Source organism: Schistocerca nitens, chromosome 8 (assembly GCF_023898315.1).
Source record: "Schistocerca nitens isolate TAMUIC-IGC-003100 chromosome 8, iqSchNite1.1, whole genome shotgun sequence".
Classification (NCBI taxonomy): Eukaryota; Metazoa; Arthropoda; class Insecta; order Orthoptera; family Acrididae; genus Schistocerca; species Schistocerca nitens.
Window position 1 is genome coordinate 118,519,546 of NC_064621.1, and position 72,089 is coordinate 118,591,634.

General features: G+C 43.9%; 1 protein-coding gene across 1 annotated transcript; it reads left to right on the forward strand.

Annotated features, from left to right (window-relative positions):
- Positions 1-11,593: 11,593 nt before the first annotated feature.
- LOC126199071 (uncharacterized) lies at positions 11,594-38,530 on the forward strand. Its single transcript, XM_049935788.1, has 2 exons — positions 11,594-11,642; positions 37,578-38,530. Exons 1-2 carry the CDS (start codon positions 11,616-11,618, stop codon positions 38,331-38,333), a joined length of 783 nt encoding a protein of 260 aa, XP_049791745.1. The 5' UTR covers positions 11,594-11,615; the 3' UTR covers positions 38,334-38,530.
- Positions 38,531-72,089: the final 33,559 nt, after the last annotated feature.

The window sequence follows — 72,089 nt, forward strand, 5'->3', positions numbered from 1 at the left end:
TTACCCAAGGATTTCTATTAGCCCTCGTCTTTTTACCTACTTGATCGTCTGCTGCCTTCACCACTTCATCCCTCAGAGCTACCCATTCTTCTTCTACTGTATTTCTTTCCCCCATTCCTGTCAATTGTTCCCTTATGCTCTCCCTGAAACTCTCTACAACCTCTGGTTCTTTCAGTTTATCCAGGTCCCATCTCCTTAAATTCCCACCTTTTTGCAGTTTCTTCAGTTTCAAACCGCAGTTCATTACCAATAGATTGTGGTCAGAATCCACATCTGCCCCAGGAAATGTCTTACAATTTAAAACCTGGTTCCTAAATCTCTGTCTTACCATTATATAATCTATCTGAAACCTGTCGGTATCTCCTGGCTTCTTCCATGTATACAGCCTCCTTTCATGATTCTTGAACCAAGTGTTAGCTATGATTAAGTTATGCTCTGTGCAAAATTCTACAAGGCGGCTTCCTCTTTCATTCCTTCCCCCCAATCCATAGTCACCTACTATGTTTCCTTCTCTCCATTTTCCTACTGACGAATTCCAGTCACCCATGACTATTAAATTTTCGTCTCCCTTCACTACCTGAATAATTTCTTTTATCTCATCATACATTTCATCTATTTCTTCATCATCTGCAGAGCTAGTTGGCATATAAACTTGTACTACTGTAGTAGGCATGGGCTTTGTGTCTATCTTGGCCACAATAATGCGTTCACTATGCTGTTTGTAGTAGCTAACCCGCACTCCTATTTTTTTATTCATTATTAAACCTACTCCTGCATTACCCCTATTTGATTTTGTATTTATAACCCTGTAATCACCTGACCAAAAGTCTTGTTCCTCCTGCCACCGAACTTCACTAATTCCCACTATATCTAACTTTAACCTATCCATTTCCCTTTTCAAATTTTCTAACCTACCTGCCCGATTAAGGGATCTGACATTCCACGCTCCGATCCGTAGAACGCCAGTTTTCTTTCTCCTGATAACGACGTCCTCTTGAGTAGTCCCCGCCCGGAGATCCGAATGGGGGACTATTTTACCTCCGGAATATTTTACCCAAGAGGACGCCATCATCATTTAATCATACAGTAGAGCTGCATGTCCTCGGGAAAAATTACGGCTGTAGTTTCCCCTTGCTTTCAGCCGTTCGCAGTACCAGCACAGCAAGGCCGTTTTGGTTAATGTTACAAGGCCAGATCAGTCAATCATCCAGACTGTTGCCCCTGCAACTACTGAAAAGGCTGCTGCCCCTCTTCAGGAACCACATGTTTGTCTGGCCTCTCAACAGATACCCCTCCGTTGTGGTTGCACCTACGGTACGGCCATCTGTATCGCTGAGGCACGCAAGCCTCCCCACCAACGGCAAGGTCCATGGTTCATGGGGGGGCGCAGAAAGATAGTGTTTCAGAAATGCTAACAAATATTTTGAAACATATGGGAGATATGAATATCAAAGTGAATGGATTAGTTTCCGAAATTAAAATTTCACTAAGCTCTGATATTAACACTAAAATGAAGGAAATGGGTTCTGATATAAAGAATTCTTATGTTCCGAGATAAGTGGGTTGAACACTGAAATAAATGGGTTGAATACTGAAGTTGATGGATTGGTTTCTGAAGTTAATTAAGGGTTTACCAACATGTAAGTAGAAATGGTATCCAGAGTGGAAAACAAAATTTCTAAATTAAGAGATTCATGGAAAAACGATACGACTTTGTTTAGTGACAGTGTAGAAAGTGAAAGTATTAAAGTTAAACAAGAATGTAATAACGCTGTTGTAACAGTCAAAAATGAATTCACATCTCAGATTAAGCAAGTTTCTGATGACAGCAAACATTTAGGGGAACTAGTAAACGCAGATTTAAATAAAATGCAGGAACAAGTAAATAATGTGGAAAAACAATGTGAAGATAGTCACACAATAATGGGAAATCAAATCAAGGAACGAAAGCATGTGTGTGACAATTTGGTGTGCAATTGGCTGCTTAATTTTCCTAACCTGGATACTAACATAACTCAATTTAGTGCAGCTGTAGGTTAACAACTGCGTAACGATTATGGTAGAGTGAAAAGAGTAGAACAAAGTGTTACTAACAGTAGTAGCTATGTAATACCTAATGGTGTGGTAGAATCCTCAGAAATTGCGTATGAGATGCATCGGCAGTTTTTACGATTTGATCCAAGTAAAAATGTACATCCTAAAGAATTTTGGGGTGATTTTGAGGTCGTTTTGTCTAAATCATCGAACGATAAGCAAAAAATAGGCTTCCTAGTGTCAAATTTGATGGATGAAGCTAGAGTGTGGGGAAACTGGGCAGTAGATAAATATGACAGAGGATTTTAAACAGGAATTTTTTGAGGAATATTGGGGCAAAAGAAAGCAGATGGAAGTTTTGAACAAATTCTGATCACGTGAAAAATATGATCCGAAGAAAGATACTATTAAGAGATTTGTGCAAAAATGGGTCACAACTTTGTCATATTTGAGCTCTAAAGTGGAGATGAAACATATCATTGTGGGGGTAGAGAATAAGTTGCCTTTGTACTGGCGTAATAAAATAATCTCGGCACCTAGGGGTGATACTGATTAATTTATTCGTTATCTTGGGAAGGTAGAAAATCTTCTAAAGGAGGAGAAGAATACCAGGTGAGATTATAGGCCTCCACTTAAGCAAAATGAAAATAGAGCTGAGGCACATGTAAATAGAATAGGAGTGCAAAGATCCAGTATTTACAGAGGCAGGTACCGAGGGCTAGGGGGTCCTGTTTGAACTAGACATAATGACAGAGACCGAAACGTTGATTAGAGACAGCAGCAGTGCGCTGACTGGACCGAGTGGCGTAGACAGCCAGCCAAAAGAAATGTCAGTGGCGTAGGAGAGGGGGAAAACTAATGGTAGTCTGTAATGGTGCTAGCGTTTGCAGGCTGCGGCAGCATAGGCTAAATCCGCTAGCAAAACCTTTTGTAAGGCAGTCACCAGCTGAACGTCTTGGGGTTGGTATAATAGAAACAAATGTTGCAGAGGAGAGGCACACTGTTAAAATACATATAGTAGACTTTTGAGCAAGAAAAGATCCTAACAGCGATACCAGGAACCATTAATGAGGAATAGCTATTATAAAATAACGATTCAGAACAGGATGTTATGTGAGTGAGCAATGATATGCAGATTAGGAGCTTACAGTGAACTGTGGAATTAGCCCTATAACGGGGGAAACGGTATTAGAGTACCTGAGGAAGAATATAAAAGGGCAGAGGAAGTTTTACCTAGATTAGAAGGAGTAGTGTCTGATAGTGACGAAGAAGGAATAGAAGTGGAGGAAGCAGGCGGTAATTTTGATAGCTATGGCAACACGATAGGAAGGGCTACAGAATCCGATATTATTAAAGAAGGAGAGTGTTTGGAGAGGTGTTTTGAATTTTCAGTACTGGACAGACTAATTAGAGCTGCCACAGTTAAAGAGGAAGAAGACTCCATGAATATGTGCGTAATTTTTACAGAGGGTTTAGGATACAATAGCCGTGATGTAGTGGAAGATTTATTAGACGAACCTGATTCTGAAGTCAGAGAGAAAACTGCAGGACAACCTATAACAGAAGTTACTAATTTTAATGAGGAGTTTCCTTGTGTATTGGATAGTTGTTCCCATTTGTGTGCAGTGTCACAGGATTTTGTGAATGCTCTCCCTGCTAGTAAGGATGTGGTTATAATGCCAGTGAATGGCATAAATATTATTTTAGCCACAGGAAAAAGAAAGAAAGTAGTTAAACATGAAGTTATGCTACCTGTCAGGATCAGTGGTGTTCAGTTGGACCAGAATTTTCTGATAATAAATGACTTAAGCGTGAAAATGCTGGTGGGAGCAGATTTCTTACAAAAGTACAACTAAAAGTGGGTTTAGGACATAATAAAGCGGTGATTGTGGTGCACGGAAGAACAGTAGCTATTTTTTTATGGATAAAAGGCAATGTGAATCCGACGAGCAAAGTGACATGCCTATACGTTACTGCAGAAACAGAGGATATTGTGGGATATAATGAGTATGTCGTAAGGAATGAAGTAGATCCTTTTGGGGTAGAAAATATCCCAATAAGAATTAACGAAAAAGTATGGGGATTATCGGATTTGACAGAAACACAAAAGGATGAGATAAAAAAAATTTTGAGCAGGCATCAGGAAGCTCTTTTTTGACCAGCCAGGACTAGTTCGAGGTTACGAATGTTATCTGACTGTAAAAGAGGATGCACATTTCTTCTGAAAGCCATTTGCTGTTGCGGAAGTACATAAAGAAGCTGTGAGAGATATGATTCAGAAAATGCTTAAATGGGACATTACAGAAAAGGGAATTAGCGTGTATAACAACCCATTGGTTGTGGTGCCTAAAAAAGATGGTTCAATTAGGCTCGTTTTGGATGCTAGAGCTTTGAACAAAATAATACTGCAAGAGAGTGAGAGACCTGAAAGTATAGCAGAATTATTGCAAAAATTTAAAACTGTAAAATTTGTCACATCGATGGATGTAACTTGTGGTTACTGAAACTTACCCTCAGCTAAAGAATCTAGGAAATACACCGCATTCCTATTCGAGGGAAGGTGCTATCAGCACAAGATTGGGCCCTTTGGGTTAAACATCAGCGTCTGTGAATTTGTTAGGGCAATGTCCCAAGTGATAGGTGACCAGTTATTAAGAAGAATTCCAGTTTATGTGGACGATCTGTTGATTTAAACTCCCACTTGGGAAGAACACTATGTTGTTGGATAAGGTTTTAGAAGCAATAGAAAAGGGTGGAATGAAACTCAAATTAGACAAAACGGAGTTTATGAGGAAAGAAATAAAATTCCTTGGACATATTGTTAATGGAAAAGGAATTATGCTCAATCCGGAAAAAATTAAAGCCATTAGGGATTATTTAGCACCTACTACCCGAAAGAAATTAAAAGGTATGTTTGGCCTATTGGAATTCTATCGAAAATTTGTGCCTGGGCAATTATTCAGTGAACCTTGTCTGAGAGAACTATTAAAGAAAAATGTACCGTTTAGATGGACAAATGAGTGTCAGAGGGCGTTTGAAGAAGTTGAAGAGGCGCTGCTAAGTACAGATCTTAAACCATCCGGACTTTGCCAAGCCTATCTGTCTTGGATCAGATGCATGTGGTTTTGGTCTGGGGGTGGAACGGTTCCAAATTGAAGCAGAAGGAGAAAACCAAATTCCAAAAACGATAGCGTTTCCCCATCGATCACTGCAACGAGCGGAAAAGAACTATGGCATTTCAGAGCTGGAAGTTCTAGCAATTATATTCGAGCCACAGAAATTTGAACACAGCAATAGTTTACAGTGACCATCGGGCCATAACATATTTGCAGACATGCCAACTAAAACACGGCAGACTGAGGAGGAGGTCAATGTATCTCCAGCAATTTGATGTAGAGATAAAGTACATAAAGGGCTCAGAGAACATTTTAGTCGATGTATTGTCCAGAAATGTTAAAGAAAACGGGCAGAAAGTAGATCCTTTAGGACAACGGGAATGGAGTGATGTTTTGCTGGCAGCAATACAATTAGAAGAAGAAGGACCGCTTAAACTCATTTGAAAGAACTTCAGGAGGGAACAAAATCAAGATGACAATATTAACCTGGTAAAAAGCCAGCTAGGTATCCACATTTTCTGAAAATAGCGGAATTTAATGAGGTAGTAATTGTTGATAACATGTGGTGCAGAGTACAGAAAAGGCTGGAATATTGTGACAGATGTCAGAAGGTGCAAGCAAATAATACTACTGTACAGGGACAAATGTATTCTGTAGAACCTCAAAACAGGCTAGATCTTGTAGCTGTGGACCTTTTTGACCCTTTACCTGTTTCAAGGGGGGAGGGGGGAGGAGGGGGGTTGTGGATATGTATTTGTACTGGTAGATGGATTTACGAAGTATGTTAGATTTTATCCTACAGAAAAGGCAATCTCCAAAATAATTGCTAGTAAACTAGAGAAAGACTATTTTGTAAACATCAGGCTGCCAAAAGCCAAGTTATCAGATAATGGACCACAGTTTGTGCCCAAAAGGTTTGAGGAATGTTTAAATAAAAGGAATATAGAACATATAAAGATTTCAGCCTATTTTCCCCAAGGAAATATGTGCGAAAGAATAATGAAAGTCCTAAATCGTCTCTGTAGGGTATATTGTCACAAGAAGCACTCAGCTTGGGATGACAGAATATTTTGAAGAGGTGATTAATCACCTGAAACATGAATTACTGGTTTTTCACCTATAGAGTTAATGTGTGGAATAGACCAAATAATTTATTATTTGACTTAGTTGAATTCCCAATCATACTGTAATGGCCATGGAGCAGATAAAGAGGATAGCACGGACAAAGTGAGAGCGTGTTCTACAGGTTTTCAAGTAGGCGATTTAGTGCTGGTGAAAACCAAGTAAAAATCTAAAAAGCTTACTGCAGAAACAAAAAAGCTTACAGATGAGTATGAGGTACCCTTAGAACTGTGGTTAAGCCTCATGCCAATGCATATAAATTAGGATATGCGAAGTCACACAAACTTCTGGCATTGCGAAATATCATTGATTTGAAAAGCTGCATATGGAAGTATGATGGGGACAGTAGTAGCTAATAGGCGTCAGGTGTATGACGAACACTAAGCATCCTGAGTTGTTGGCAAAGCAATTTCTTTTTCGTTTTGTATTGTCAACCAAACTCTTCATCATTCAGAACTTTTTGCTATTTTCTTTCCTTCTTCCCTATCGTAACGATTAATGTATATAAAATGTACATAGAGAGTTAATGCCATCAGAAAATAAGAGAACTGTAAAAGAAAGATATTTTTGGAAGTAAATGATTATTAAAGACTAACACAAATTAATGTGGAGTGAAAGTGATGTCAAAAGGTATACTGAAAAAATAATGTCATGTGACACCTACATGTGTGATTTCTAAATCTTTTTCAGAACATGTAGAAATGAAGTTGGAAGAGGTTTGTGGTAAGAGTCATAAGGAAAGAGCCTAGCAGAAGCAAGTAAATAGATTATGTATCTGATATTTATTTGAGAGCCACATAAGTTGGTGTAATTCTTTTCAACATTTCCAGTAATTTCGTATTCTCTGTGTGTAAGAGCTTGTTTCATGTAAAGTCACGAGATATTTAGTAGTAAGTATAAGGTGAATATTTTTTCTGAAAAAAAGTTAATGAAAATGTGGTGTCACCGCTAGACACCACACTTGCTAGGTGGTAACTTAAATCGGCCGCGGTCCTGTAGTACATGTCGGACCCGCGTGTCGCCACTGGGTGATCGCAAACCTAGCGCCACCACATGGCAGGTCACAAGACACGGACTCGACCTCGCCCCAGTTGTACGGACGACATAGCTTGCGACCAGACGTACGAAGCTTTCCTCTCATTTGCCGAGAGACAGATTGAATAGCCTTCAGCTTAGTCCATAGCTACTACCTAGCAAGGCGCCATTTGTATCAGTGCTTATAGCTAACGAATATTCAAGAGAGATGTATTCCAAGGATTCATTAAAGTTAAGTATATGAGAAGCTCCATTCTTTTCTTTATAGTTTTCATCCAGTATCCTGTTTCAGAATTCACGCCCGTCTGCGTTAGCCTTGCGTGCCTATCTGCTACCTCGTTGTGTCTGGACGGTAATGAACTGGACACAACATTATTGGCGCCGAGGAGTGGTGCCGCGCCCACGTTGCATTAATTGATTATACTTTGCTCTGATTTGCTTGTGTCATGGCTTCGCCACAATCTCCAGATGTACTGTCCGAATTTTTTCGCTTGCAGAATCAGCAGACGCAGGCGTTATTGGAAGCCCTAGGACAGCTCGTCCAGGGTCAACATGCGCTGCAAACCGATGCGGCAGCCGCCGCTTCTTCGCTACCGCTGCCACAAAACGCTGTTGCACCTCCGTTTCGTAGCTTTGACGCAGCTCAAGAGTCGTGGACTGAGTGGTCCCGACAATTTGCCTTCCATCTAGCAGCCTACAGAATACAAGGTAATGAGCGGCAGCCGTTTTTGCTTTCTTGTGTCGGTGTGTCTACCTACCGTGTGATTGTGAAATTATTTCCCCGACGCGACGTAGCGACTCTGTCCTACGAAGAAATTTTGTCTGCTTTAGATGCCTATTACAAAGAAACAGTAAATGTAGTTGCAAAACGGTATACGTTCTTTCGTACAAAACGTACGGCCGGTCAGACTAATAGGGAGTGGGTTGCAACTTTGCAAGGACTTACTAGGGAGTGTGCCTTTGAATGTGACTGTGGCCTCCCTTATTCAGATACTATGGTGCGTGATGCAATAGCACAGAACGTTTCTGATGTTCGCATACGGGAACAGATTTTGAAACTCGTAAATCTCTCCCTTCAACAAGTGATAGACATATTGGATAGGCAAGACACACTTGACTTTGCTCAGGCATCATTTGAAACTTCGCCAGCAGTGTGTCACATTAACAGGCCCGCCGGGCCCGCTGCACGGGACGCTAAGCGGCCCTCGCGCCCGTCGCAGCAGCGGCAGCATAGCTTGCAAACACGTGCGCCGCGTAAGCAAGCAAATGCAGTGAAATCATGCCCGCGGTGTGCAACTAGACATTCGCGTGAAAATTGCCCGTCACGCCAAGCTATTTGCTTTTACTGTCAAAAGAAAGGACGTGTACAAAGTGTTTGCCAGAAAAAGTTCAGATCAGACAATCACAATAATTCCAGGCCCTTTGCTTCGCGCCGGAATCGAACCCAGGACCATCAGGCTCGTGGACCTTCACCCATGGACATTAATGTAGTTCATTCCCACCCGTCCAGTGACACTTTAGCTAACAGTGACTGTGTTCGTCCCACAAACAGTGTGCGTCGACGTCGCCGAAAATCCCGTAAAGTCGCAAGTGCTTCTGTACCTGTATCAGTTCAAATTGCACGTGACAGTCGCTCTTGTCGTCAACAGGACAATAAACTTTTTGTGGACTTAGACTTTGAAGGCAAAGTGATACCATTCCAGCTCGATACCGGAGCTGCAGTTTCATTGATCAATCACGACACGTACAAACAACTGGGCAAACCGCCATTGCGTGCCGCAAATGTTAAGTTACATAGTTACTCTGGACAGCACATACCTGTGTTAGGACAGTGCAGCCTTCTTGCAACATACAAGGGACAAACAAAACTTGTGTCATTTTACGTTCTTCGTTCTTCTACTTCAGTGAACTTGTTTGGTTTAGATTTGTTTCAATTGTTTAATTTGTCTATAGTAAATCAGGTCCTATCAGTGAATCAGACTGTGCCTTCCGCCAGTGTTTCTAGTCTTTGTGAAGAATTTGCAGACTTTTTGCACCGGGCCTTGGTTGCGCTAAGAACTATGAAGCACATTTGGAACTGAAAGACAACGCGCAACCGAAATTTTTCAGAGCGCGCAATGTTCCCCACGCTTTGCGTGATGAGGTCGCAAGAACATTAGCCGATTTAGAATCTCAAGGTGTAATTGAACGTGTGCAGGCTTCTCTCTGGGCCTCACCCTTAGTAATTTTGCCAAAACCTTCCGGTAAACTGAGACTTTGTGTGGACTTCAAGGCAACTGTGAATCCACAGCTGGTGACTGCAACTTTTCCTTTGCCCCGCCCGGAAGATCTTTTTGACAACCTGTGCCCGGGAAAATATTTTTCAAAATTGGACCTAGCAGATGCGTACTTGCAAATACCTGTGGACGAAGAATCCCAGCGCGTCTTAGTGGTAAACACGCATCTTGGCTTGTATCGCTTCAAAAGACTGCCTTTCGGGTGTGCATCCGCCCCTGCTTTGTTTCAGCAATATTTACAAACTATTTGTGCGTCGGTCCCTCCTGCTGCGAACTATCTGGACGATATTGTGATCTCAGGAAAGACAGAAGCAGAACATCTGCAAAATCTCCGAACATTATTTCAGGTCTTGCGTCAGAATGGTCTTCGCTTGAGGAAGGACAAATGTGTGTTTTTTGCTCGTGACTTACCCTACCTGGGGCATGTCATAAATGCCCAAGGTATACATCCGAGTCCAGAGCACCTCCGTGCCATACAGGACTTACCTGCTCCGCAAAATTTGAAACAGCTACAGAGTGTGCTGGGTAAAATTAATTATTATGCAAAGTTTGTGCGCAATGCTTCTTCCATTTCAGCTCCGCTTCATCGCTTACGCCGTAAAGGTGTTCCGTTCGTCTGGACGACGGAATGCGAACGCGCCTTTCGCCAGTTGAAATCGGCGTTACTTTCAAATACTTGCCTTACGCCATTCGATCCCCGAAAACCTCTTTTGTTGATGGTAGATGCATCGGATTTCGGGATCGGTGCTGTGCTTGCGCACAAAGATGGCTCGCATGATCGCCCTATTGCCTTTGCGTCAAAATTGCTCTCATCTGCGCAAAGAAATTATTCGCAGATAGAGAAAGAAGCTTTGGCTCTCGTGTTTGGTGTTACAAAGTTTCATGATTTCTTGTATGGTCGTCATTTTACCATCATCACGGACCACAAACCTTTGACATCGCTTTTTCATCCGAACCAGCCTGTGCCTCCACGTACAGCGCAGAAATTCATTCGCTGGTCACTTTTTCTCTCGCAGTACCGCTACGATATCTTGTATCGGTCCACTGCTAGGCACGGAAACGCTGATGCGTTGTCCCGTTTGCCTGTTGCTGAGGATAAAGCATTCGATTCTTCCGAACTTGCTTGCATGTTCATTGATTCGGAAACCGATGACGTGGTCGAATCGTTTCCGATTGATTTTCGTCGTGTCGCTACAGCCACAGCTGCTGACCCTGTCCTTGCTACTGTTTTGCGTTTTGTTGCTACGCAATGGCCCTTGTCAAAGTCACGGATCGAGGATCCTTTGGTTCGCCGTTTTTTGCTCACAAGGAGAGACTTTTTGTACGACGTGGTGTTTTGTTGTTGCGTTCCGATAATGATCAGTCCAGAGTCGTGGTCCCACGTTCGTTACAGTCCTCTGTCTTAAAGCTTCTTCACCAAGGACATTGGGGTATAGTGCGAACGAAACAACTTGCTCGTCAGCACTGTACTTGGTTCGGAATCGATGCTGCGATTACGAATATGTGCTCCTCTTGCGTGGCGTGTGCCGAACAACAATCCGCACCGCCGCGGAAATTCTTTGCATGGCCGAAAGCCACTTCCCCTTGGCAACGCTTGCACATTGATTTTGCTGGTCCATTCTGGAATGCTCGATGGTTGGTTGTGGTCGATGCTTTCAGTAATTTTCCTTTTGTTGTCCGGATGTCTTCCACGACGTCTTCTGCCACAATCCAAGCCTTGTCTGCTATCTTTTGCATTGAAGGTCTTCCGCAGACTATTGTTTCCGACAATGGCCCACAATTCATGTCCGCAGAATTTCAGTCATTCTGCCAGGCCAATGGTATTCAACATCTGACATCCGTGCCGTTTTCGCCTCAGTCCAACGGTGCCGCGGAACGATTGGTCCAGACTTTCAAGTCACAGATGTTGAAGTTGAAAGAGTCGCATTCTCGGGAGGACGCTTTGTTGCTCTTTTTGTCTTCGTATCGCTCTCAGCCCCGCGATGGTCGCTCGCCGGCTGAGTTGCTTCATGGTCGTTCTCATCGCACCCTGATGTCTTTGCTGCATCCGCCGCATCAGGTTCCTGTGCAGCGGCAGACTCTTGCTTTTGCTCCTGGCGACGTTGTCTATTATCGCAACTATCGCGGTTCACGGCGTTGGCTCGCAGGGCGCATTCTTCGCTGCCTCGGCCGCGCGATGTATTTGATTTTGGGGGCCTCTGGTGAGGTGCGTCGGCATCTCAATCAGCTGCGCCTCTGTTGTCGCCTGGGTTCTGCCGCTCCCCGTCTGCTTTCAGCGACGGAGCCGTCAGGTCAGCGCCCTGGGGACCCATCTACTGGCTCGCCTCATCCCCAGGTGTTACCGACGCTGCCTTCCATTTTGCCTCATGGCGTCGCGCCGCCGCCGCAGCCGCCGCCGGCGCCGCCCGCAGCGGACGCTTCGCTGCAGCCGCCTGGCGCCTCCCTGGGTCACGCGCCGCCGATCGCTTCCCGTGACCCGCCGTCCTCCGCCATGGACCTCTTGCCCGCTCCGGACCAGATGTCGTCTTCGCCCGTCGGGTGCTCCGACCGCATGGAGGTCGACCCTTCGGCCCCTCTTGTCTCATTACGTGCGCATACACCTCATGTTGACGTGCACCCTGGACTAGGTTTGCAGGCGTTTCCTAGCTCCCCTCGGACCGAATGGCCGGGTGCGGGTGGCACAGCCTCGCCTGTTGTTAGGCTCCCCACCTCATCGCATACGTCAACATGGGGTCCTCCCGACGGCGGGCGGAAGCCTTATCTCACGACCGTTCGCCGATTTGCGGGGGAGGAATGTGGTGTCACCGCTAGACACCACACTTGCTAGGTGGTAACTTAAATCGGCCGCGGTCCTGTAGTACATGTCGGACCCGCGTGTCGCCACTGGGTGATCGCAAACCTAGCGCCACCACATGGCAGGTCACAAGACACGGACTCGACCTCGCCCCAGTTGTACGGACGACATAGCTTGCGACCAGACGTACGAAGCTTTCCTCTCATTTGCCGAGAGACAGATTGAATAGCCTTCAGCTTAGTCCATAGCTACTACCTAGCAAGGCGCCATTTGTATCAGTGCTTATAGCTAACGAATATTCAAGAGAGATGTATTCCAAGGATTCATTAAAGTTAAGTATATGAGAAGCTCCATTCTTTTCTTTATAGTTTTCATCCAGTATCCTGTTTCAGAATTCACGCCCGTCTGCGTTAGCCTTGCGTGCCTATCTGCTACCTCGTTGTGTCTGGACGGTAATGAACTGGACACAACAGAAAATGCTTGTGAATTTTTGAAAGAATAGTTTTTTTGGCTTGCTTACATAGTAATAAGTATTGCTTTCCTCAGGATCTTGCTTAGGAATTCTCCAATTATAAAATGCGGGTAATGATTTTTTGAAAAAGAGTATAGTAATAGTGCCAGTTTGGGTACTGCTGTTATTTTTGAATACTGGTTAATTCACTCTTTACTCAATATAATTAGTACTGTATAAGACTATTTGACAAAAGACGTTGAATTTCAATGAATACTAAGTTTTCTTGGAAAAGAGTTTTGTGAAAATACGCAGTAAATTTTGAGTAAACTAAAATTCTGGAAGTTTCCTCGCAAAGTGTCCCCTATATAATTGAGAACAAAAATACGAAATATGATACATGTATATGTGTAAAGTTAGGGTGCAGAAATTGAGAATGGTGGCTCACAGGCACTGTATTTTGCAGGTACGAAATTTTGGAAAACCTGATACAAGACTATAAGAAACCAAGTCTAGGACAGATGACTGGACGCTGTATCACAGTGTAAGTGTGAGAAAGAAAAATGTTCTACCCCAGTGCTGCTACAGATAGTAAGTGCTTTTTGCTAAAGTACGGAAAAAAGGCGCTCCCCAAAGCGAGAAGATTAAGATAATTGAAGAAAATTTCATCACAGCGATGATTAAAGCAAATGTGATCCTGCTAGAAAATTTTGTAGATCAATGCTAATCAAGTAGTATCTTTTGTATAATAATATATTAGGTTTCATGTATGCTAACATAGCAACACTTCAAAACGATATAGAAATTAGTAAAGTAATTGTTTGAAGTAAAATTTGATTCTGAGGAAAACTTGAATATTTACTAATGGAAATGATATGATAAGTATTGTCTTTTTTTCTGGAAAACGTTAAAATGCGGAATTTGTACGAAAAACATTTTTTTGTGAAGAAAAAGGAAAATTTTGTGAATCAATTTTATTATTCACTATCAAGTTAAAGCCTTTGAAATCAGATGTAACATCGTAAACAATGTAATGTATTTTTGATATTTTGTTCATTTGAAACAATTGTAAGTAGGAACAATTTTCATTAAAAATCCGTAGTTAAATTTGTCGGTTCACTTAAAGAATTCAGTAATACAAGTAACATTACCTTAATGTAAACCTTAAATGTACTTAAAGGTAATTTTAGGTTCGTAGGGGACGTATAATGCAGCAAGTTATTACGTGATAACATTCGTTGCAGTAAGGCACGCATCCGTCTAGTACGGTGGCTGCAGGATGGCTATGTTTTTTTTTTTTTTTTTTTTTTTTTTCGCTCTGCTCACAGCGTAGCTGGCGCTGCCTGCCGTGGGAAATGTAACATTCAGTCGATTCGAAGATTCATACCGTCTACAGATCTAAATAATCTATATTAGTTATTATGTGGTTTTGTTCAAATTTGGTAGACAGCCTTTTGCTATTAATGGAATGATGCTGTCAAAATTACAGTTCTTTATATATTATAGTTCCGGAGATAAAGAGAAATACCTGAAAGGCCTAAAACCTATCCTTGCTTTTGTCAAAACCATGTTAGGAACAATAACAGATTGACTCTGATTATCATTTGAAGCCATTACAAAGTTGACAGTGCTTAAAAATCAATTAATCAGAATTTCCTTTTTAAAACTTTAGTCCCTTTGCATTACGTATCGGTCAGGTCTAAATTATTATTTGATTATATTTTGTTGTGTGAGTGCGTGAGAATGATTGAGAGAGTGTATGTGGGACGCACTTTAAAATATAATATTCATTTTACTTAAAACCTTGTACAAACGAACTGTGGGAAAGATATTGCAACCACGATTCAGGTGATGTTTGTTTGTGTGAGAATGCTTTTGTAGAAAAGCAGCCAGAATGGAAGTTAGAGGCTTAATTTTATTTATTAATTTGAAGAATATTTCGCACTTTGCTTATTTTGATTAAACATAATACAAGAGACTGAAGTTTTGCTTACATTAATAAGTGTCAAATTAGTGACTGGATAAGGCAAGATTTGCTGCGAGAATGATCAAGAAGGAGCGTTCTGATTGGTCGTTTATATCAACAGCCAGTCAGAATGAAGCTGTTCCCACGCGAATAGTGGAGTGCGCAGAGAGGAGGGTGCCTCGGGGGTGTTGCTTGCTATCCAGCCTATGGGTAACACGATGTTCGATAGCTCCTTAAAAATACTCTGCAACATGAGGAAATAGTGAGCTAATTTCGGTTCGAACATATCATGACTGAAGGGACTGGAGTTGCGAACATTTTAATGAAAGTTAGTTTGAGAGATATAATTGTATGTACTCTCTGGTCGTAGTAACAACTCCGCTTGGCGTGTTTCGTGCTACGGACTTGATAGCCATTTCATGTGTTTCGATATAAATAAAAAACAGTGTTAATCTAATTATAAACGCTTTTCTGTAAGATGACTGAATATCCTGAGCGCCTGATTTTTTAATCTTGAACTTTCAGGAAATGACTTTCAACTAGAGTTATGCGGACTGTGTGTGGTAGGTACTAGGTAGTGGTTTCATTAATGCTGTTTTTCACTGCCTAGCACATATCTGCTACCACAGAGTGAAGGTACATCGGCAAGAATCCTATCGAGATAGGTGGACTGAACGATAGTGTTAATAGCAACACAGACGACCGACCCCACCCCACCACAAGTTTCGTGGCAGTTTCTGTCAAATGTACCACATTGCTTTATGGTTCAAATGGCTCTGAGCACTATGGGACTTAACATCTGTGGTCATCAGTCCCCTAGAACTTAGAACTACTTAAACCTAACTAAGGACATCACACACATCCATGCCCGAGGCAGGATTCGAACCTGCGACCGTAGCAGTCCCGCGGTTCCGGACTGCACGCCTAGAACCACTAGACCACCGTGGCCGGCCATTGCTTTATGTTGATGGTCGGTTAACTGTCAGTGTATACATCCTTTGCTAGGATTCCTCAGTTTTGTAACAGTTTCTGGTTTATTGGAAATGACGTGTGACTAGGACCTCCCGTCGGGTAGACTGTTCGAAGGGTGCAAGTCTTTCGATTTGACACCACTTCGGCGACTTGGGCGTCGATGGGGATGAAATAATGATGATTAGGACAACGCAACACCTAGCCCTGAACGGAGAAAATCTTTTATCCAGATAGGAATCGAACCTGGCCCTGAGGATTGACATTCTGTCGCACTGACCACTCAGCTACCGAGTGCGAGGGGGGGGGGGGGAGGGGAATGGGGGGGGCGGACTCCGGTTTAATGTCTTCGCTATATACAGTGGCACGATATCAGCCGTTGAAAATGTGATACGCTGAAACATTAATAACCGGTGTATCAGTTATAACATTGAATGCAAGCATGCAAACGTGTATGTACACTCCTGGAAATGGAAAAAAGAACACATTGACACCGGTGTGTCAGACCCACCATACTTGCTCCGGACACTGCGAGAGGGCTGTACAAGCAATGATCACACGCACGGCACAGCGGACACCCCAGGAACCACGGCCGTCGAATGGCGCTAGCTGCGCGAATGGCAGCATTTGTGCACCGCCGCCGTCAGTGTCAGCCAGTTTGCCGTGGCATACGGAGCTCCATCGCAGTCTTTAACACTGGTAGCATGCCGCGACAGCGTGGACGTGAACCGTATGTGCAGTGCAGTTGACGGACTTTGAGCGAGGGCGTATAGTGGGCATGCCGGAGGCCGGGTGGACGTATCGCCGAATTGCTCAACACGTGGGGCGTGAGGTCTCCACAGTACATCGATGTTGTCGCCAGTGGTCGGCGGAAGGTGCACGTGCCCGTCGACCTGGGACCGGACCGCAGCGACGCACGGATGCACGCCAAGACCGTAGGATCCCACGCAGTGCCGTAGGGGACCGCACCGCCACTTCCCAGCAAATTAGGGACACTGTTGCTCCTGGGGTATCGGCGAGGACCATTCGCAACCGTCTCCATGAAGCTGGGCTACGGTCCCGCACACCGTTAGGCCGTCTTCCGCTCACGCCCCAACATCGTGCAGCCCGCCTCCAGTGGTGTCGCGACAGGCGTGAATGGAGGGACGAATGGAGACGTGTCGTCTTCAGCGATGAGAGTCGCCTCTGCCTTGGTGCCAATGATGGTCGTATGCGTGTTTGGCGCCGTGCAGGTGAGCGCCACAATCAGGACTGCATACGACCGAGGCACACAGGGCCAACACCCGGCATCATGGTGTGGGGAGCGATCTCCTACACTGGCCGTACACCACTGGTGATCGTCGAGGGGACACTGAATAGTGCACGGTACATCCAAACCGTCATCAAACCCATCGTTCTACCATTCCTAGACCGGCAAGGGAACTTGCTGTTCCAACAGGACAATGCACATCCGCATGTATCCCGTGCCACCCAACGTGCTCTAGAAGGTGTAAGTCAAGGTGTCACACTCGGTCGGTCAATACAAGGACAGTTAATGCTGTTTTAGGATGACGCCGGAGTTGTCACCCGATGGTGTCCCATACGTGCTCCATTTGAGACAGATTTGGTGATCAAGCGGGCCAAAGCCACGTGTCGACACTCTGCAGAGCATGCTGGGTTATGACATGGTATGTGAATGAGTGTTATCCGGTTGGAAACACGCATTGGAAATGTTGTTCATGAATAGCAGCCCAAGAAGTCGAATCACAGATTTACGTGCAAATTAGCAGTCTGGGTGCGTGGGATAATCACGAGAGTGCTACTCTTGTCAAACGAAATAGCACCAGAGACCATAGCTCCAGGTGTAGTCCAGTGTGTGTGTCTAACACAAAGACACGTTTTTTGCGGGCCCTCAATCTTCTCCAGCACTTTTTTGCCCCATGATGGCCCTATTCTAATGAGAAAGCCATATAAGAACCTTATGATATGCGATGGAAATATACACATAGACTGGACGTTTCTCGTGTAGAACAAAACACCTTCTTACAATTGACAATATTTCTGTATCTTGGGATTATTCCTTTGCTGAAGAAGAAGAAGCGTTACTCTACTCCACACGGAATCGGTATTTTCTAACTCCTTAATGTTCTTACACATGTCTAGAATATATTTTTCGTGTTTTGAATCTTTCATCGGCATAATTCAGAATTCAGAGTTTTGTTCTAACAGATCTTCAGATTCGTGTAATCTCTGAGCCAATCGTGATAAGGGGTCAGCAATGATATTGTCACTTCCTTTTATGCAAACAACCTCATAACCTTATGAGTGAAGAAATGTTTTCCAACGAGCTAGATGATGGTGTAGCAGTTTACAATAGAAACTCAAGGCTCGGTGATCACACTATACCTTCACATGTCTGCTAAACAAAGAATAGATAATTGTTTTAAAAGCCCAGATAATAGCCAATATTTGTAGTTCAGTTACAAACTATCCATGTATGCACCCAGACCATGTTGTACTGGCGAAGCTAATTATTGGTATTTCATGTTTTTCTTTGTTGGGTATATGTTGAATGATACGTGTCCACAGCCAAGAAAATGAGGCATCAGAGGCAAGGCAAAATTCTTTTGACATGTCGGGATTATGCAACTTGTCGATCGTTCTTGCAACACTCTCTCCTGTACTGTGAACTATTCTTCTTCAGGAGGCCTAATAAGGCATTACTATTCAACAAGTGACGTGGCTCAATTGCCTCAGTTGGCTTTGTTAGCCGTTTGGTCCATAGAAACAGAAAGTTCTTAACATCACTCAGCTTTTCAAGATCGAGTGTTATGCACTCGAAAGAAATTACAGGATCTATGAATTTCACCTTGCTTTGCTCAAACATGGATTTTGATAAGTTTGCAGTGTCTCCATCAGATGAAAATTTCCACCAAGTTTTTTCTAGCAATGCAACGTATTCTTGCAAGGTAGGAGTGGCAGTTGGGATGTCATCTAAATACACTGTTACTTCATCCAATAACTCCAGTACAAGTACTGTTGAAGTTAGGTTATAAAGACTCCCAAACTAACATTCAGACCAAAGGGCAACACGTGGTATTGGCTACATCTCTCATCACCGATAAATGCGGTATATTCCTCGAGTGTTCCAAGAGTAAAATCTGCCAGTATGAAAGTCGTTTGTCCATACTAGATAAATATCATACACAGAAGAATTTCTGTAGTTTTCAAGACACGTTCGTACCGGAACAATTTATTCCCTTGCATCAAGTACGAGGCATGCTCTCCTAATGGGCTCCGCTAAAGCAAGGAGCGGACTATAGTGTGGGATGAACAAAGGCTCAGTGGCACACTAGTTTAAAGTGTGTCATACTTCTTGAATCAAAGTCTTTCTCTTCAACCAACGAACTGAACAGGTGTTTTTCCAAAACGTTTCTTGAGGTATCATCTCTGTGCTACACTTGGCTTCTTGTCAAACACACGACTATACTTTGGCAGTAAATCAATGCTACTGCTGTTAGTCAGTAATATTGGTGAACCCTAAGTCTGTATCTTGGGCTAATTTTTGATCTTCACAGCTCGAAATAATATGATAAACTGAATCATCAACTAGTAATTGTTATTTTGACAAACTGTAATCGAATGTTTTGAAATTATATATCGTTGCACTTAGGAATTTTGATTTAATCTTCCTTCCCATCAACAAGAAGATAGCATTTACCCAACTCTAAGTCAAAGTTGACACACTTCTGCCTTAAGAACTCAATAGCAAAAATACAACTTTCAATCTCATCTTCCACTGCTAAAAACATGCATTCTATGGCTGTGCTTCCTACCATTACGTTGGCATGGGTTTGAATTTTTACTGGTTTCGGCTTACTACCCACTACACTAACGATTCTACAATTTTGAACTGAATAAGTTGGCACCTTTAGAATTTTACTTATTTCGTCAAATAATACTCCAGACATAACATTGATCATGCCGTAGACTCGAGCAAGATAACAGTTGGAATAGTTTCTATAGTAGCTTTGATACATGCTTGCACTATTTCTCTTGAACCCTCAGGACATTTGTGGAAATTAGCCAATAATTCGTCTGTCAAATCTACATCTTCATTAAACCTTAACAAGTGAATGCAAAAATCAGTTTCACCCCCCCCCCCCCCCTTCATCCCGTGGGCAACATCGGCGGCGTAAATTTGGTCGACACTAGTTTCTTGAACCTGCCACTAAAAGATGAGTCTTATTTGTGAACTCGACAACATTCACTATGGGATTTTGATTACGCCAACGAGTGTCAACATCACCATCTACTTCAGCATTCTGTTGCAGGTATGTGTTACTGCTTCCTTTATAGGGCATCTGATTCTGCTTATTGGAATGCCATTGGCTGTTCGAAATACTTTGTGCTGTTCTGAACTGTGGCGTTTTCTGAGAATTGGAATACCACTGATTACGGTTATTGTGGTTATTTTAGGGCGCACCCCGTTACTTTGATAACGTGGATGGTGTCTATCATCGGCCCTTCTGCTCCTCTTATGATTTAGAGAGTCAATATTCACATACCTAACACCACCTGACATTTGAGGCGCCGGCGGCGGGGTAACAATTTCAGGCGAGCATCAGCTGCTGAGTCCCGATAGCTGCCGTAGTGCTGACACGGCTGCGTTGCCTGATTCATTCCAGTCCCATTCGTACGATTACTCCTATTACCGGTAGCCCTTGCATCTTCAGTTATCAAATCAACTGAGTCTAGTACAGATAAAGAGTTTTCCATATTGAATTCAGGAACCTGTTCTAGCTTTCCTCTAAAGTGAACCAGCAAGCTGCCTTTCAGAATACGTAACATATTTGTACCTGATTCAGATTCATCGACGAATCGAGTCTTATTCAAATATTTCTCAAAATATTTTGTTAGGCATCCTTGTCTACGACTGAATTATTGTGGATTTAAGAGTTCGCGTCCTTGTGAATATGAATTATTAAGTGCATACTAATTTCATTCGCGCTTGAATATCAGATTTAATATTGAAATAATAGCTGCAGGCTATGAAAAAGTTTGCTACCGTTTGTAGCTATCTGCATGAGACGTAGAAATTCGTTGATAATTGCTCGTCGGTCAGCCGTTACTCCGGAAAGCGTTACAAGTACTTACAGAAACCGGATCCTCTGGTTCGTCAGCTGTGAAAATGGTAATTATTACTCTTAAAATTAATACACGGACACTATTTCCAATTAATAGATGGAACTGATCACCCATGGTACACAAAACAGGTCCGAATGCTGTTGCAGAGGCAACGGAAAAAGCATGCAAAGTTCAGAAGAACGCGAAATCCCGAAGATTGGCTAAAATTTACGGACGCGCGGAATTTGGCACGGACTACAATGCGAGATGCCTTTAATAGGTTCCACAACGAAACATTGTCTCGAAATTTGGTAGAAAATCCGAAGAAATTCTGGTCATATGTAAAGTACACAAGCGGCAAGACGCAGTCAATACCTTCGCTGCGCAGTGCCGATGGTACTGTTACCGACGACTGTGCCGCTAAAGCGGAGTTATTGAACGCAGTTTTCCGAAATTCCTTCACCAGGGAAGACGAATTGAATATTCCAGAATTTGAAACACGAACAGCTGCTAGAATGAGTTTCTTAGAAGTAGATACCTTAGGGGTTGTGAGGCAACTCAAATCGCTTGATACGGGCAAGACTTCAGGTCCAGATTCTATACCGATTAGATTCCTTTCAGATTAGGCTGATACAATAGCTCCCCACTTAGCAATCATATGCAACCGTTCGCTCACCGCTAGATCTGTACCTACAAACTGGAAAATTGGGCAGGTCGCACCAGTGTTTAAGAAGGGTAGTAGGAGTAATCCATCGAACTACAGACCTATTTCATTGATGTCGGTTTGCAGTAGGGTTTTGGAGCATATACTGTATTCAAACATTATGAATCACCTCGAAGGGAACGATCTATTGATACGTAATCAGCATGGTTTCAGAAAACATCGTTCTTGTGCAACGCAGATAGCTCTTTATTCGCACGAAGTAATGGCCGCTATCGACAGGGGATCTCAGGTTGATTCCGTATTTCTGGATTTCCGGAAAGGTTTTGACACCGTTCCTCACAAGCGACTTCTAATCAAGCTGCGGGCCTATAGGGTATCGTCTCAGTTGTGCGACTGGATTCGTGATTTCCTGTCAGGAAGGTCGCTGTTCGTAGTAGTAGACGGCAAATCATCGAGTAAAACTGAAGTGATATCAGGTGTTCCCCAGGGAAGCGTCCTGGGACCTCTGCTGTTCCTGATCTATATAAATGACCTGGGTGACAATCTGAGCAGTTCTCTTAGGTTGTTCGCAGATAATGCTGTAATTTACCGTCTAGTAAGGTCATCCGAAGACCAGTATCAGTTGCAAAGCGATTTAGAAAAGATTGCTGTATGGTGTGGTAGGTGGCAGTTGACGCTAAATAACAAAAAGTGTGAGGTGATCCACATGAGTTCCAAAAGAAATCCGTTGGAATTCGATTACTCGATAAATAGTACAATTCTCAAGGCTGTCAATTCAACTAAGTACCTGGGTGTTAAAATTACGAACAACTTCAGTTGGAAAGCCGGCCGAAGTGGCCGTGCGGTTAACGGCGCTGCAGTCTGGAACCGCAAGACCGCGACGGTCGCAGGTTCGAATCCTGCCTCGGGCATGGATGTTTGTGATGTCCGTAGGTTAGTTAGGTTTAACTAGTTCTAAGTTCTAGGGGACTAATAACCTCAGCAGTTGAGTCCCATAGTGCTCAGAGCCATTTTTTTTTTTTTCCAGTTGGAAAGACCACATAGACAATATTGTGGGGAGGCGAGCCAAAGGTTGCACTTCATTGACAGGACACTTAGAAGATGCAACAGGTCCACTAAAGAGACAGCTTACACTACACTCGTTCGTCCTCTGTTAGAATATTGCTGCGCGGTGTGGGATCCTTACTAGGTGGTATTGACGGAGGAAATCGAAAGGTTGCAAAAAAGAGCAGCTCGTTTTGTATTATCACGTAATAGGGGAGAGAGTGTGGCAGATATGATACGCGAGTTGGGATGGAAGTCATTAAAGCAAAGACGTTTTTCGTCGCGGCGAGATCTATTTACGAAATTTGTCACCAACTTTCTCTTCCGAATGCGAAAATATTTTGTTGAGCCCAACCTACATAGGTAGGAATGATCATCAAAATAAAATAAGAGAAATCAGAGCTCGAACAGAAAGGTTTAGGTGTTCGTTTTTCCCGCGCGCTGTTCGGGAGTGGAATGGTAGAGAGATAGTATGATTGTGGTTCGATGAACCCGCTGACAGGCACTTAAATGTGAATGGCAGAGTAGTCATGTAGATGTATTAACTAAGAATTGCATATTCTTACGTAAGCAATGGCCAAGGCAGGAGAGTGTAGGCTAGCTGAAAAACAAGAAGAAAAAGATTTGTATACAAAAACAAGTGACGAAGGACTGACAAAAATTCAGAAATAACATTTTGTTATTTTTGATTGCAATTACTGATACATACTAGGTTCGCCTTCTATGGCCATGCGTATAAAATTTCATTAAATTACAGATTCATAATAGCATTTATAATGCAAAATATATACGGCTTTACGAATTATTTTATATATCGTTTAAAGTGTCCTCTTCCATTGCCATCTACAGTTAATGCTAATGTCTTGAACTCCATAGTCATATCCAGATTTTTCGATACAACGTGTTGAAAGTAAATTTGTAAGTTTTCTTTCACATCTGCAGTGGCTTGATCTCCAATAAATATTAGTTTGTATTCTTCCTTCATGGCAGTCGTTTTCATTACATTCTCCAGTTAATGTTTCTGACATCAGCCTCTTTCATTTTCATTTTTCTTCTGTGTACACGTAACACATTCATGGCAACTAAATCAATAATTTCTGTAATGGGGAATGGTTTTCGTCTGTGAGATACACTTACCCTTTCTCTTAAGATCCGTCAAATAATATTGTTAGTAAAAATAAATTGTAAATTTCGAATATGTATATTTAAGAAAATTGTGGAGAATAGTGTCAGCAGGTAAGGAAAAATATGTTTTTGCAGATTTAGTATTACACTTGGATGTAATGCTGATGTTGTTCATCTCACAGTTTCTATTAACATTTGCCACAAAGGCTACACGTAAACACACTGATAGAGAAAACGCAACAAAGAAAAATATTTAATGTAAAGTAATGAAATGTCAGGAATAAATTTTTCTTGTTAACATGTAAAACATTAACATAGCAAGACCACAGTTTAATGTAAGCGCGAGATAAGCCGTTGCAAATGTGAAATGCTTGTACATTAATAAAGCGCCAGAATGTCGAATGGAAGAGTGGAAAAGTGCATGCATTGTGTTGTACAGATGCTGGATGTCAGTTTATGCCATGGAGTTCCACGCCTGTTCCACGTCATCGGTCAATACAGGGCTTGTTAATGCTTCTTGTGGATGAATCTGGAGTTGCCTTCCGACGATATCCCGTATCTGATGATCAAGATGTCCAAGGTAACATATCTATACTCTGTAGAGCATGTGGATAAGCGCTATGCTGTTGGAAAACGCCCTCTGGAATGCTGTTAATGAACGGCAGCAGGTCGAATCGCCAGATTGACGAACAACTTTTCAGTCAGTCATAATTACGAGAGTGGTCCTGCTGTCATATGAAATCACACCCCTGACCATCACTCCAGTGTAGCTCCAGTGTGTCTACTACGCAGACAGGTTGATTGCAGCTCCTCAACTGCCCTTCTTCTAATCAACAGACTGCCATCTCTGGCACTGAGGCAGAATCAGTTTTGATCAGAAAACGCACCAGCCGTTCATCCTGATCGTCAATGAGCTCTCGCTTGACTCCACTGAAGTCGCAAGCAGCGGTGGTTTGGGGTCAGTGGATTGCACTATGCTGGTCGTATGGCTTTAAGCTACACTTGAAGAAACCGATTTGTAACAGTTCTCCGCGTTACTGTGGTGTCAACTGCTGCTCAGATTTCTGCTGCCGAGGCCTTTAGATGCATCAGAACCATACGCAGAACACGACGGTCTTCCCCCTCAGTAGTGCCCCGTAGCCGTCCAGAGCCCTGTCTTCTTGCGACCGTACGTTCCCGTGATCATCGCTGCCAGCTGTCATGTACAGTGGCTACGTTCCTGCTAAGTCTTTCTACACTGTCGAAGAAGAAACATCCTATTTTACGACATCGTTCAAACTGAGTGAGGTGTTGATATTGGCTTCCTTATCGCTTTAAAGGCTTTCTTAACCAACGTCCAATCTCGAAAGTAAAAAAACGTTCACGATCGTCTCAGCGTGTATTTAAAGCGAACCTGATTTGCATCCTCTTACTGGTACTACTACTGCCTCTCTTACGAGTCTGGCACGAAATACGAGTGAACATCGTCTTTCAGATGTAGAAATACACCTACCAAATTACGTTTACGACTCTGAACCCCCTCTTGATGTTCAGTTTGTTTTTTCGCCAGTGCAGTTAAAACTATAGGCAGTGTAGTATCCATCACTATCTCGACACTATTATTTTGTATCTGTTGTAACAAATATAATCTTCGTCGATGAAGGTAGAGGGCTGGTCCGCATCTGTCTCGCGAATTGCCATATGCTTATAATGTATCGTATGTAACCCACTGCAATTAATCCACTTTCTGTTTAAGCCTTTTTTTTGTAATAGACAGTTTAGTGTGGTATCCGCAATCACTGATAACATATGTTGCTGTGATGGAGATACTGTATAGTTATCCTCATTATTCAATTGCAACCAAAATAAAACAAATTAAATGAAAATAATTTTCAATAAAGACGCCACAAAAGAGCACAGATTATAATCCCTTCTATATTTTTGAGTGTCTGAAACGTTTACCTGTTCAGTGCATCTCTGTGAAAGAAACGTTTTCAGAACACACTTAATATTACCAGAATTACATTAAGTTAAAACGCCCCGAACACCGGAGGGAACAGAAATGAACGCAAGTGAATACGCATTCATAGAGAGTTTGCCAGTTTCCACTACGATTCACGTGTTTGTTCTTCCTTTCTGACATTAATATACAACACTCTATAGTCAGAACAACAGCCATAACTTTGAAGGTCAGCGAATATTGTTTCGCTTGTTGCATCACTGCAGCTACATCTTTCGTTAGCGCTAGTCCATTTCTTTGAACATGTATTGGCTGATGCTTTGCGCTGGCTTGTCTTTAGAACTCAGGAGAATATTTAAAAGCAGTGCACTACCGACGACCAACACAACATAAAGAAGGTCTACCATTTACGCTGTTGTTATTAGTAAACGGAGGCATTTACGTCTGTGATTATATTGCAGTGCAGTAATGATTATATTGCAGTGCAGTAACTGCTGCATATCAGTTTATCATGCCTGCAGTGACATGTGCAAAACAGTTAAGGATTCTGATAAAGTGGACGCAACATCTATAGCGAATGATTAACGCCGTCTGAATTAGACCTTTCATAAAGGTTACTTGATAAAACCTGCTACCTTGTCTCTCAGAGGGCAGATAGCGTGTGATTCATGGTAAACCATATTTACAGTGAGGTGAAAAAAAAATGGGATAGCGACATGCGCACATACAGATGGCAGTAGTACCGCGTACATAAGGTATAAAAGGACAGACCATTGGCGGAGCTGTCCTTTCGGAAATCGTCATGGAATTCAATATTCCGAGATCCACGGCGTCAAGAGTGTCCCGAGGATACCACGTTTCAGGTATTACTTCTCACCACGGACCAGGCAGTGGTCAGCGGGTTCACTTAACGACCCAGAACAGCGGCGTATGTGGAGAGTTGTCAATGCTAACAGACAAGCAACACTGCGTGAGATAATCACTGAACTCAATGCGGGACGTACGACGATGGTATCCGTTACGATAGTGGGGCGAATTTTAGTTTTACGGGGCTATGGCAGCAAAAGACAGCCGGGAATGCCTTTGCAAATAGCACGGCATCGCCCACAGTGCCTCTCCTGGGCTCTTGATGGCATCGGTTTGACGTTAGACTGCTGGAAAACCGTGGCCTGGTCAGGGGAGTCCTGATTTCAGTTTGTAAGATCTAGTGGAAGGACTGAGCGAGGTGGCGCAGTGGTTAAACACTGGACTCACATTCGGGAAGACGACGGTTCAATCCCGCGTCCAGCCATCCTGATTTAGGTTTTCCGTGATTTCCCTAAATCGCTCCTGGAAAATGCCGGGATGGTTCCGATGAGACCGATGACCTCACTGTCTGGTCTCCTTCCCCAAAACAACCCAACTCTAATGGAAGGGTTCGGGTGTGGTGCAGACCCCAAGAAGCCATGGACCCAAGCTGCCAACAAAGTATTGTAAAAGCTGGTGGTGGCTCCATGATGGTGTAGGCTGTGTTTAAATGGAATGGACTGGGTCTGTGGTCTAACTGAACCCATCACCGACTGGAAACAGTTATGTTCGGCTCCTTGGATAACGTTTTCAGCCATTCACGGACTTCATGTTCCCAAACAACGATGGAATTTTCATGGATGACAGTGAGCAATGTCAGAACGTTCTGGACAATTAGAGGGAAATGATTTGGCCACCCACTTCTCACAGATGAATCCCATAGAACGTTTGTGGGACATAAGCGAGAGGTCAGTTCGTGCACACAATCCTGCACCGGCAACAGTCTCGCAATTATGGACGGCTATAGATGGGGCATGGCTCAATATTTCTGCAGGGAACTTCCAACTACTTGTTGAGTTCACGCCAAGTCGAGTTGCTGCACTACGCAGGGCAAAAGTACGTCCGACAAGATATTACGAGAGATCCCACGACTTTTGTAACCTCAGTGTATTATCATCAAAAATCTCTAACATATCAGTGATACGTCAGACGTGTAATTATACATACCATGAATCTCAGCAACGAGGATGAGAAGGTCTTCCACATATCTTTTATTTTAATCTGCTTAGTAGATATACAGGGTTATTACAAATGATTGAAGCGATTTCACAGCTCTACAATAACTTTATTATTTGAGATATTTTCACAATGCTTTGCACACACATACAAAAACTCAAAAAGTTTTTTTAGGCATTCACAAATGTTCGATATGTGCCCCTTTAGTGATTCGGCAGACATCAAGCCGATAATCAAGTTCCTCCCACACTCGGCGCAGCATGTCCCCATCAATGAGTTCAAAAGCATCGTTGATGCGAGCTTGCCCGCATCTCGTGGTCGTGCGGTAGCGTTCTCGCTTCCCACGCCCGGGTTCCCGGGTTCGATTCCCGGCGGGGTCAGGGATTTTCTCTGCCTCGTGATGGCTGGGTGTTGTGTGCTGTCCTTAGGTTAGTTAGGTTTAAGTAGTTCTAAGTTCTAGGGGACTTATGACCACAGCAGTTGAGTCCCATAGTGCTCAGAGCCATTTGAACCATTTTGATGCGAGCTCGCAGTTCTGGCACGTTTCTTGGTAGAGGAGGTTTAAACACTGAATATTTCACATAACCCCACAGAAAGAAATCGCATGGGGTTAAGTCGGGAGAGCGTGGAGGCCATGACATGAATTGCTGATCATGATCTCCACCACGACCGATCCATCGGTTTTCCCCTTACAGAGGCATCCAGAAGCTTTAAACTGCGCATACCATCGCCGAATGGAGTTAGCAGTTGGTGGATCTTTGTTGAACTTCGTCCTGAAGTGTCGTTGCACTGTTATGACTGACTGATGTGAGTGCATTTCAAGCACGACATACGCTTTCTCGGTTCCTGTCGCCATTTTGTCTCACTGCGCTCTCGAGCGCTCTGGCGGCAGAAACCTGAAGTGCGGCTTCAGCTGAACAAAACTTTATGAGTTTTTCTACGTATCTGTAGTGTGTCGTGACCATATGTCAATGAATGGAGCTACAGTGAATTTATGAAATCGCTTCAATCATTTGTAATAGCCCTGTATATTTGTGCATATGTGCTATCAAGAAAATTTATTTGTTTACTTCAAGGAAATCTATTGTGCTTTTCCTTTTTTTGTTAAAATAGACACAAAATTTGTTCTTGTTCTTTACGTTCCTGCCTGACCGGATCATACATTGAATTTTCAGTCTTTCTCTGGTCTCAGTAAGGCGTTTGAAATCTTCTGCAGTCTTCCAGCAATAGTATTCCTTCGCTGTGGCCGTTTGTTCTTTGGCATTTTGTCAGAATCGAGTGGCGCCTTATTTCTCCCTGAGTCACTACCATAACGAGCTGCTGACTTGCCTCCATCAGTGGTAGCAGCAGTGCTTATCGATGCTAGGACTGCTGTACCATCTTTGGTGTGACCGCTATACTTCCATGTGGTGGAGTGTGTGTGGAGTCGGTCAGCACCGCTGGCAGTGTGCACACGGGGTTGGATCGTGAGGCGCTAGCTCCGAGAGCTACGAAGTTCGTTCCCCACCGAACTTGGACACTGAAGTTATGAAACGTCAACTGCTGTGACATCTCTTCCTTCACTGCCGGTTGTTGCTTCCTGGGCCGTTCTGGTGTGTTGCAGTCGGCGAAATTTTGCAGCCGTCTTCCTGTATGGTCTGTAACTATTAAATTAGTTGTTACTTACCAGTGAAGTGCACCAGCGGTATTTTCAGCCTTGTGGCCCTTAACGTCCCAGTTACCTGCCCTGGTCGTTAGCATAGTTTTCTGACAGTGTGTTTTTCCTCACTGCGTTGATGCTGTCCGGCACAGCTAGTACTTCGACAGCCTATTATTTGTTTGTTTTTTCTTAGAGTGATTATTGTCCCTTGGCTGTTTTTAGACGTCAATTTTGAAGACGTAATGCTGCTGGTATCTTCGTCCTCGGCTAATACTTTCCGTTGTCGTGCCGTTGGTCGGGCTAAAGGGAATAGATTAGGTTGTTGCTCGGTCCTTCAGCTGTCCCTGGGTCGGGTTACCATCCGATTATTTAACCTAACTCTTGGCTGTCTGTCCCACCCCAGCTTACGTTAGAGCTACCCTCTCAGGCCGATCCTTTGAACACTTCTGAGCACAACTGTTCTCAAGGTTTTAGATGGTAATTTTCATTTTAGTCTGAAGTACTGTGCGAGGCCTTCCGCCTTCTATTAATTTAGTTTGTTTTAATTTTAAAATAAGGCCTACTGACGAATTAAATTAAAATTAGAAGACTAATTTGTTTAAAAACTAAATTAAAAAAATTTGCTCTATCTGAAATTCTTGTTATAAAGGGCCTAAGCCCTGAGTTGTTCAATGTCTTGTGTGTGGCCTTCAGCCAAGTATTTACATGAAATATTTTTTTAAGTAAGGCCTACAGCCGTGTGTATTCTTTAAAGCATTTTTCTATAACTTGTGTTCAGGCCTTCAGCTGTTCTTGTTTTTCGTGTGGTTTTGGGCGTTCTGCCCAGGAGGTATCTCAAGTTTTCTTAACTAGGCTTTCAGCCGTATTGTTTTAATTTGATCCTTTCAAGGCAATGTGTAATTAAGTGGTTCTTAGGAAAATAAAAGTTTGTGTGTTATGTGCAACTGATGGTAACTGATTACGACCCCCTCCACATCTACAGTATAACCTGATCCACTCTATCCTGCAAAACCAGATTTCAAATCCTTGTCCTTCGGGACCTGTGTTGTAAATCACGTGTATCCAAGAAGCATGTATATATCTCTATTTTTCCATCAGCAACAAAAAAAATGGCTCTGAGCACTATGGGACTTAACATCTGAGGTCATCAGTCCCCTAGAACTTAGAACTACTTAAACCGAACTAACCTAAGGACATCACACACATCCATGCCCGAGGCAGGATTCGAACCTGCGACCGTAGCGGTCGCGCGGTTCCAGACTGAAGCGCCTAGAACCACTCGGCCACAAAGGCCGGCCTATCAGCAACATTAAATTCTTACGTGCCACTTGCAAACAACAATAGGTGACAACAAAATTAAGCTTTCTGTACTGTTAACGCCGAGACGGGAAACCTCCTCTCCTTGTTCACTAAAAGACCGGCCACTAGCGGCACACGTGCGAACGCAAGCGAATGTGGAACGATCTCGACTGAATGCCGTTCGCTGACGTGCGCCTATCGTTTACAATGGAGAGAAATCTGGTTCACTATTGCACCTTGGCTTGTATTCGCATTGATATAAAGGAGGCTTAAGTGGTAAAGTAGCACCCATTTGTTGTGTGTCGCAGTTTTGTAGCGTGCTGGAACATTTCAGGTTCTGGAAGGACGACAGTATTGCTGAGGAAGCGGCAGCCGCGCTGTTGCTTCATGCGAGTGGTTACTCAAATTTTTCTATCACCTGCTTTCCGGCAGGGCCCCGTCAATCAGTGGAAAGACGCTAAATACGGGGTGACTCCGGGATGCTAGATGGGAGCACGCACAATGAAAATTGTGGCTGGTCCCGGAGAAACAATTTCCAGAAAACGTGAATGGAATGACACGGTATACCAGAATTAGAAAGCTGCTGTTTATATTACTGCCGGCCGGAGTGTCCGAGCGGTTATAGGCGCTACAGTCTGGAACCGCGCGACCGCTACGGTCGCAGGTTCGAACTCTGCCTCGGGCATGGATGTTTATGATGTCCTTCGTGTACTTAGGTTTAAGTAGTTCTCAGTTCTAGGGGACTGATGTGTGGTGTCACCGCCAGACACCACACTTGCTAGGTGGTAACTTAAATCGGCCGCGGTCCTGTAGTACATGTCGGACCCGCGTGTCGCCACTGTGTAATCGCAAACCTAGCGCCACCACATGGCAGGTCACAAGACACGGACTAGACCTCGCCCCAGTTGTACGGACTACATAGCTTGCGACCAGACGTACGAAGCTTTCCTCTCATTGGCCGAGAGACAGATTGAATAGCCTTCAGCTTAGTCCATAGCTACTACTAGCAAGGCGCCATTTGTATCAGTGCTTATAGCGTACTAATATTCAAGAGAGATGTATTCCAAGGACTCATTAAAAGTTAAGTAACAAACCTATATGTACTTTTCTTCTTATTCATTAATAAGTCTCATGTTCCAGAACTTCAAGCCCGTCTGCGTTAGTTTAGCGTGCACCTAGCTACCTCATTGTGTCTATGCTTTCTGAAATAGACACAACATTATGACCACAGCAGTTAAGTCCCATAGTGCTCAGAGCCATTTGAACTATTTGTTTATATGAGTAATTTACGCAAGCAATATGTGAATGATTTATACCTTGTAAGGAATACCACCTACTGCTAAAGGCAGGACACTAACCTGAACATAATCGTCATAGAGAATTATAGTGATCACATAGCTACATCGTCCGGTAGACACTGCATGGAGTTGCTCGGCCGCCGGCTGCAAATCTTTCCATTAGGTTAAATCATTGACACTTTGGCGACGTGCGCGGCTGATGAAGATGAGATCGATGATGAGGATATGGCACAAAGCCATCTTGATGGGGAGAATCCCCTACACAGCCAGATATCAAACCCGGGACAACACGATCTAGAAGCAGCAACGCTAAACACTCACAACTGAATCATCACCACCCTGGGTGCGGCGCCGCTTACTATGAACAGCGCGCGCCGCCGCCCAAGCGGTGCTAGGAACTGAGTCGGTCTTTACTTGCAATGGCGGAACATCACCTGCTGTGACAGAAAATGCTGTTGGATGATCACCAGAAAAGATGGAAGCACTATACCCAAGTTCATTACCATGGGGGACAACGTCAGCAATCGTTGATTTACGGCACTGCTCCAAGGAATGTCGTAAAAAAACGAAAAATGTGCTGCAGTCAGTTGGTTTGTAAGCGACCACTTTCGTTGCACAGGTAACAAGCTCCATATGTACGCTGTGTATAATATGAATAGGATTCCCATAAACCAGCGGATGACATAGAATGTTTGTTTGCACTTCCACCGAACGTACATTGATCATCTAGAATATTATGACCACCTACTTAATACCAGGTATGACCACATTTGGGCCGGCCGGAGTGGCCGAGCGGTTCTAGGCGCTACAGTCTGGAACCGCGCGATCGCTACGATCGCAGGTTCGAATCCTGCCTCGGGCATGGATGTGTGTGATGTCCTTAGGTTTAAGTAGTTCTACGTTCTAGGGGACTGATGACCACAGCAGTTAAGTCCCATAGTGCTCAGAGCCACCACCTCTGGCACAGATAACAGCAGCGACGCATCGTGGCAAGGAATCGAGGAGGCCTTGATACGTCGCTGGAGGGAGTTGGCACCACACGCAAGTCAGCTAATTCCCGTAAATTCCTGGGAGGAGGGGGTGGCGATGAGCTCTGATTTCACTTTGTCACATCCCAGATGTGTTCGATCGGATTCAGATCTGGTGAGCTTGGGGGTCAGCATATCAACTTTGTGTTCCTCGAACGACCCCATAACACTCCTTTCCGTGTGACATGGTGAATTATCTTGTAGAAAATGTGGTGTCACCGCTAGACACCACACTTGCTAGGTGGTAACTTAAATCGGCCGCGGTCCTGTAGTACATGTCGGACCCGCGTGTCGCCACTGTGTATTCGCAAACGTAGCGCCACCACAGGGCAGGTCACAAGACACGGACATGACCTCGCCCCAGTTGTACGGACGACATAGCTTGCGACAAGACGTATCACGTCTTCCTCTCATTTGCCGAGAGACAGATTAAATAGCCTTCAGCTAGTCCATCGCTACTACCTAGCAAGGCGCCATGTGTATCATTGCTAATTGCTTACTACTATGCAAGAGATGTATTTCAACAAGAACAAGACTACATTAAAGTTAAGTATATTAAAATCTCTCTTCTTTTCTTTATAGTTTTCATCCAGTCTCCTGTTTCAGAATTTACGCCCGTCTGCGTTAGTTTCGCGTGCACCTAGCCACTCATTGTGTCGAGACCTTAGGGAATCGACACAACAATATTTTGGCGCCGAGGAGTGGTGCCGCGCCCACGTTGCAGTCTTTGTGTTATACTTGCTCTAATTTGCTTGTGTCATGGCTTCGCCGCAATCTCCAGATGTACTGTCCGAATTTTTTCGCTTGCAGAATCAGCAGACGCAGGCGTTATTGGAAGCCCTTGGACAGCTCGTCCAGGGTCAACGTGCGCTGCAAACCGATGCGGCGGCAGCCGCTTCTTCGCTACCGCAGCCACACAACGCTGTCGCACCGCCATTTAGGCCCTTTGAGGCCACAACCGAGAGCTGGACTGAGTGGGCCGATCAGTTCCGGTTCCACCTCACAGCTTATGGAATTCAAGGTAAAGAGCGGCAGCCGTTTTTGCTTTCTTGTGTCGGTGTGTCTACCTACCGGGTGATAGTGAAATTGTTTCCCCGACGCGACGTAGCAACTCTGACCTACGAGGAAATTTTGTCGGCTTTAGATGCCTATTTCAAAGAAACAGTTAATGTTGTTGCAAAACGGTATACGTTTTTTCGTACAAAACGTACCGCCGGTCAGACTAACAGGGAGTGGGTAGCAACTTTGCAAGGCCTTACTAGAGACTGCGCGTTTGCCTGTGAATGTGGCCTCCCATATTCAGATACTATGGTGCGTGATGCAATTGCACAAAACGTTTCTGATGTTCGCATAAGGGAACAGATTTTGAAACTCGTTAATCCCTCCCTGCAACAAGTGATAGACATATTGGACAGGCAAGACACACTTGACTTTGCTCAGGCATCATTTGAATCTTCGCCAGCAGTGTGTCACGTTAATCGGCCCGCCGGGCCCGCTGCACGGGACGCTAAGCGGCCCTCGCGCCCGACTTCGCAGCGGCAGCCTAGCTTGCAACCACGTGCGCCGCGTAAGCAAGCAAATGCAGTGAAATCTTGCCCGCGGTGTGCCACTAGACATTCGCGTGAAAATTGCCCGTCACGCCAAGCTATTTGCTTTTACTGTCAAAAGAAAGGACATGTACAAAGTGTTTGCCAGAAAAAGTTCAGATCAGACAATCACACAAATTCCAGGCCCTTTGCTTCGCGCCGGAATCGAACCCAGGACAATCCGGCTCGTGGACCTTCGCCCATGGACATTCATGTAGTTCATTCCCACCCGTCCAGTGACACTTTAGCTAACAGTGACTGTGTTCGTCCCACCCAAAGTGTGCGTCGACGTCGCCGGAAATCCCGTAAAGTCGCAAGTGCTTCTGTACCTGTCTCAGTTCACATTGCACGAGACAGTCCCTCTTGTCGTCCACAAGACACTAAACTTTTTGTGGACTTAGACTTTGCAGGAAAAGTGATACCATTCCAGCTCGATACCGGAGCTGCAGTTTCATTGCTCAATCACGACACGTACAAACAACTGGGCGCCCCGCCATTGCGTGCCGCAAATGTTACGTTAACTAGTTACTCAGGACAGCATATACCTGTGTTAGGACAGTGCAGCCTTCTTGCCACATACAAGGGACAGACAAAACTTGTGTCATTTTATGTTCTTCGTTCCTCTAGTGCAGTGAACTTGTTTGGTTTAGATTTGTTTCAATTGTTTAATTTGTCTATAGTGAATCAGGTCCTATCAGTGAATCAGACTGTGCCTTCCGCCAGTGTTTCTAGTCTTTGTGAAGAATTTGCAGACATTTTTGCACCGGGCCTTGGTTGCGCTAAGAACTATGAAGCGCATTTGGAACTGAAAGACAACGCGCAACCAAAATTTTTCAGAGCGCGCAATGTTCCCCACGCATTGCGTGATGAGGTCGCAAAAACATTAGCCGAATTAGAATCTCAAGGTGTAATTGAACGTGTGCAGGCTTCTCTCTGGGCCTCACCCTTAGTCATTTTGCCAAAACCTTCCGGAAAACTGAGACTTTGCGTGGACTTCAAGGCCACTGTGAATCCACAACTTGTGACTGCTACTTTTCCTTTGCCCCGCCCGGAAGATCTTTTTGACACACTGTGCCCGGGAAAATATTTTTCAAAATTGGACCTAGCAGATGCGTACTTGCAGATACCTGTGGACGAAGAATCCCAGCGCGTCTTAGTGGTTAACACGCATCTTGGCTTGTATCGCTTCAAAAGACTGCCATTCGGGTGTGCATCCGCCCCTGCTTTGTTTCAGCAATATTTACAAACTGTTTGTGCGTCGGTCCCTACTGCTGCGAACTATCTGGACGATATTGTGATCTCCGGAAAGACAGAAGCCGAACATTTGCAGAATCTCCGGACATTATTTCAGGTATTGCGTCAGAATGGTCTTCGCTTGAGGAAGGACAAATGTGTGTTTTTTGCTCGTGACTTACCGTAACTGGGGCATGTCATAAATGCCCAAGGCATACATCCGAGTCCAGAGCACCTTCGTGCCATTCAGGACTTGCCGTCACCGCAGAACTTACAACAGCTACAGAGTGTGCTGGGTAAGGTAAATTATTATCATCGATTTGTGCGCAATGCTTCTTCCATTTCAGCTCCGCTTCATCGCTTACGCCGTAAAGGTGTTCCGTTCGTCTGGACAACGGAATGCGAACGCGCCTTTCGCCAGTTGAAATCGGCGTTACTTTCAAATACTTGCCTTACGCCCTTCGATCCCCGAAAACCCCTTTTGTTGATGGTAGATGCCTCGGATTTCGGGATCGGTGCTGTGCTTGCGCACAAGGATGGCTCGCATGATCGCCCTATTGCCTTTGCGTCCAAATTGCTCTCATCTGCGCAAAGAAATTATTCCCAAATAGAGAAGGAAGCTTTGGCTCTTGTGTTTGGTGTAACAAAGTTTCACGATTTCTTGTATGGTCGTCACTTTACAATCATCACGGACCACAAACCTTTGACATCACTTTTTCATCCAAACAAGCCTGTACCTCCACGTACAGCGCAGAAATTCATTCGCTGGTCTCTTTTTCTCTCGCAGTACCGCTACGATATCTTGTATCGGTCCACTGCTAAGCACGGAAACGCTGATGCGTTGTCCCGTTTGCCTGTTGCTGAGGATAAAGCATTCGATTCTTCCGAACTTGCTTGCATGTTCATTGATTCGGAAGCCGATGACGTGGTCACATCGTTTCCGATTGATTTTCGTCGTGTAGCTACAGCCACAGCTGCTGACCCTGTCCTTGCTTCTGTTTTGCGTTTTGTTGCTACGCAATGGCCCTTGTCAAAGTCACGGATCGAGGATCCTTTGGTTCGCCGTTTTTTTGCTCACAAGGAGAGACTTTTTGTACGACGTGGTGTTTTGTTGTTGCGTTCCGATAATGATCAATCTCGAGTCGTAGTCCCACGTTCGTTACAGTCCTCTGTCTTACGGCTTCTTCACCAAGGACATTGGGGTATAGTGCGAACGAAACAACTTGCTCGACAGCACTGTACTTGGTTCGGAATCGATGCTGCGATTGCGAATATGTGCTCCTCTTGCGTGGCGTGTGCCGAACAACAATCCGCACCGCCGCGGAAATTCTTTGCATGGCCGAAAGCCACTTCCCCTTGGCAACGCTTGCACATCGATTTTGCTGGTCCATTCTGGAATGCTCGATGGTTGGTTGTGGTCGATGCTTTCAGTAATTTTCCTTTTGTTGTCCGGATGTCTTCCACGACGTCTTCTGCCACAATCCAAGCCTTGTCTGCTATCTTTTGTATTGAAGGTCTTCCGCAGACTATTGTTTCCGACAATGGCCCACAATTCATGTCCGCAGAATTTCAGTCGTTCTGCAAGGCCAATGGTATTCAACATCTGACATCCGCGCCGTTTTCGCCTCAGTCAAACGGTGCCGCTGAACGATTGGTCCGGACTTTCAAGTCACAGATGTTGAAGTTGAAAGAGTCGCATTCTCGGGAGGACGCTTTGTTGCTCTTTTTGTCCTCATATCGCTCTCAGCCCCGCGATGGTCGCTCGCCGGCTGAATTGCTCCATGGTCGTCCTCATCGAACTCTGATGTCTTTGCTGCATCCGCCACATCAGGTTCCTGTGCAGCGGCAGACTCCTGCTTTTGCTCCTGGCGACGTTGTCTATTATCGCAACTATCGCGGTTCACAGCGTTGGCTCGCAGGGCGCATTCTTCGCTGCCTCGGCCGCGCGATGTATTTGGTTTTGGGGGCCTCTGGTGAGGTGCGTCGGCATCTCAATCAGCTGCGCCTCTGTCGTCGCCTGGGTTCTGCCGCTCCCCGTCTGCTTTCAGCGACGGAGCCGTCCGGTCAGCGCCCTGGGGACCCATCTACTGGCTCGCCTCATCCCCAGGTGTTACCGACGATGCCGTCCATTTTGCCTCATGGCGTCGCGCCGCCGCAGCCGCCGCCGGCGCCGCCAGCAGCGGCCGCTTCGCTGCAACCGCATGGCGCCTCCCTGGGTCACGCGCCGCCGCTTGCTTCCCGTGACCAGCCGTCCTCCGCCATGGACTTCTTGCCCGCTCCGGACCAGATGTCGTCTTCGCCCGTCGGGTGCTCCGACCACATGGAGGTCGACCCTTCTGTCTCATTACGTGCGCATACACCTCATGTTGACGTGCACCCTGGACTAGGTTTGCAGGCGTTTCCTAGCTCCCCTCGGACCGAATGGCCGGGTGCGGGTGGCACAGCCTCGCCTGTTGTTAGGCTCCCCACCTCATCGCATACGTCAACATGGGGTCCTCCCCACGGCGGGCGGAAGCCTTATCTCACGACCGTTCGCCGATTTGCGGGGGAGGAATGTGGTGTCACCGCTAGACACCACACTTGCTAGGTGGTAACTTAAATCGGCCGCGGTCCTGTAGTACATGTCGGACCCGCGTGTCGCCACTGTGTATTCGCAAACGTAGCGCCACCACAGGGCAGGTCACAAGACACGGACATGACCTCGCCCCAGTTGTACGGACGACATAGCTTGCGACAAGACGTATCACGTCTTCCTCTCATTTGCCGAGAGACAGATTAAATAGCCTTCAGCTAGTCCATCGCTACTACCTAGCAAGGCGCCATGTGTATCATTGCTAATTGCTTACTACTATGCAAGAGATGTATTTCAACAAGAACAAGACTACATTAAAGTTAAGTATATTAAAATCTCTCTTCTTTTCTTTATAGTTTTCATCCAGTCTCCTGTTTCAGAATTTACGCCCGTCTGCGTTAGTTTCGCGTGCACCTAGCCACTCATTGTGTCGAGACCTTAGGGAATCGACACAACAGAAAAATGCCAGTGATGTCGGGAAACATGATGCTCACGAAAGGGTGTATGCTACTCCTTGGCCGTCATGGTGACTTGCACGAGCTCCACTGGACCCATGGATGCCCATGGACTGTTCCCCACGGCATAATGGAGTCGCCGCCAGTTTGTCTCTGTTGTTTTTTTTTTTTTTTGTCATCAGTCTACTGAGTGGTTTGATGCGGCCCGCCACGAATTCTTTTCCTGTGCTAACCTCTTCATCTCAGAGTAGCACTTGCAACCTACGTTCTCAATTATTTGCTTGACGTTTTCCAATCTCTGTCTTCCTCTACAGTTTTTGCCCTCTGCAGCTCCCTCTAGTACCATGGAAGTCATTCCCTCATGTCTTAGCAGATGTCCTATCATCCTGTCCCTTCTCCTTATCAGTGTTTTCCACATATTCCTTTCCTCTCCGATTCTGCGTAGAACCTCCTCATTCCTTACCTTATCAGTCCACCTAATTTTCAACATTCGTCTATAGCACCACATCTCAAATGCTTCGATTCTCTTCTGTTCCGGTTTTCCCACGATCCATGTTTCACTACCATACAATGCTGTACTCCAGACGTACATGCTCAGAAATTTCTTCGTCAAATTAAGGCCGGTATTTGATATTAGTAGACTTCTCTTGGCCAGAAATGCCTTTTTTGCCATAGCGAGTCTGCTTTTGATGTCCTCCTTGCTCCGTCCGTCATTGGTTATTTTACTGCCTAGGTACCAGAATTCCTTAACTTCATTGACTTCGTGACCATCAATCCTGATGTTAAGGTTCTCGCTGTTCTCATTTCTACTACTTCTCATTACCTTCGTCTTTCTCCGATTTACTCTCAAACCATACTGTGTACTCATTAGTCTGTTCATTCCGTTCAGCAGATCATTTAATTCTTCTTCACTTTCACTCAGGATAGCAATGTCATCAGCGAATCGTATCATTGATATCCTTTCACCTTGTACTTTAATTCCACTCCTGAACCTTTCTTTTATATCCATCATTGCTTCCTCGATGTACAGATTGAGGAGTAGGGGCGAAAGGCTACAGCCTTGTCTTACACCCTTCTTAATATGAGCACTTCGTTCTTGATCGTCCACTCTTATTGTTCCCTCTTGGTTGTTGTACATATTGTATATGACACGTCTCTCCCTATAGCTTACCCCTACTTTTTTCAGAATCTCGAACCGCTTGCACCATTTTATATTGTCGAACGCTTTTTCCAGGTCGACAAATCCTATGAAAGTGTCTTGATTTTTCTTTAGCCTTGCTTCCATTATTAGCCGTAACGTCAGAATTGCCTCTCTCGTCCCTTTACTTTTCCTAAAGCCAAACTGATCGTCACCTAGCGCATTCTCAATTTTCTTTTCCATTCTTCTGTATATTATTCTTGTAAGCAGCTTCGATGCATGAGCTGTTAAGCTGATTGTGCGATAATTCTCGCCATTGTCAGCTCTTGCCGTCTTCGGCATTGTGTGGATGATGCTTTTCCGAAAGTCAGTTGGTATATCGCCAGACTCATATATTCTACACACCAACGTGAATAGTCGTTTTGTTGCCACTTCCCCCAATGATTTTAGAAATTCTGATGGAATGTTATCTATCCCTTCTGCCTTATTTGACCGTAAGTCCTCCAAAGCTCTTTTAAATTCCGATTCTAATACTGGATCCCTTATCTCTTCTAAATCGACTCCTGTTTCTTCTTCTATCACATCAGACAAATCTTCACCCTCATAGAGGCTTTCAATGTATTCTTTCCACCTATCTGCTCTCTCCTCTGCATTTAACAGTGGAATTCCCCTTGCACTCTTAATGTTACCACCGTTGCTTTTAATGTCACCAAAGGTTGTTTTAACTGTCCTGTATGCTGAATCTGTCCTTCCGACAATCATATCTTTTTCGATGTCTTCACATTTTTCCTGCAGCCATTTCGTCTTAGCTTCACTGCACTTCCTATTTATTTCATTCCTCAGAGACTTGTATTTCTGTATTCCTGATTTTCCCGGAACATGTTTGTACTTCCTCCTTTCATCAATCAACTGAAGTATTTCTTCTGTTACCCACGGTTTCTTCGCAGCTACCTTCTTTGTACCTATGTTTTCCTTCCCAACTTCTGTGATGGCCCTTTTCAGAGATGTTCATTCCTCTTCAACTGTACTGCCTACTGCGCTATTCCTTATTTCTGTATCTATAGCGTTAGAGAACTTCAAACGTATCTCGTCATTCCTTAGTACTTCCGTATCCCACTTCTTTGCGTATTGATTCTTCCTGACTAATGTCTTGAACTTCAGCCGACTCTTCATCACTACTATATTGTGATCTGAGTCTATATCTGCTCCTTGGTACGCCTTACAATCCAGTATCTGATTTCGGAATCTCTGTCTGACCATGATGTAATCTAATTGAAATCTTCCCGTATCTCCCGGCCTTTTCCAAGTATACCTCCTCCTCTTGTGATTCTTGAACAGGGTATTCGCTATTACTAGGTGAAACTTGTTACAGAACTCAATTAGTATTTCTCCTCTTTCATTCCTTGTCCCAAGCCCATATTTTCCTGTAACCTTTTCTTCTACTCCTTCCCCTACAACTGCGTTCCAATATACAGCATTACCCTTTCAATATCCTCATACACTTTCTCTATCTGTTCATCTTCAGCTTGCGACGTCGGCATGTATACCTGAACTATCGTTGTCGGTGTTGGTCTGCTGTCGATTCTGATTAGAACAACCCGATCACTGAACTGTTCACAGTAACACACCCTCTGCCCTACCTTCCTATTCATAACGAATCCTACACCTGTTATACCATTTTCTGCTGCTGTTGATATTACCCGATACTCATCTGACCAGAAATCCTTATCTTCCTTCCACTTCACTTCACTGACCCCTACTATATCTAGATTGAGCCTTTGCATTTCCCTTTTAAGATTTTCTAGTTTCCCTACCACGTTCAAGCTTCTGACATTCCACGCCCCGACTCTGCAGTAGAACTGTCAAGTTTCCGAAATTCTCGTGCCGAGCCTCCGTGCCATAACAATGTAGCCTCGGTCAAACTCAGGTAGTTCGCCCGCCTTCCGCGTTCTACACAGAGACAGCGCGCTCACAGATACTACAAGCACAGTGTGTGTGTCTCACTAGTAGGCATTGCTCGCCAGGTGACACTGCTGTCTCCTGCCTGATAAAGGGATTCCGCTACAACACTGGAGCGTGTGTTGGCATGCCAAGCGATCACAGGGAATACCTGAATTGTACCGAAACTTGCTTAAGAGAAATATCTTCTACGTCTGGAGGAAAACTGAACATTCGGGTACTGGTACAATCAATGTTCACGTTCGTAAGGAGCACCACACTGCTCGAACCATCTTTACGCCGGAAGGGAACCTGATTACCGTGCTTTAATAAGAACGTCTGTGCTTGAAGAGAACCCAGAAATTTCACAATGAATAAATAAATCACAGTGTCAAAATAGGTGTTAAGCACTTGGTCCGAAGTATGATGAAAAGTATCAATTAAACACTCATGTATTTCTATATATCCGGGTTGCACATTACGTGTCACCTAATCATATGGAAAAACTAGTACCTTTGAGTGGAACACTCTTGGACGCCATGAGAAACAACAGCAATGGACTAGGCCGCTGTCAGACACACATACAACGAAGGACGAGAGGACACGAGACAACGACTATTTCACACATATAAATGCACAAACATCATTCAAGTTCAATAAAATTTTTCTGGGTTTCTGACCGCATTGTCAGTATGTAAAATTACCGACGTTTTGGTCACTGTTGCAAGTGACCTTCAGAGTGTGAACGAAAACACCCTCAACAAGGTCACTTGCAACAGTGACCGAAACGTCGGTAGTTTTTCATACTGACAATGCGGTCACTAACCCAGAAAGGTCTTATTGACTGTGACAATGGCCGCAGAAGCCTACGTTTATAAGCATTTCAGTTGTAAAATCCCAAAGACTTGCGAGACTTTTGCGGAGATCATGAGTAAACAACTACTAGCTCAGTGCACACGGTGGAATTGTATACTACCCGGACCACGAGCTCCTGACAGAGAACCGTAATAAAACACATAACGCAGTGAGCGTTTTCTTGCTGACAATGGCATTTAATAATAGATAGTTGTAAACTTTTCATAACTAGACAAGCAAGTGAGTTACATTATTTTATATTCGAGGATGATAATTAACAATTTATGACTTACCATTTATATGATGTAATTAACATTTCTTCAAATAATTGGTGGAACTCTTACTTCATTTCTGTCTTCAGCATCCCGTCAGCTGCCTTACATATAAACCTGGAACTACAGAAAAGGCTGTGTCATATTCATGGCTGTGCCCGCTGGTATTTTATTTTGCTAGAAGCACGCCTTGAAGCAGCATGAGACACGTGAAGTAGTATATGGTACAAAAGTGGAGTGAGGTACAAGCGATAGATGGTACAGTGTGTACCATTCCCGTGTAAGAGTCCGCCAGCTGTACTGAACTTGCTTCTGATTGATCGGCACATTCGGGTGCTAGGCGCCAAAGCGCCTAACTTTTCTTATTAATTATTTATATACTTTTCATTTTATTTAACTCAGTTTTTAGTATGACAATCTCTCAAGGTTACCCTACGAGTCTATCGTTTCTGTTTATTAAATTTCACTACTTTTGAGAAACATAAGAGTAACGATATTGCAACCGAAGTGCTTCGGACACCTTCGAGTCACTTTGGCGTGCCTTGAAGACGAAGTACTTTGGCTGACACTGTTTTGGGCGTTCTGGAAGACACATATTTGTTTCACGCGTTCTGGGGTTTTCAGAGCTGGACATGTTGTATATTTCGGGCGTAACTTAGTTGTATGTAATACTCACTCTGTCTAGTGCGTACCGGAGAGCCGCACATGTGTATAATTTTTCTGAATGTGGATGGAATATTTAACATACAATTACGAAAGCTATGTCGACGGTTGTAAAAGACAGTGTAAATACGTGAATATTTGAATAATAACCAAACAGGATAAATTAATGAGAAGCGTCGCTTGCCATCATTGTCAGCACTACAGATCTTGTCTTGTGTAGATACAGAGACTAATCTGGCCAAGTGGTATCCCGCAAAAAGACCATCATAGGTTCGAAGTGACACCGTAGCATCCTCCGCTGACGTAAGATCCCAAGACAGACGAGCTGTCTTCTATGCTGAGAACACAACTTTAGAAGTCAACAGATTGGTGGAACGAATGGTCAGAGACTCTCATTCAATCTCTCCAGCTTCCATATCTGACTTCCAAAGGGACACACAATTTATACATGGCATTCCTTGCGGGTAACGTGTATTTAAAGAGTACGCTACTATCCGTTTATGACAACTCTGAACTGGGTGAGAAGTGAAAATGGTAGTACGAACAGTGGACTGTGATGATTATCACAAAACGCCCGAATGAATAGTGTATGAACAGTGAAAAATATAAAACTTCACCCTCTGTGATGTGTGAAATTATATCGTGTCTGAACTAGTGTAAGTGTCTTTGAATTGTTAGGCAAAAAAATTTATAAAAGCCTCTAATTAATACGTGTCGCATAGTTGAAAGTGAAAACGCTAAAACGCAAAATCGATGTGTAAAGTTATAACTGTGTGTGCGGTCCAAAGGGATTTCATTTTATTTCACCGCTACGAGACACAATGCTTCAGAGAGCAGTTAGCAGATCATCGTACAGCATAGGCAGATGACATCGAAGGAACACCTGTCGGCTCGACCAGCTGCAGTCCAACGTTAGCAAGCGGCGAACGGCAGTGGTAGGCGTCTGTGGCTGACCGCGGCAGCCGAAGACATCGAACACGACAAAAACAATGCTGCGAGCAGCCGCATCGCGCCGGAGAAGAAGGTAGCATGAACGCTAATCACTTTGCACCCAGCGAGAGGAAGCTAGTATTAACAAGTATAAGGATTTTTAAGAATAATGTTGAATTGCTTCATAATAATTTCTTCAAGAAATTGCTGGGGAAATCTTAGAAGTAAAGATGCAGTGCAGCCTCAGCGGAATGAAATTGAAGAGGCAAAGCGATTACAGAGCATGCCAGATTGACTGAAAGTAAGTAACGGAGAATGTACAGGAAAAATTAGATTCAATGGTATATGAGGGAAATGTATAAAATGAAATGGATGATTGCTATTAACCAGAATCATCTGATGTAGAAACTGAAGTTTTCTAAGAAGACATAATTTCAGACATGAGCAATAGTGAAATTGCAAAAGAGGATTCTGATGTAGATGACACGAATGTCAATGATAAGTTAAATAAGGTGAATGGTGATGTCAGAGGTGACGACTCTGACACCGCCATTGCTAATGAATCAACAAGTAGAAAAAGTACATTAAACCGTGGAACAGCATCAGCTGATACATTGCCTACACAAGATAATAATAAAAGTACGGTTGAAATATTAATGGAGTTAGTATCTGGGCAAAAAGAATTAAAAATAGGGCTAGAAGAAAATATAGAACAAGGGCAAAATGAATTTAAAAATGCGAGAGGAAAAGACATAAAAGGGGCAAAAAGAATTAAAAAAGGATTCAAATGAATTAAAGAAAGGAGAAAAGTTATTTTCAGATAAAATAGAAGCAACAAAAGAGAACATAGAAAAAATTAATCGTAAGTTTAAACATTTAGAGTCCATGGTTGATGCTAATGAAACGAGAATAGCGGCTTGTGAGAAAAGAAGATGAGAGTAAGGAATGGGGTCAAAAATAGAGGAGTGTAAGCAAGAGGTTAACCATAAGATAGATGATGAAGTATTGAAAATAAATGGTCTCATCCAAGCTCAAGATACTTTTGTATACGCAGTTAGGGATGAAGTCATTTAATTACGTAATGATCGGAGTAAAATAAACAACACTTGCGAAGACACCAATGAAAGGCAAAACAAACAAGTTGTAGACTTAAAGGACAAAAATGCAGTCCCTAGCCATAAAGGATCACGAATAGAATCTGTTTGTAATGGTAATACAAATTTGATTCAGGGTCGTTTGAGAGAAATAGAACAGAAGGTAGAAAACATACTTCAGCTAAGTGAGGTGAGTAAAAATACAGATAATATCGAAGTTGCGTTAAAACAGAAACTCGAAACGCAGGGTGAAACGGAAAAACGCTAGGTTGTTGTTCATATTAACGAAATAGTCAGTAATGCCAGTGCTTACCAATTCCGAAAGTTATTTTAGCAAAGGTAGTATTCATCCTGTTGCTTTCATTCGTCAGATTGAGGGCATCATACCAGACAACATGACAGAACAGCAGAAAAATTTGTAGCCAGACGTTTTGAAGGGGACGCTATATCATGGGGAACCGAAGCAAGTAACACGTGTAAAACACTCCAATAATTTGTTAGAGCATTCATAAACCAACTGTGGTCCACAAGTACACAAAACAGTATAAGAATATAAATATTTCAAGGTAGGGTCTTTGAAAACAGTGGTTGTGACAGTTGTGAGGAGTTCTTTGAGCACTACTGGGAAATGAACCATTATGTAACTGATACTTTACAGTTTACATGAATAAACTCAGGGGGCTGTAACACTTTGCACTGCTAGGTAGCCGACGCCTACCAGGTACCCGAGTTAACAAACAGTTTACTTCCTTTCTTTTCAAGCTATTAGTTCTTCCCTCTTCATCAGTCTGAATTAAAATCTGTCACCTATCCTTCTTCTCTACTCAAGATAAAAAGATAAAAACATAAAAAAGAGACAAAAAAAGGGATCAGTTGAAACAAAAGATGTACTAACTGAGTAGTTAAGCATCTGATCACAGACCATACTTATGTATAACAAAAATAAAATAAAGCATAAAGTTTGCAAAACAAGTACAGAACCTAGGCTATAAGACCTAAAATCACCATCCGTACAGGCAGGAGAACACCCTATAAACTACGCAAGGAGGAAACAATCTTCTACAGTTCTTTATTTAGTTAGCTTGCAGCTAATGCAGAGGAAGAGGACGATGCCAAACCAAGTAAGTGGACGCAATTAGAACAAACAATATGCAATGGTCCGGAGATGATTAATTTAAACTTTTTTAGCAACAACTGGTAGATGGTCTGCGAGTGATTGCAACCAGTGATGAGTTTCCGCTGCAATACTTATATATTTAGGCTAGGATGAGTTCAGCTACAGTTAAAATGCTGATGAAAGAGTTTTGGATCTACCAGAGAAGTCGACCACCCGTATATAGATGACAATGAAAGAGTTTTGTATCGACCACAGAAGTCGACCACTCTTATATAATGGTAGGGAATAGGAAAGTAATAGGCGACATGAGAGTCATCCTCACATTTAGGGATTAGTAGGCGAGGTATTTCCGCTGAAGCATTTTTATTAATTGTAACCTGATGATGTTACCTACTATGCTGCCATAATTGAGAGAATTTCTGAGCTATGTGATAGTAAACAAAGTATATGGATGGCCTAGTACTGACATAAGTGAAAAACATGTAGGTGTTATAAGGTAAAACTGGAAGGAGCGTTTAGTATAAACGTGGAGTGAGGTACAGGCGATAGATGGTACAATATGTACCAGTCCCATGGAAGAGTCCACCAATTGTACTGAACTCGCTTCTGATTGATGACATATTCGGGTGCTAGGCACCAAATCGCCTAACTTCTCTTGTTAATTATCTATATACTTTTCATTGTATTTAAATTAGTTTTTAGTGTGACAATCTCTAATGGTTACCCTATTTGTCTGTCGTTTTTGTTTATTATATTTCACTGGTTTTGAGAAACATGAGAATTACGATATTGCAACCGAAGTGCTTCAGACACCTTCGGGTCGCTTTGGCGCGCCTGGAGAACGAAGTGCTTTGGCTGCGCTAGTAACTCTGTTTCGGGCACTCTGAAGGGCTGGATACGTATCTCTGTTTCGGGCTGTTTCGGGTGTTCTTCATAGCCGGACATGTTGTACGCTATATCGGCTGTAACTTAGTTGTGAATATGTAATACTCACTCTGTCTAGTGCGTACTGGAGAGCCAGACATATGTATCTTATTTCGGAAGTTGTATGGAAAAGTTACCATACAATTATGAAAGCTATGCGAGGGTTGAAAAGACAGTGTAAAAGCTTGAATTTTTTAATAATAACCAAACAGGATACATTACTGAGAAGTGTCACTTACCATCATTAAGTATACTACAGATCTTGCCCTCTATATATACAGAGACTAATATGAGTAAGTGGCATCCTGCAAAAAGATCATCATAGGTTCAAACTGACAGCGTAGCAGCCTCCTCTGATGAAGATTCCACCTCCGACGGGCTGTCTTCTGTGCTGAAAGCACAACTTTAGAAGACGACAGGTTGGTGGAAAGAGCAGTCAATCTCTCCAGATCACCTTCCATTTGTGACTTCCAAAGAGACACATAATTTATAGCTTCAATTCCGATGCCATGGTTTACATATACACCTGCATCTACATCCGTACATAGTAAATCACTCCGACATCCATGGCATCGTGTACATAGTTTCTTCATGCTCCAATCACCTATTAAGCGAAGGAAGGGCAGCTGAAATGTCTCTTTGAGTGATATAATTGGTCTAATTTGCCACGGGAGCAATGAGGAGGGAGATGAAGAGCATCTCCAGGTTCTCCACTTCATAAGGGTCCTTGAAATTTTGGAATTTCCTGAAATTTTGTATCAACTGAGATCTGCCATCTGCATTATCTGTTTCACACAAGATGAGCAACATGCTGCTTTCACAGCTGGATTCTAATCCAGAACAGCGATGTAAGGTGGCGTGGTCTCCTGACCTTCATTTCTTACATATTCCGACCTGACCTTCGTATTCTGCGTATCAAGAGGTTTCATTCAAGCCCAAACTCGATAGGGTAGAGTCAGTTTTACATATTTCCATTTAATCGATATGCAAATGTAATAAATAAATCGCAAGTACACACTGAGATTAAAAAGTCAAGGCTGGCATACACAAACATTCAAGACACAATGGCCACAGGAGTTTTTGTTTGGCGGAGGCAACCAACCTGCTGGAAAGTCCGTAGGAGGGTGAGTTAGCAAGCAGCTGGGCCGGCCGGCCAACCACCCATGGAACAAAACAGCTTTTGTCAGAGAAGAGGGATAATGGCCTGCGTGTTCACCTTAGAAGCAAAACCTACTGCATTGTTTGGGAGAGCCCCAGCATACGCATTTTTTGACGAACCTCGTGCACAAAAATGGTTCAAATGGCTCTGAGCACTATGGGACTTAACTTCTGAGGTCATCAGTCCCCTAGAACTTAGAACTACTTAAACCTAACTAACCTAAGGACGTCACACACATCCATGCCCGAGGCAGGATTCGAACCTGTGACCGCAGCGGTCGTGCGGTTCCAGACTGTAGCGCCTAGAGCCGCTCGGCCACTCTGGCCGGCTCCCTGGTGCACAGTTTCAGAGTACTCACAAGTGGACAGTAAACACCTAACGCAGATGCTATATATTTCCAGATTGGTCGGCTTAAACAGAGCGCCATTCTCCCGTTTGCAAGAGTAACGCTGATTGATGGACTATTTCTGACGCAATGAGCTGGAGGAGTGAGTGAAAGACAGCAGATGATATACCCTTTCGTTTTTTGCATGGAGGGAAGTCGTTTCAGTGATTCTCTTGCAGCAGGAACATGTGGCGGGAGCGAGAGCGATCATGCGTGTACGCAGAGAGTGAGGAACAAAGTCTCTACTCAGTACTACACTGAGAGAGCACCTCTGTTGCTAGTGAATCGGAGTGATGCTCTATACTGAGTCTCTCATGATTAAGCATTTGTTCACTGTGTTGGCTGCGACACTTAATGTGCGGTGTGAACATAGACAGAGTGATAGTTAGTGCCTGCGAGTGAACACTGAATGGCATCACGGTGGACTGGCTATCTGACTGGTGTACCACACCAATAGTTAGACTAGGGGCAGATAGGAGTCCTTGACTTGATCAAGAGTTCGATTGGCGAAAGTCAATCCAGATAGAAAGAGATAGTTTTGTTATTTTTTCTGTGGCAAACAACGCAGCCAGTAGTTGTCACAGCTCACACTATTGTGTGCTACAGCCTGGGTGAGCCCCATCTTTCCTACTTTAGAAACAATATACTTCATTAACGTCACTCCATTACAATTGTCACACGACAGACTCTATTGTACTTAGAAAACTTCAATCGGATAATTATTCAAGTTGGGTAGGTGCAGCTCTCAGCCATTATGTCGAGTAAATAACATTCTTAAAGAAAAGGGATAAAAGAGCTTTCACGCACTTTGTATATAAATGTCATTAAATGGATTCCTATCCATAAGAGGTAACCTCCTATTCCGAAAAGAACCCAGAAATTTTTGTATCAGTTTATAAATAAGAGTATCTCTTGATTTTTCTTAAATTTTGCAATAAATAATATTTTCCATTCGTTTAATGTTTTTCTCACACTAACTAGCAATACTGCAATACCCAAGTATCCCACTAGTTATGTAAGAAAATAGAATATTTTTGTGTCTTTTCCTTACAGTTACCGACTCCATAAGATTTATTGCTGAAAGTTTTTCAGGCATTTCTTTTTGGTACATTAGGAGCGTCTATCTGACTTCTGTAGTAGTGTCAGGTGGAAACTGATTCTTGCAGGAGCCAAAGGGTACTTGCCAGATCAATCCGTTGCGCAACTCGTCAACATAACACCCATATTCTGACAGAAAATGGCGACCCTGACAGGATAGGTAAGATAGGTAGGTTACCAAGATAAGACAGTGTCACAATAGGTGGTAGTTAGGTATGGCAGGTCGCAATCTTAGTAAAAAAAATCGGTGTTACAGAAAGTTGTTTGATATACAGGGTGTTACAAAAAGGTACAGCCAAACTTCCAGGAAACATTCCTCACACACCAATAAAGAAAAGATGTTATGTGGACATGTGTCCGGAAACGCTTAATTTCCATGTTAGAGCTCATTTTAGTTTCGTCAGTATGTACTGTACTTCCTCGATTCACCGCCAGTTGGCCCAATTGAAGGAAGGTAATGTTGACGTCGGTGCTTGTGTTGACATGCGACTCATTGCTCTACAGTACTAGGACCAAGCACATCAGTACGTAGCATCAACAGGTTAGTGTTCATCACGAACGTGGTTTTGCAGTCAGTGCAATGTTTACAAATGAAGAGTTGGCAGATGCCCATTTGATGTATGGATTAGCACGGGGCAATAGCCGTGGCGCGGTACGTTTGTATCGAGACAGATTTCTAGAACGAAAGTGTCCCGACAGGAAGACATTCGAAGCAATTGATCGGTGTCTTAGGGAGCACGGAACATTCCAGCCTATGACTCGCGACTGGGGAAGACCTAGAGCGACGAGGACACCTGCAATGAACGAGGCAATTCTTCGTCCAGTTGACGATAACCCTAATGTCAGCGTCAGAGAAGTTGCTGCTGTACAAGGTAACGTTGACCTCGTCACTGTATAGAGAGTGCTACGGGAGAACCAGTTGTTCCTGTACAATGTACAGCGTGTGTAGGCACTATCAGCAGCTGATTGGCCTCCACGGGTACACTTCTGCGAATGGTTCATCCATCAGTGTGTCAATCCTCATTTCAGTGCAAATGTTCTCTTTACGGATGGGGCTTCATTCCAACGTCAACAAATTGTAAATTTTCACAATCAACATGTGTGGGCTGACGAAAATCCACACGTAATTGTGCAATCACGTCATCAACACAGATTTTCTGTGAACGTTTGGGCAGGCGTTGTTGGTGATGTCTTGATTGGGCACCATGTTCTTCCACCTACGCTCAATGGAGCACGTTATCATGATTTCATACGGGATACTCTACCTGTGCCTTTAAAAGTACGACACAACATGTGGTTCATGCACGATGGAGCTCCTGCACATTTCAGTCGAAGTGTTCGTACGCTTCTCAACAACAGATTCGGTGACCGATGGATTGGTAGAGGCGGACCAATTCCATGGCCTCCACGCTCTCCTGACCTCAACCCTCCTGACTTTCATTTATGGGGGCATTTGAAAGTTCTTGTCTACGCAACCCCGGTACCAAATGTAGAGGCTCTTCGTGCTCGTACTGTGGACGGCTGTGATACAATACGCCATTCTCCAGGGCTGCATCAGCGCATCAGGGATTGCATGCGATGGAGGGTGGATGCATGTATCTCGCTAACGGAGGACATTTTGAACATTTCCTGTAACAAAGTGTTTGAAGTCACGCTGGTACGTTCTGTTGCTGTGTGTTTCCATTCCATGATTAATGTGAGTTGAAGAGAAGTAATAAAATGAGCTCTAACATGGAAAGTAAGCGTTTCCGGACACATGTCCAAATAACATATTTTCTTTCTTCGTGTGTGAGGAATGTTTCCTGAAAGTTTGGCCGTACCTTTTTGTAACACCCTGTATATGCGATGTTAAGTTAAGCGAGAAGCAAATAATTGTAATTTTTTTAAAAAAAAGAAATTTAGTTAATTGGGGAAAAAAAATTATGTTAGGGTGCATTATCACGTTGAAAATTTTGTAAAGATTTATTATCAGAATAGATACAAGTAGTGAGGAAAGCAGAATTGTAGTAAAAAGGTCTGTGTTATTGTGTTGGAAAATTTTTGGATTTTTACGATTTTTGAGTAGCTGTTAGGGCATAGGATTTTCAGGTGGTAAGCACAGACGCAGAGTGACGCAGAGACGCAGAGTGACGCAGTATCAAATAAGTTAGAATTAAGAAGTAACATTTTTACTCCCTTTGCAGGCGCCCAGGTGGAGATAGGAGACGGTAGCAGAGCAGACAGTACAGTATCCGAGAATTCTCGACGTTGTTGTTGTTGGTTCAACCAACTGATAAGTGGTCGTACAGTTTTGTAGACAGGGTTGTGGTGTGTTGAAAGAACTTCCATTTTAACGAGAGCACAAGCCAAAGGGTTACATGATAGACAGGAAGTAGACAAGATGGGGGAGAATCAACAAGATAAACAGCAAGTAAATGAGCTTGTTGAGAATAGGACAGACGGTGAACCAGAGGATAGGACAGTCGGTGAGCTGCCGAATCGGCAGGCTCAGGTACATTTGGATAGAATTGAGGCAGATCAGACAGATGGGAATCGAAGGGACGAGAACACCGAATTTTCAGAATACGGAATTCCGTGTAGGGTACATTAGAGCCAGAAATAAACAGCCCACGCAGGAAATGGCAAAAATTAGCAGCGAAACGAGCTCAAGAAACTCGTTTGTATGCCGCATATTCAGAGACAGAATACGCACCAATACAGTCAGTGCCAGCTGTTGTGGCCGAGCGGTTCTGGGCGCAGGTTCGAATGCTGCCTCGGGCATGGACGTGTGTAATGTCCTTAGGCTAGTTAGGTTTACGTAGATCTAAGTTCTAGGGGACTGATGACCTCAGATGTTGAGTCCCATAGTGCTCAGAGCCATCTGAACCATTTTATGGTCAATGAACCGGCAGTTAGTTAACGTTCAAAGAGAAGTAGACAGTGAGGAAGAGGGGAAACATTTAGAATACGTCGAACCTCTTGAACACATTCTGAATATGCCTCAGCATCAGGCACAGATTTCTGTGGAGTTACGAGCGCCGCGAAAAGGTACCGTAACAGGCGCAACTGAACCTACAAACATAAGACATACACAACAGAGAGGGCAGTGTGCGGAGTTGTTTGCGCCACGAAATGGTTCAATGATAAACGCAACTAGTCCTCAACGTAAAGAGCAACACAGTGGGAACGGAAGGCAGCACGAATTGTTGCAGTTATAGAACTTAGAAACGTCACAGCACAGTCCCGTAAACGACGTAAGTGACCGAGTAGAAAACAATAGATCGAGAACACACAGTTCCGCGGAAGGTAGTGTTACAGGACAGGACGCAATCATGGAGATGTTACAAAAAATCAACGGTAATATAACGACACAAATAGCGAAACATAATTAGGATATTAATTCACAGATGACGAAACAGTATCAGGAATTGAAACATGATAATCAGGAATTGAGACAAGAGATTAAGACACATATTCAACAGGTTAAAATCCAGATGGAAGAAGGGATCGCCAGAATTGATAGATCACACAGATAAATAAAGACGCGAAAGAATCTAGGGAAAGAATTCAGGTACTAACACAAGGTCCCCTGCAATTACGCACTGACGTGGACAAGGTCCAATTGGACATCGTTAAAGTTGACAAAAAAGTGGAACGGTTTCTGAAAAAGGTCACTCGAACAGCAATACAAATTTCGGAAGAACAAGCGATTCAAAGCGAGGTCGCAAAATTTGCACTGATAAAATATGATCAGCGGATCAATAAAATAGAACTTAAAAACAAAAAACTCGAAACCGATTACACCTCTAGATAAACAACTGATACGTCAAGCATTAATTCAGTACATGAATACGCGCCGTCTAAAAAATTTCAAGTATAACAAAGACCAGAAGTAACACTTGCGCAGAAGTCGAAACAGAAGGCCCCGACTAAAGTGACACATGACACGCAACAGAACCAGGCACAGTGTCTAGAAAAACAGGACACATACAGTCAGCCGATACCAATGGAAAGACAGGCGACTGAACCAGTAAACCCGATGATACAACGTAACAGTAGCACCGGTACAGTACCACGAACGACGAGAGTAGAGACAAACGAACAACACTTTTGTTCAGCATTGTTACGATATGATGCGAATATGGGTCAGGAAATTGAGAATATGCAGACAGGCAGTGGATTGCCAGAGAATAGGCAAGACAACACAAGCAGTGGCACATTATTTGAGTCTATTAATCAAACACAACCCGGATTTATGAGTAGATACGATACATCACTTTTTGACAGTTAGGAAATTCCAACATTTCAAGGAATAAGACGGTAGGTTGCATGCACGCACATTCATCGAACGGTTCCATGTAGGCTTGCCAAATCATTGGAACTTGGCTCACAAACTTGACTTGTCAGGAACAGTAGCGGAGGTGGTGCAAAAGATCGATGCTACCTGGTGCACGTCTTACCTACAGTTCAGAACAGCATTTCTCGAAACATATTGGTGTGAGGAGGCGCAAAACAAAATTAAATACGAGTTACTTCAGATGACACCACATGGACACCCAGGGGAGAAAAGCGTTGTAAAATTCTTTGACACAGTGGACAAAAAGAATCAATGCTTAGATAAACCATACAGTAACGGAGAGCTGATACGTCTATGTAGAATGAAGTTACCGGTAAAGTATCAACAGGTGACCGTAGGAAAAAATGAAAATACCGAGGAATTCAAAGAGGTCTTAAGGGAGCTCGAATTCGTGTTTAAAGAAAACGAGGCGAAAGAAAAAAGAGAGGAAAGGGGACAGCAAAAGGAGAGGACTAGGAACGAATATTCTAATAATAATAATCATAATCGCAATAATAATAATTTCAGGCAATTTAACAGCTCAGGATAGTGTCATAATGGAGGTATTTGGCATAGAAACGGGAACCTGAATAATTGGTAACGAAATAGGAATGGTAATGGACACTCATACAGTCGTGGATATGGGTTCAGGAATAAAAATGCCAACGGTCAAGGGTACTTTGAAAGAGGTCACTGTGGCAGAAATAGCAACTGGTGAGACTAGGGCGCAAATAATTACAGAGGAAATCGTGGTCCACAGAGACAAGAACAGCACAGCAAAGGCAAACCACAAATAGAAGTTAGGCCACAGAATCCTGAAAACCTAAAGATTGACGGGAAAATACCGAAGAGGTTAGGCAAACTAACGTCCACCCATTAACTCAATCAAAACAGAACATTCGTTTCTTCGAAGTAGATAAATCAAAATTAGAAAAAAACTGACAACCGCCACAATTCAGATAAACAGGAACTTACGAAAATTTCCGATAAAGAGTCAGCACCAGGTACACTTGAGTTACGCTACATAGCGTGGGGAAACAGCATAGAATGGAAAAATTCTGAAAGTGATGATGAACTGCCACCACTTCCGAATTACGCGATGAAGAACTGTTGACGGGACTTAGCGATATATTTGACGAGAATCAAGTAAAAGAACGTGATGGAACAGAGAAGAGTATCCCAAATGAAAATAAAACACAGGCACCACGAACACAAAAGACGCGTAATGTGTACAGCATGGGTGACTATGAGGAGATAAAGAGAGAATACATCCGGGAGTGTTTGGAAATGAAGGAATAAGACACAGGAACAGACGTAAGGAGGTAGATAGGTCACAAACGGTTTTGCTCACTGAGTTAACACAAAAGCAAACACAAACGCAGAAGGAAGGTACAAGTATTCACAGCGATTCTCACAACAACAACAAAAATCGTGACCGAAAAGATCTTTAGAAGTCACTGTTGATTCTAATTCTACTATCTGACTTCAAGTATATGCGCAACAATGAAAAACAAGTTGCTAACAAAGTTGTTGAAATTACTTTCAGAATTAGACGCATTTTCCCTCTTTCTGTAAAGCTCATACGACTATTTCACTTATCTCCCAACTCACTTCACAGCCTTGAGTTGGCAACACTCTCCATTGTGGCTGTTCAAAACTGTGACATCCAACGCTTAATGAACGATTTTTTAAATCTTATTCTTTTTTCCCACTGCGCAAGTGGAGTTACTTGACATCAGTGTTAACTGCGTCACTTCTAGAGCTTTTCGATTTTATAGAACTTTCTCCCGTTCATTCATTTTCAAGGACGTTGCCGAGAAAGGAGCTCCAAACAAATATCAAACAAAGGGTCCAGTGAACGAAGCTGCGGCTCGCCACCCGTACGAGTGGTGCGAAGCTCCCTCGGAGTCACATCAAAGGGCGCCGCTGGGAGGTCATGGCTCAGGGCGTTATTGGCCGCGCTGACCACTGTGCATGTGTATGTGTGTGTGTGTACCTGTGTGCGTCCATACGTGTTTCATCGAGAGTCGATATGCGTGTGTGCTGGCCGTTTGTTGCGCAGAGATGAGGAGAGAAATCACTTGGCCATGCAGCAGTCGCCCTTTGCGCTGCCTGCCAAGTGCCATACACGTAAAGCTTTTCAGGTGTATAGGAGTCAGAATATGTCAGTCAGCGGAGAAAATAAGTGGTTCTTCAGTTGCTCTGTTCAACGGTGTTACCTGCGCGCTATTTGAAAAGGAGGAGCACTTCATATCGAATACCAGTGGCGCTGCAGAGGGATGGTCTTGGAGTTAAAGCACTGGTTCAGCCGACGAAGTAACTTAATATAGGAGAATGGCGAATTTGCTACTCGCTGGATAGCAGTATTACGTCTGTGTATTGCTTCTGTAACTATCTGTGAAATAAGAACTCTAAGGTGTATCCTTTCAACCATGGAACATTAAAGATATGCGATATCGACATCAAGGGTACGTATGATATTTAGGTTACATGAATAGAGAGAGCAATCATCTTGGCTCCATGAGACATCAATCTCTGCACTCACATTAAAAGGAAAAGGTAGCTTTATATTCCTTAGTTTTCGATCACCAGAACATATATTACATTTTCCTCCGTTTGCCGCACCGCAGATGGTTATTCCCTGGTCTGTTGCACGTACAGACATGCTCTTCTCACGCTGCTTTCTGTTTTCATTATTTCTTGTAATTTCGCAACCAGTAACCTGGAAGATAATGTGGATCGCAGTTTCAGGTACCTACAGAAAGTTGTATACAACTATAATTAACATTCGGTTGAGGATTTGTCATTTGATTGACGCATTTTCAATAAGTCGTGAAATTAAGTATAAACTACATAGAAAATTTATAATATATTAAATGAAAAGGAAAAACACCCAAAACTCTTAAAACATGACACTGCACTACTTAATCACTACGATCGCAACAAGTGGCTTACGCACAGTTCCTAATCGTAACCACTGGGTGAACTCAGGGTTAAGGAAATTATGTTCTTCAGCAGGCTTAGGTTGTGGAATTCTGCATCCATAATGTATGCTAGTATTACTTACTTCTATACGAGTGAACCCGGATTGCTGAGGATAGTATACTAAATACCTACAACCCGAGTTGTAGGAAAGTCATACCATCCTCAAACAATTCCGAACATAGCGCACTTCAGTCCTGAGATCAGCCAAAGTGAATTAGAGCATCGTCGTCGACAGTACAAGGGGACTCATTCAGTTTGGGACCTAATGGATTCACTACCTGAACTCCTCACAGCCTGCTCTTGCTGGGAGACCCAATTATCATTCTCCTTGTTTTGCCATAGCCAACACGTTGTTGGTAAGTCACCAAGCTCCATTTCGTTCTCCTGCTTTTGCGTAGCCATTACGTTGTTGGTCGCATATCCGCGGATTCTGGTCGTCCTCTGAATAGGAATTAATTACGTCTTCGATGAATGCTTGGTGATATTCACTAGGATACAGTATTCACTTTAGCGTATCACTACCAACTTGGTTCTCCATTACAGTTCAGTAATTTTCTCAAAAATTTAGAACCTTCCCACACACGAATTATTTGCTACTCCATCCACCAGCTGCTAATTTTCGTTCTCACATTAATTTACTTAGTGTTCCAGTGTCTGTTATTTGAATCCATATATCTTCATAGGCAGGGGACTCTGGTGCTGTATGTGTTGTACCAGCACCGCCAAATGCACACAAATTTGGTAGACGTTTCTTTATGTTATATAAATAGCACCTGGGTGTACATTCCAATCCTGTTACTCTATTTCCACCTTACTCTTCTGTCCTCCTCTCCCCATTCTCTTTCAGTCTTTTCCTCCCCTTTCCCTTATATCTGCTCCTTTCTCCTCTTTCTGTCAATCTGCTCCTACCCTTTTTCTGTGCAGCACCCCCTTCCTCCTCTATCTCCTTTTCCGCCCCCTAAGTTCATCTCCTTATTCACTCCAGGTGAATCTCCTCATCCTCACCTCTTTCTCCATCTCCTCCTCCCCTACTCTCTTTTCATCTCCTCCTACGCTTCTACCTCTCCTTCTACCTGTTCCTGTCCATCTGCTCCTCTCCCTCTCCATATCCACTTGCTCCTTCCCCTCTCCAGCCATCTCTTCCTTCCTCCTCTATGTACATCTCATCTTCTGCCCCGTAAGTGACCCTATATAAGTAAACTTGCTCATTCTCCCTCTCTCTGCACATGTTTGCCTTCCCTTCTCTCTGTCAATCTATCCACACTCTGTCCATCTCCCCTGTACTTCTACGTGTCCATCTGTTCCTCCTCCTCTCTCTGTCCACCTGCTCCTTTCCCTATCTCTGCCCACCACCTCCTTCAGCTTTTGATATCCTCAGTCCCTGTAAGTCAATCTCGTCGTCCCCTCTCTCTGTCTTATCCTTCCAGCTCTCGCTGTCTAGCATATCACTTGGCTTTGTTTGGTCATTCTAGAAAATTCCGGATACAGAGCGACTTTCATTCAGCATTGCGGTTGAGGCATTTTTCGGTCGGCACTGCTTTCTTAAATTCGGTAGAATTTTGCTGTCAGCGCTATTTAGTCTTCGCTACTTTTTAATAGAATGAAGGACGTTCACGAGTCCAGTGGCAGTTTACAAGAATGAACTGTCTTTGCCCTTCAACAATGCGATTTTCTTTTTAAATGCATCATCGTCAAATGCATCAAGTTGGGTAACGATCTATCGTCGGAACTCTTTAAAATGAATAGGAATGACAGAAGAGAGGTGTGAGAATACTGCATATTTTCTATTAGGCGACATAACAACACGATGCAGAAAGAATTTAAAGATTTAGTTGACAATGAAAGAGCAAAAATATACAACTAACAAGAAACGACTTTCATTGTTCTGTACATCGAAAAGCACTTTGTGCTAAATTTGCTGGCCTGGAGTACGTGAAGAAATTCGTGGTTCAAGTAGTAAAATTTCTGAAGTCGCACGTATTATTCCATTGTTAGTTGCCACAGTTTGCAGTGGAACTGAACGAACAGAATAGAGACCTCACATGTTACTGCACAGTACGTAGGTTAAGTCAAGGGGGAGGCCTGGAACGATTTTTCGATTTAAACCTGGATGCTGTTGAACTGATGAAGGAAAAAGGAGTGCGGACTTCGCATTTTAAGTGTAGTTGACTGCACACTGCCCAAAGTAAGACACTGCAAGGTAACTTCTTTTTGATTTGATGAGGATACATTAGTAAAGAAAATCGCATTCTAGGAGGGACACGTTTGACAAAGGCAGTTCTGTTCCCTAAGTTCGCTGCCATTAAGGAAAAATTCAAAGTTTTATGAGTTCATTGTGGCCTTGAAAGAATTGCAGGGATTGTTTCCTAAACGTTTTGAGGACACTGTCAGTCTGACACCTGTTTCAGAGTTGCTCTCGAGACCGTTTACCATTTCAGTTAAAAGCGCCCCTGTGGACTTGTAACTGATTGACCTACAAGGTAATCCCCGTTTTAATAACAAATACTTGTACATTAAAACTATCCAGGACGTCTACATTGCTTTCCTCAGGCACAGTTCCAAGGAAGCCATAATGACGTTACAAAAATGATACATTATTTAAGGTCTTTTTTTTCGATTATAAAATTAAATATGTCATGATTATACGGCAACTGGAGTGAGTAACCTTATAAAATTATCTGCGTCTGTCGATATGTCGGCAGTCTGCACTGTATAAGAATTAGCTTATGTCTTTACAGCGCCAAAAGTAATTAAGTAACACAGAAAATTTGTTTTGTTTGTGACCTATGTTTTTGAGAAATGCGAAATCTAAAACGAAGTCGTATGCAGTGCGCCTGCACTGCCATTTAAATGGGGCACGTTTGCAGTTATCCCCTCTTCCCTTCCTCGCGCGGTGTGGCGCTGCGGGAAATGTGAAGCCATGATGAACGCTTTGGCATACAGGCCGGGATAAGGCCCGCGAACCGATATCTCGGTCGATCCTGTACTAAGTAACATGTTTACCAAGTTTGGTTGACATCGATCATGTGTTTTAGATGGATAATTTTACTCTTGACTTTGCCAGAATAGGAATATGTGACATATATTTTACATATGTAACACATACTTGTCCATCTGTTTAACCTATGTCTGTAGCGAATTTTGCTCTGTTCCGCTCATTATCTCTAAAATAACAAACTGTAAATGTAAATAAATCACACCGAAGGGAAAGAGTGGGCAATACCGAAACGTAAAATCTCTCAGTTCAGTTGCCGAAATATCTGCGGTAGGACCTATCGGTAACAGGTCTCAGAAGATCACACAATAGCTACTTCGTATAAAGAATCAAAATGACGTCACTACCGAGGCTAACCTAATGCACTGATCGGTATAACTGATACAGAATAGCCGGCCGTGGTGGCCGTGCGGTTCTAGGCGCTGCAGTCTGGAACCGAGCGACCGCTACGGTCGCAGGTTCGAATCCTGCCTCGGGCATGGATGTGTGTGATGTCCTTAGGTTAGTTAGGTTTAAGTAGTTCTAAGTTCTAGGGGACTGATGACCTCAGATGTTAAGTCCCATAGTGCTCAGTGCCATTTGAACCATTTTGATACAGAATAGAGCCCCTGGTAAGACTTGTTGTACCTCTACTGGTGTTGCCCCAAAGGCTTCTCCGACGCTTGGCAGCAATTTTGTATACCTCTTAGGACTGATTGCACCGAACTTTGTGTCGGCTGATGCTAGCTGGAAAATTTACGACAGCAGCGAGGGTTTCATCGTGAAAGTTAGTAAGCAGTCGCAATGGGATCTCAAAGTCAATGATGCCAATATTCAAAACTTGTGCATAGATTTGGCAGTTTTCTGAAATATTTGAGACATATGGGGGTGAAATCTCCGATTCTCATCCAAGTGCATGCGCAAGTGCTTAAGCACCTCACTGCATTACAGCGCAGCTACCTCGACTTTCAGAGTAGGATCCCACTAGCAGAATAGGCAACATGTACCTTTGAGCAACAGGTAGGTTGTCTTATACATATTATTTCTCAGTTCAACATCCCTTTGTCTCAACATATACTAATCCTACAGGAATGAATAACGAATCGTTAAAAAGATCTTTATTCAGTTTCTGACACTGCATACCGATCTTGCACTAAAACTTACTACTTGTGGGAAATCTTAACATTTAAGAAACTTTTAGCTATCATAGGCAAAAGAGCATGATGGAAGCTCAGCTTCATACTTAAATTTTTCCAAGATAACTTACTAATCAGGAATAAGAGGCCATCTTTTCGTCGTATCTCATTAGAAGTACCAATTTATTTGTATTAAAGTGCTTTTTAATTGGGTAATTTATATACAGCATAGTAGTAGATAATAAGCGTGACCACTGCAGTAGTCCACTATCTCTTCCCGTCGAATAAGTTGACTCTTCTAAACATATTTATAATTAACACCTTGAATTGTAATTTACCTATCGCTCCAATGGCCTAACGTGTGTGTATATAAAGTACAAAGGACAGTTAATAAATCAAAATCCAGTTAGGGGTTATTGTGGCCTTTTTTATATACCAGTTACGAATCGAACTTATACATTTCGCATTTATTTACTTCTTTATATTTTGTACTAGCTCAATACACGCCGTAGCCCAGTATATGTTTATTCAGTCATCTGTTAGTCGATCCTCTCCTTCGCCCCCCCCCCCGCCCCCTCTCTACACTACTTGTCCTTCCTCTCACCCCTCTCTGTGTATCTCCTTTACCCTCCTCTCTCTGCTCAACTCCCCCATCCTCCTCATGCCACTGTCTCTATCCATCTCACCTACTACTCTCTCTGCCATCTGCTCCTCATCCTCTCTCTGTCCATCTGTTTCTCTCCCCTCTGTCCATCTGCTCCTTCCCCTTTTGTCCATTTCCTCCTCTCCCCTTACCCTATCCATCTCCTCCCGCCCCCTCTCGCTGTTCATCTTCCTCTCCCTTCACTCTCTACCAACCTATTTTTTTCCATTCTCTGTGCCTCTCCACCTCATCGTTTCTCTGTTCATTTCCTCCACTCTTGTCTCCGTGGATCTCCTCCACTTCATCTACCTGCCATTCTCTGCCTCCCCTCTCTCTGTCCGCAACGCCTCTTCTCTTTCTCTGTCCGTCTTCTCTTCAAGCTGTGTCAATCTCCTCCTCTATCTCCCATCTCATCCCTCCTTCTTTCTCCACGTTATCACTTCCTCTCCACTGAGAGGTTGCTGGTTCTTAACTCCAAAAAATTTCTTTCCGGTTAGTAAGTAATATGCGCACCAAATGTGGTTGAGGATATCAGATCAAACACCTTTCAGCCGTCTAGTTTGCAAACTTGTTTTATATGGATACCAGTTTAGGCGATTTACTACGCCATCTTCAGGCCCCTGACCGACGTGTAGGAAGACTCTACCTCGATTCTGGTCAAAAAAGGGGCCAGCATTCGAATACTGCTATTCTGGTTGCTATGCGATTACTTCAAACATCGTCTGCCGACTGCTAGATGTTTGGAAACCAGGCGGCTGAAAGGTGATTGATCTGACATTCTGTATCGAACAGCCGAGTCCCTAAACCATGAGAAAGATGGTTGACATCTATTCAGGGGTTTAGGTGCTGCTATCTACATGTGGCTTTGCTTTCTTATGCTCATGTCACATATATTTAACCTATTTCACAAGTATTTGTACCATATTTCACCTGTATCTATAGCTAATTTCACCCTGCAGTTACATTTTCACATGTCTCAATTCTTAAAACGTCACATCACCTGAACTATGTGCTGTATAATGATATATTTTGGTAGGTACATTCAGCATATGTGACTATTCTCTGCGAAACGTGTTGCGAATTGAGTTTGTAGTAAAGACGTAACAAATTAAAACGTCATCCATAATGCGACAGTTTTAATCGCATCTCAGAATTTGACATATTTTTGTAGGTATATGCAATGCGGCATATGCGGAAACTGGTTGCGTAAATTTTTTCGAATAGAGTTAGCGGTAAAGAAGTAATAAATGTAAACGTTTTGCTCGATGCGGAAGTTTTTCTCGCATCTTGTTATCTGACATCACATCTCCTGAACTGTGAGTGGTACAACGACGTATTTCTGAAGGTATATTCAACGCAACATATATGGATACCGTCTCCGAAAAATATTGCGAATAGGGTTAGTATTAACAAGTAATAAAATCAGACGTGATGCATGATGCGGCAATTTTCCACCCATCAAATTGTTTGTGAAGCTATATCTCCTGCAATATGAGTCGTACAATGATATACACTATATATACATACGTTTTTCATATTAGGTGCATTGTGCTGCAGTCTACTGCCAGTTACTACATATCAGCGACTTGAGTAGTCATTAGACATCGTGAGAGAGCAGAATGGGGCGGTACGCGGAACTCACAGGCTTCGAACGTGGTCAGGTGATTGGGTGTCACTTGTGTCATACGACTGTTGTGGTGTCATACTGTAAGACCTTCAGTACACACACCATCCGATTATTTGACTTGTCGCTCTAACGAAGTAGGCGAGTGTCAACAATATGTCTCGTGGTATTATCGTGGTGTGTTTATCTTCTGCCGTTAGATCAGACGATAGAAATGCCACTTGCATGCTTAGAGTAGCAGATTGACGGTGACCAAAATTGACAATCTGAAGTTCCTTTGGTATTGGTACGTTAATCTTATTCTCACATGTATCTCTGATACTTGACAAAAGTGTCTATACATTTATCTTCAGGTCTATGTACAGGAATATGGTAATCTTATTAGGTGCAGACTGAAACTTGACTATAGACTGGTACAGACAAATGTAGAACTCGTACAGACTGATAAAGACTAATGCAGACTGGTACAGACTGATGCAGACGAATGTAGACTGACTAATCGGAGGTCTGTACACTCATACCTCGCGCTTTCATGTATCACTGCCCGAGTGTGATCTGCGAGGAGAAAAGGTACTACGTTAGCAGCAATCTCATTAGCTGCGTTACATATTAATACGCGGATCAGCAGAAGCAGAATTTGGTCCATCTCTATGGCAGCGCCATCTCGTAGCGCGGAGACGGCTGCGCTGTTGTGCTTAGCAGGGCGCGCTATAGTGGGAAAGGTGTGTACGTGCTGACTACGCGGAACTATGTACACAACAACTGTGAAGCAGATTTCCACACGCCTAAACATCTGTAAGTCCATTGTTTCCGATGTGATAGTGAAGTGGAAACTTGAAGGGACACTTACAGCACAAAAGCGTACATGCCGACCTCGTCTGTTGAATGAGACAGCCGACAATTGAAGAGGGTCGTAATGTGTAATAGGCAACCTTCTCCAACTATGTGATTGCTGCCGACCTCAACATCCATAGCCGCACTCCTGCTGCCCTTCGGCGGTGGCATCAGTTCCTCTCCACAATCCAAGGTGACCTTGTTCCCCTTCCCCAGCACACCCGACCCGAAAGTGACACCACCCCCGATGTTGTCATTGCCTCCGCCAACCTCCTTGGGCGTATCGCTGTCGCCGTCCTTGACCCCACAGGTAGCGATCACCTCCCTGTCCTTCTCACCATAACGTCTGCTCACCGCCCCCCTCCAGCTCCGCACCCTGCACCCCCTCCCAAGGTCGTCCATGACTATCACCGTGCCAACTGGGATGCCTACCGGGATTCCATCTCCACCTAGGTCGAAAGCCACCCTCTTACCTATCGCCATCCTGACGACATCATCCACGCCTCGTCCTTCCTTCAGAAGGTCATTACTGACGCCGTGGAGGCCCATGTTCCTACTAAAACAATCCAACCACACCGTCCCACTCTCTCTCCGCGGGCTGTCCTCCTCCTCCGTGAATCCCGCTGCCTCTATCGCTCCTTCCTGCGCACTCGTGACAGGGATACACTCCAACGCCACCGGCAAATACAGCGACACGTCCGGAACCTTATTACAGCAACGAAACGCCGCGACTGGCGCCAGACCTGCACGCGACTCACCGCCACCCTCCCTATCAACTCCTCCAAGTACTGGTCCGCCTTCCATCGTCTTACTGGTTCCCTTTCCGCTCCCCACTACCCCCTTCTCCATAACGATCGCCCCCTTCCTGACAACCTCAGTAAGGCCAACCACTTCGCTTCCCACCTTTCCGAGGTCTTCTCCATCCCCGATGATCCCCACTTTGATTATTCTCTTTTCCCCACAGTCATGGAACGTGCCAATACCTCGGTCGCTCCACTTGCTCCTAGTCTCCAGCACTTGGGGCAGTTGCCCCCCTCCAACGTAAACACTCCCATCACAGCACAAGACATTAAACTTATCCTCCGGTCCAAACGCAACACGGCCCCTGGTCATGACTGTGTCACCGACTGTCACCTTCATGAAAGCCCGTATTCCTTCCTGACTGTCCTCGCCCATCTCTATAATGTCATCCTCTCTACTGGCTTCTACCCTGACCTGTGGAAGACCTCCCGCGTCCTCTTATTCCTCAAACCCAACAAACTCCATTCTGCCGCCTCTTCCTTTCGTCCCATCTGCCTCACCTCCGTCTTCAGTAAGGTCTTTGAATCCATCCTCTCTCACCGTATCCATCAGCACCTTGCTCAACACCACCTCCTCTCCCTTACCCAGGGTGGCTTCCGACCCTCCTTCTCTGCTGACGACCAACTCCTTAACCTTGTTCACCTTCTGTCCCTCCAGCTCAACTCCCGTCGCTCTGCCATTTTTGTTTCCCTTGACCTCCAAAATGCCTATGACCATGTATGGCATCCCGGTCTCCTCTTTAAACTCCAAACCTACGCCCTGCCTATCAATTTTGTCCGTCTGGTCGCTTCCTTCCTCTCGCACCGTCCTTCCTATGTCACCCTCCACAACACCAACTCCCGTATATTTTATCCCATGGCTGGCGTCCCCCAGGGTTCTGTCCTCTCCCCTCTCCTTTATCTCTTGTATACAGCTGATATGTCCAAGACACCCCCACCAGTCCACCTTCTCCAATATGCTGATGACACCGTCTTCCTGGCTCTCTATCCTACCCTTCACCGGTCTCAACGTACCCTACAAACACCCGGATGAGACAACAACAACAACAACAACAACAACAACAACAACCGAGCAAGACCTGGGCGGCGGTGGCAGCACAAGCCCCCAGACAAAACAACACAAAAGAGACAATAGACAGGGCGACAAAGAAACAGGAGACGGCAGTCTTCCTTAGGACCCTGCCTGGAAAAGATACAAGTGTTAAAAGAATGCAGGAACTTCTGACCACTACAATAGACCCAGTTAAAGACAAAATAAAGATAAAACGTGTCAAACCAAGCCGCAACTCGGTAATTGTGGAAGTTGCGTCTGAAGAAGACAAGAACAAACTTCTTGAAAATCCCAAATTAAATGCAGTAGTGAAATGTGAACCCCCAAAAAAGAGGAACCCCTTGGTGATACCATATGACGTTCCTACTGTAATGACCAATGAAGAGCTGTCTGAGGCAATCAGAAAGCAAAATTTTGAAGACATAAATGAAAAAGAATTTAAAGAAAGTTTCAAACTAAGATTCAAGACGGGTCCTCGGGACCGTGATGTCGTACATCACGTCGCCGAGGTCTCCGCAACAATGTGGAGGAAAATTACGGTACTGGGCAGACTATACGTGGGATTCCATGCCATAAATACCAAAGATTACATTGTGGTACCTCGTTGCCACAACTGTGGTGACTTGGACCACATCCTGTGGCACTGCACCAGGGGGTCGGCTTGCTCCAAATGTGGTGATAATGGACACACACGGAAAGACTGTAAGGCCACAGGTGTCTGCATCCCGTGCAAGAGTCGTGGCAAGAAGTCTTGTGGAGCCACAGGACGAAACTGCCCTACCTACAGGATGCTCGAACAGAGGTTGATTTCCCGCATCGATTATGGCTGAAAACGGCATACCATGCAGGATGCCAAAGCATAAATCCCCGAGCAAAAGAAGGAGGGATGCAATGAGAGCAAGTAGATTCAGGAATTTCCTGAAGTCGCTTATCAGTGCCGACGTACCAACAGTCGACAAATCTACACAAACTGAGTCCCCCACCAGGGACATTGGAATACAAACTGAGCTCCCATCAGAGGTTAGAGCACCCTCCTCCCAATGCCGGGACAAGCTGCCGATTAAAAATCCACAACGGCAAGAGCATCCTGTGGTAGTGACAGACAATGTTGTAAAACCCGTCCAAGAAAGCACAATAACGAGTTCCACCGCCAACCCCAACACCAGAGACAGCCCGGTGGTTAGGTTGCCTCCCGTAGACCCGGTGAGGGTGTACCCAAACCTTGAGTACACCATGCAGCTAGCTAGTCTGGAGCAGCCGACAACCCTGACCACTGCATTGCGTCACGTGGTCAGAGTAGGACATGAGTACGGACGAAGGGTAACCTTCTCGGTGATGGAGGCTATGGACAGAATACAATTAAAGTCGGTGAACCTCCCCACTGACTTCGGAGCACTGCGAGATCTACTCAAAAAAGTGTTTGACAGACGAGGAGAAAAATTTGACCTGGATGAAATTTACCAACAATCAGTGATGGCAAACGGACGACTGGCATATGACTGGAACAAAACCTGGCCGCATGACCACATACATACCTATTTTCCATGACGACTAGAATAAAAATTGGACAACTAAACACTCACAACAGTCGACTAGTAATGCAGGAGCTCCGAAAGGAAGTGGTGGAGAAGAGACTAGATATACTCTGTTTACAGGAGCCGTACTCTCTGGCTGGAAAAGTTGCGTTCACTGCCGCAACATGGCAAGTTGTCAGCAGCGGGGACAGCCCCAGAGCGGCTACCGTGATAACAAACACCGCACTGCGAGCAACACCTCTGTCACAGTATTCCAATAGTCACTGCAACGTCGTGGAGATACAGTCTCCTTCCGGAACTATCATCATCATCAATATGTACTTTCAGTACGGTGATAGAATTGAACAACACTTAGAACACCTAGCAAGAGTGGCCATGGCGTTGCGGGGACGCAAAATCATTATAACTGCCGATATAAACGCCAATTCCCCCCTATGGTTCAGCGGCACAAGGGATGAAAATGGTGCTAAAGCAGAGGAGACGATAATGGCTCTTCAACTGGTGGTGGCGAACAGACCAGGTAATCCCCCCACCTACGTGGCTGGAGGAGGACAGGGCACCAACATAGACGTGACGCTGGTCACGCCGAACGCATTGAATATGTTACAAGAGTGAAGAGTGGAAGACAATGCCACCACCAGTGATCACAATTTAATCACTTTCACTGTAGGGGGCAGAGAGTGCCGCTGGGCCATGGGGTGGGAGGTGCAAAGAAATTTCAGAAAAACAGATTGGGAACGCCTAGCCAGAGAGTGCGACATTTCTCCATCACCAGAAGGAGACGCAAGACAGGACTTCAACGTGGACGACAGAGCCGAGGGACTGGTACGAGCGGTAACGAGGGCGATTAAGGCGGCCGTACCAACCAGGAGGAGCGCCGTGGCGGCCACACCGGCACCACGGTCAGCCGAGCTGCAAGAACTACGTCAGTCTGTTAGAAGACTGAGGAAGCACTACCAGCGCAGTGTCGTCTGGTGGGAAAAGCAAAGATGGCTACAGTTATACTGGGAGGCAAAGGACAACTTTCAACAAGAGCTACAGAAGACGAGAATAAACAGCTGGGAAAGTTTTGTAACTAATCAGCTGGCCCTCGATCCTTGGGGTGTACCATACAGACTGGTGAGGGAGAAAATCCGCTCCCCAACAATGATATCAACGCTCAGGCACGGCGACGGAATGACGGAATCTTGGCAGGAAACTGCCGAGGTCCTCCTTCAGTCGCTGCTGCCTGACGGTGACAGGAATAATGACACCGAAGAGCAGCGTCAATTACGAAACGAAGACCTTCATAGGTACGTAAATGACGAAGCGGTCCTCCCCTTCTCGGAAGAGGAAGTTGCTGCTCTTATCAAGTCCTTAAAGAGAGGGAAAGCCCCCGGACCAGATGGCATTGTGGCGGAGGTAGTGCAGTTCTTGGCCACACAACTAGTTGCCCCACTTACACATCTTTATAATGCTAATCATAATGGGGCTCTGCCCTTTAGATATTAAGATCAGGGAACAGGCCGCTTGGTAGTGGGCCAGAAAGGGTACTAACACCAAGGTAGAGGAAATTATGGGGGTAATAGTCAGGGAAAAAAGGGAGATAAGGGAAAGAGGGATAGATCTATGGCAGGAGATATGGGAGTCGGACGAAACGTAGAAGAACCTTTCAGTTCCTACCAGACGTCAAGGAAAGACTAAAAATGAAGTCTTTTGAGCCAACTAGGGGTTTGTTCCACTTTCTCACCGGTCATGGCCCATATCCGACTTATCTAAGTCGGTTTGGGAAAAGGGCGACGCCTGCGTGTGACTGTGGTGCACCGGAGGGTACTCCTGACCATGTGGTTTACGAGTGCCCCCTTTTCGATGATGTAGCCGGGACACTGAGACGACAACTACCAAGTACAAATACCTATGACCTTTTGAGACAAGAGGAGACCTTTCAAAGACTAAACATACTAGCCAACGAGGTATCACAAAAAGTATTAAAACCTTTTTTGAGAGACCTACAAGCCTAGTTAAATAGAAAACACCGATTGCGACCACAGCTCCGGTCCCATACCGCCCGTTCGTGGATAGGTCGACTTCACAGTTGGAATCCGCCACGACCGGGACTAGGGGGACTGGGGTGATCCCGAATATGACAACGCACGAACCATGACGTAGAATAGAAAGTAGATTTAGGCAATTAGAATAGGATAGTAAATTAGGAACCTGCAGCGATAAACCACCCTTGCCTGCCCGGTGCCAGGGGCACGCCCATAGGGATTAGCTCTATGGGCAAGGCTTCCAAAGTAGGTTTATAATTACACTGGCACAATTGTAACGCTGCAGGCAGTTAGTACTAACCCTTTTGTAGTAACTAGAATTCAAGCTAACTTAAAATAAGTAGTAGTCTGCCTAGTACTAACCGTATAACTGTCTGTAATTAAGTATAATGTAGAAGCTGCTATTGTATAAGGTAGGAACATAGGACCCACTAATCAATAAGGTGGTGGATCAATCTTGTACAATTATTAGTGTGTTATGAAATAAAGAATGTTTTTTTTTTAAAAAAAACATAAAAAAATACTGTCTGCAAAATGTGTTGTGAATACAGTTAGTTGTAAAGGCAATATAAATGAAAACATCATGCCACATGCCGCAATTTTACTGTATGGACAGAAAAAAATGTAGCAGGAGATAGTCTTTTTCCCTCTCATTTTTTCCTGGGGGTTGTCTGCGAGGTGAAGTTTTGTAAAGGTTCGAAAATATACTAACAAAAAAATAAATATCGCAATCTAAAAATAATTAATATAGGATAATGATATTTCTGGAATACATCTGTCTAGGAACATATTTAAGGACGGTATTACACTATCAGATTTCTTTGTCAAAGATTTGATGAAATATTCGTCAAATATATTTGACAAAGATCTTTGACGTGGCGCTAAAAAGGGCTATTACACTGTCATCATATTTTTCGTCAAAGTTCAAGTTGGCTGACAACAAGAACTTGTTATTAACCGCAGCAGTTGCACGTACCACAATTGCACTGTGTGCACATGCGGAAGAGAAGCGAAGGAAAAAAAGGAAACGTACCTGGGTGAAGCTGTGGGTTTTACGACGACACGATAAAAGCATTCAATAAACTTGTTACGTCAGCTTGTAGTGGAGGACGTCAAGTCGTACATCAATTATTTAAGAATGGATGAGCATACATTTCAGTATGTGCTCAGTGAAGTGTATCCTCATATCACAAAGCACAATACTCACTCAAGAACTGCTATATTTGCAGAAGACAGGCTCACTAAAAAACTCTGATTCATTGCTACAGGAGAGAGAGAGAGAGATTATGTTAGGTTAGGTTAGATTGAGTTAGGTCAGGTTAGGACTCCAATCTTCTTAATCTATTTTTGTATTCAGGGTGCCTCACGTTGTAAAGCGCCTCAACAGATTCATACATGTATATTAATTTTTTAGTTGTCGGTACTCACCAATTGTATTTACCGGCAATGGTTAAAAAACACTACATATGACAGAACGCTCCACGTGGTAACACGTCACATTGCAGTGAACAGAAGACAAGCGACTTTTTTGATAAAATCTACAGCGAAGCCCTAGCTTTTATCAAATTTATTTGACGACAGACGAGATCTGACAAGGTTCCCTATTACACTATCAAATTTCAAGATATTTGACAAAGAAATTTGATAGTGTAATACTGGCCTAAGTGATTAACATTCCAAGATTACAGCTTGATGTAAGCGCGACATAAGCCGTCGCCAGTGTGCAATGTTTTCGTACATTAATAACCGCTGTAACCGACAGAATGTTGAATGCAAGCATGAAAACACGCGTAAATTTTGCTGTGCACGTGCCGGA

What these genes read in the sequence shown, in the direction of transcription:
- LOC126199071 (XM_049935788.1), top strand. Translation starts at nt 11,616, where the DNA reads ATGTCTTTGCTGCATCCGCCGCATCAG. An exon ending in TGCTGCATCCGCCGCATCAG is followed by an intron (nt 11,643 to 37,577) that starts GTTCCTGTGCAG and finishes CCGCCACATCAG; the next exon opens with GTTCCTGTGCAGCGGCAGAC.